Raw genomic sequence first — 70,415 nt, forward strand, 5'->3', positions numbered from 1 at the left:
CCAGTAACCAGAACAAACAGAGTAAACTCCCGAAGCATTGTAATGCCAAATAACTTTATCTTGAAATGTATATTGTGGTATGTATATTTGCTTCACTGCCTCAATATCAGTCGGCTTTATCAGACTAACAAGTGCAGATGTGTCCCATGACTTAGAATAGCCAGTATCATCAATAAAAGAGGAAAGAAAACCCAAAACATTAGGGTCAATGGAACAAACAGGGTGCGGAGGATGCTCCACAATGACGTTATCCACATTTAGTCGTATTGTTGAACCATCACCAACACAAACTCGAACTCCCTTCTTAAGCAGCTCCAAACCGGTAAGGATTGATGACCAACCATACGATTGTGATTTTTTAGGTGTGGCATCGAGAATTGAAGACTCAGGGAAGTATCTAGCTTTCATAATTTTAGCAAATAAGCTGTTGGGACATGTTAGTATGCGCCAAGCCTGTTTTGCTAATAATGCATCATTAAACTTAGCTAAATCTCGAAATCCCATACCACCTTCCTTCTTAGAATATTGTAGTCGTTTCCAAGCAATCCAAGAAATGCCTCTAGACGAGTTTGATTTTTTCCACCAAAAATGCATCAGGATCGATTCTAATTCAGAGATTAGACCAAGAGGTAATTTAAAACATGACATCGCATAAACCGGCATTGCAGCTGCCACCGACTTAAGCAGAACTTCTTTCCCTGCAGATGATAAAAATTTGCCACTCCAGTTTGTTGTACGTTGTCTCACTCTTTCAATAATGTATTTGAACATTTCTTGTTTCTTATTACCAAACTGTTCTGGTAAGCCAAGGTATTTCCCTCCACCCCCATGATTCGGTATGTCCAAGATTCTTTTCATTGCAACTTGTCTATGACCAAAGACTCTCGAACCAAACGTGATAAAGCATTGTCAATGATCGGTGATGACAAGGCACCTGGTCCAGATGGTTTAACTGCTAGATTCTACAAACAATGTTGGGATGTTGTGGGAGAGGATATAATTAAGGAGGTTAAAGAATTTTTTACAACAGCATACATGAAACCGGGGATTAACAACACAAATATTTGTATGATTCCTAAAATTACTGAACCGGAAACACTAGCAGACTATCGTCCTATAGGGCTTTGTAATGTCATTTACAAAATCATTTCTAAGTGTTTGGTCAACCGGTTGAAACTTCATTTGGATGGTATTGTCTCTGATTCTCAAGCGGCATTCATTCCTGGGCGTATGGTTACCGATAATATATTGATTGCTCACGAATTGATGCATTCTCTTAAAGCAAGAAAACGAGTTTCTCAAACATATATGGCTGTTAAAACGGATGTTAGTAAAGCATATGATCGAGTGGAATGGAATTTCTTGGAAACTACTATGAAACTATTTGGTTTCTCTTCTACTTGGATCACCTGGATAATGGCTACGGTTCGTTCAGTGGAATATGCTGTCTTGATAAATGGTACACCGTACGGGAAGGTCCAGCCGAGTCGTGGCATAAGACAGGGTGATCCTCTGTCACCCTATCTCTTTATTCTATGTGCTGACATACTAAGCTACCTCGTTAAGTCTCAAGTGTCCTCTAAATGCTTACAAGGAATCAAAATTGGTAACGGAGTTCCATCTATTACTCATCTACAATTTGCAGATGATAGTTTATTCTTTTGTAGAGCAAACAACCGAAACTGTCAGGCCTTAAAGGATGTTTTTGACGTATATGAATACTATTCAGGCCAAGTTATTAAAAATTTAACTCCTTATTTAATTATTTTATGCACAACTAAAATCTTATTTGTAAATTATTAATTTTTGTACCTATCTACATATGTAAATTAATTATTATTTATTTTTTTATTCATAATTTATTAAATTAAGAAACAATTTTTTATAACATGTTTTAACAAATTCAATATACCAAAATATCACATGTTACTTTAATATTTATCCAATAATAGTGAAATTAAAATATTATATTATTTTAATATTATATAACAATGATATAAGAAAAAAGAGAGGAGAATAAATAGCCTAGGTAGAAGTATATATGTTAGAGAAAAAATAATAGATATATATTATTTTTAATAATAAAAAATAATAAAATATATAAATATAATATAATCCTTTGCGTTTTCCTCCGACCACTGCTTGCTTAATAACTTCTTTGTATTTGTACTGCAGTCCAAGGCATTTTCTCTTTCCAAAAAACGCACCCATCTCTTTCTTTTGTTTATTTTAAAAACCACAAATTCATGGGTGCAAAAGGAAAATTATAAATAATTTGTGTTATTCATAATTTCTTTTGTGAAAGAGATGGGTACAAAACCACAAACGCACCCATCTCTTTCCAAAAAACGCACCCATCTCTTTCTTTGCGTTATTCATAATTTTTTTTGTCAATACCGCAAATTATATGCTTCCATTCAGGGCGTAAATAGTGTTGGTGAGACTCGGTATATTTGCATTTTATATGAAGTGGTGTACGTTTTTAATTATCAGCATCTAATCATAAATGATATCTATCATTAGGTCCACAATCGATAATTAACCTCATCAAAACCTTTTAAAAAAGTATTTTCATGAAATATTAATAAGAAAGAACCTCTCTTAGAGATAAAAGATTACGAGTTGTTGTTAAAAAAAACAAAGAGATAAAATATCATGAGCTTGTCGTCGATGCCGTTTATGCTTTCCCCAAATTTTTCAAGTGATCATTGTTACCACAAGTTATATATATAATTATCTATTTGTCAATCAAACATTATCATCAATAATAGATATGTTGTTTTTGTTCAAAAAAAAAAATATATATATATATATACATATATGTTATATATCGATTAGTAAAATATGTTATATATATATTCAAAACAGAATTTGGGAGGATTTGTGATTTTTAAAAAAATCCCCTGTTATTCAACTAGTGATTTTAAAATCACATCTCAAATTCACTGTCATTGAATATGAAATTTGTTAAAAATCATTCAAAATCACTCACAATCCAATGTTATTCAATCAACAATTTACAAAAATTATAACAAATCCACTTTTATTCAAAACAAAATTCTTTTTTTTTTAGAAAAACATAATAGTAATTGTGAGAGACTTTGGGTACAATTTTGTAAGGGAAATCCTATTTAAAAAATCTCACCTTCCAGAGGGTATTTTTGAAGGATTGGTTTAAAAAAACAAATTACGAATTACAAAATTCTGGGCTCTCTCTCTCGATCTTTCTCTGTTCTCTTCTCCTCTCTCGTCGTTTCTGGGCTCTCTCTCTTCTCCTTTCTCTGTTTTTTTGTGTGTTAATTATGGACTTCACGTCTTGTTTTATTTATTTTATTAGAGTTAGTTGTTAAGTATATATACTCTCGAAATTAGGGTAAATGCTTCATGATGCAAATTACGGTGGTGTCTGTTCATTCTCAAATTGCCAAAAAACCAAAAACCAACCTCTATACATATGAATATGTTCAATGCATTCTTTGTGTATGCTATATGAACACCTCAAGTTTGGACTTGAGAATCTCTTAAAAACTCACTTAAGTCTCACCAAATCTCATCAAATCACAAACTATTTTTTTTTTCAAAAATAAAAAAATAATAATAAATCCATCAAACTACCTTAAAAACTCACTGTAAATCTCCTAAAATCCAGAATATCATAAATCCTCCAAAATCCTTCCAAATTCTGTTTTGAATACACCCCCTAAGTGTTATATAGATTCATGCTCAAAGATTTATATTTTAAAATTGAAGTTATATTTATGTTCAAAAAATTATATTGATAGAAGAGAATATAAACTTCCGCGCGACTCGCCGAAACAAAATCTAATACTAATAATTATGCACAGATTCTTGTAGAGTACATTCTACTTAACGTTAAAACTATTATAGACTTTAAATACTCTAGTAGAAGAACATGGAATTAAACACAATGAATAAAAAGGTATTTTGTTAAGAAAATGATTATAAAGTTGACAACTAAATTACTGTTACTTATAGAAATCTTTTATAGAACTCCTTTATAGAACTCTTTTATTTATATACATGGATCATTTTTTAGAATTGTTTACTGGAAATGTGAAATTAAAATGTTCCTCTAAAATTTTGACCTTCTTGGGCAAAAAAATATTTGAATTTGAAAGATAGATTTTTACTTAACATTGAAACTATAAATTAATGACTTTATGAAAGAAAGAAAAGAAAAACAAGGTAATTAACAAACAAAAAAAAAGGTAATGATAAATTATGGTGGGAGGAGGCCAAGTCTTTTATTGCAAGATACCTGGATACTTCATCAACCTTGGAGGTCAGTGATCCTTTTCTCCGATGCCAGGTTGATGGATTCTAGAAGAGTTCAGATCTTTTTGTGGATCTGGGTTGGTGGTATTGTAATAGTGAGAATACGATGTTACTATTGGGAGCACGGAGTCTTAGACGCAGCCTTACACCCCTACACTCAGAGTTACAAGCCTTGATTTGGGCTTTAGAGTCTCTCCTGGCGGTTGGTGTTGACTGTCAAAATTTTATAGATGGATTATGCAGAGTTAGTCGCGATGGTGCAGTCCCCTGACAAATGCCCCGCTTTTTCGAATCTGCTAGACGATTTCACTTTGCTCAGATCATCATTCCCTTTCTTAACTCTTACTAGGATCCTGCGAGTGTCAAATGTGAGGACAGATTGTCTTGCTCGTTTTTCGAGATCTTTATTTTCCGAAATTTCTTTTGTAAGCTCTTACCATCCGGTTTGGGCAACTAATTTTGGAGTCATTTTTTAATTTAATGTTTGGTTGAAAAAAAAAGAATGTAAGTGGGTTATAATTTATGACTTATGAGAAAGTTTAATTGAGCTTTAAGGATGATAAAGTGTGATTCGAAAAAATTAGCTATAAAAAAAATCTTTAAATAAACTAAACCTTAGAAAATCCCTGAAGTCACTTTATTTTCATTGTCTCCTTTATTATTTTTTTTTTTAAAACAGCGTATGAAAGCAACATTCATATATCTAGATATTTAAAGTTTCAGGCAAGAACTACTGTATGAATGATATGAAAAATAAAAAAATCAGTCACAGCAAAAGACTTTGTAAGTTAAAGAGAATAAATCTAAAAATATTTCATAAACCCGAACCAGTCACATACGAAAGTTAAAATTAAAGTAAGTTTGCATAACACTGAATCTTATAATTTCGCACATACAGTCATTAATAATACATAAAACTGAATCTAAAGTACAAGCCGAAACAGTTCTGGTTAGCATAAACACAACAGTGAGAACTCCCAAATCCCCCAATTACACATTAACACAAGAAAAACAAACCTTCTCAATTGTTATGCAGAGAGCTTAACATAAGGTCTAACACATTTTTCGGAGGCGGATCGAGCCAGAGGCTTTGAGGAGGACATAGTTCTATCCAGTTCTGCCATTCTTTGCACGGATTGTACCTGCTTTCATCAAACGAGTAGGATACACAACGTTTACGATTGTAACCAAACCTTGAGAAATAGATATTGTTCCTCATCCATGGGAGATTAGTTCTTAACTCCGAGTTACAAAAACCGAGAAATATCGTCAAGCCATCAAATGTAGACGTACTCATCTCCTCCCACTTCAAAGAGACTAGTAATTTATACACCATTGGCCTCTCGTTGCTGCACGTAAATATGACAAAGAGCTCTCCTTCCTTCTCTGCCAAGGAAACTGCCTTCTCCTTACATGCATATTTTCCATCGTAGATATACGGGCATCTGAGTTTAGGTGCACAAATGTAACTCCACCTACATGAAGATGGGTTAAACGAAGACAAAGTTCCTTCTGAATTAAAGCAATAGAATCGATCATTCTGGTAGACAAGGTTGCTCAGCTTATGAGCCCTTATATGATTAGGGAATGTAGCAGTAACCCACTTATCATCTCCAGGATGGCAAGTGCTGATCGTGGCAGAATAATCTGGAAACCTTATAGCTACCACCACACAGTTATCTGATGTAGGAGGACAAGAGAACGCAATCCTATCGAAATCCAGCTCACACTCTGGCAAGGTTATGACCTCCCGAGAAAACGGATTGAAGAAGAACACGTCTTTCGATCTAGTTTTATCCATAAGTAACCAGCCGTCTCTTGAGTAACCCACAGTGGAGTCAGCTAACTCTGGCAAACTCAAAGTGTACAAATTCCAATGTAACGGATCGCGGAGTTCAACCAAGTTGCCACGTTTACGAAAGCACATAAGCCAAGGATGCTTATCTACTATACGGACGGATACAGCAGCTTCACGCCATGACTTACAAACCGAAGATGCACGGATGTTGTCTTCCAAGACAAGATAAGACATTATTGTACCTAGGAGGTCTGATGGAAGGTCAGCGAAGCTCAGATTCAGGGCCTTCTTGCTCGGAGATTCAGATCTACAAAACAATTAATTCGTTTCAGATTCGATTCAATTTTCGCCAATAAGGGAAGAAAAAAAAAACACTATCGAACTTCGGAAAGTAACAAACCCTCTACGTGAGACGGTGGCAAGAGACAGCGAAGAAGGTGACGCCATTTTGGGAGACGGCGGTGGACTTTGACGGGACGAGGACACTGGCAGCATCCTTAAGACTTTAAATTAGGGTTTGTTGTCTCTCAGTTTTAACACTCAATGTCGATTTGGATTTGGGCTGTTTAAGTGATTATATTTATATCTTGGGTTTATTTTTTATTTTTTTACAACATATCTTGGGTTTATTATGACGTCAATTATGACATAAACAAACTTAAAAACCAAATCTATACTAAATAAAAATAAGTTCCTAAGGCTGTCCACCTAGAATTTTAATAACTAATAGGGATTTGACATGTCACTAATTAACATTTTTTAACATTTCTATATATCATATGATCCAAATTTAAATTTTTTTAAAGTTTAAAGTATTATAATTATTGTAAAATGTTCAAATATTATAAATTTTTAAATTTTATAGGATGTTTAAAAATATTTTAAATACCTCCATTGAAAGTTTAAAATATTATAAATATTTAAACTATGTAAGAAATTTAATTATTATTAATATTTAACTCTAAAAAAATTTAAAAGGTTCAAATATTATAAATATTTAAACTTTATGGGATGTTTAAAAATATTATAAATACCTCCATTGAAAGTTTAAAATATTATAAATATTTAAACTCTATAAGAAGTTTAAGTATTATTAATATTTAACTCTCAAAAATTTTAAACATATTTTTATGTATGACTTAATAGATGATTTATTATTGTTTCTGTAAAATTATTTTTGGATCAAAAGAAGAAGGATTGACGTCGCAAGATCTTGATTTGATGTTGTTTGAGTTAGTTTTTGTGGTTTAAAGAAGAAGGATCGATGACAAGCACACATGTTTTATTAGCTATACATGTGTTCATATTACTTTCTCTACAAGTAATTTGCAATTTTGTACTATTAAGGATTTTGGTTTGAAAAGTTTCAATATGTGTGGATCTAAAACCGAGTAAGTATACAGGTGAAAGTATTAATAATTGGGTGCATGTAGTGACTAAGTTGGTCCGTGAATTGCAAAAATTTTACGAGACAAGAGGTAATGATTTTGGTCTTAGAGTTTGATAAGTTAACAAGTTGTGTGGTAGTCTAAAAAAAGGGTTTAAATGATTATTCAGTGAAAGAATGTGAGAAAGCTGATGAGGAAGAGGAAGAAGAAGAGTATAACAAAGAACCAAACGGTAAAAGTAACGATGACATTTATCATGCAAATTTGACAATGAAAATGATGAGAATGAATATGAAGAACAAGAAAATAGTGAATAACAAATCACAAAGATATAGATGGAGGTGGTTAATTAACTATGAGAAAACAAGATTATTTCATGATTATAAAAATGTTTTGTTTGTCTGATGAAAGAAACGGTTTAGGATATGCTAGGTCACCAGTTTGATCCAGCTCGCCTGGACGTCCAAATAATTTCATAATTCTTTTTATCAGATTTGAATTTTTAGCACAAGTGACTTTTAAATTTTTAAAAAATTTTGTATCTGAAATAAAAGTTTAAAATTTTCACCAATCAATTGTAATTCAAAATTTTATATAAGCTAATATTTCATAACTGTCATCAATCATATATAATTTTTATCAAATAAACCCACGTGTAGCAAATAATTAACCATTATAAATAAGACTAATATCCTTCCAACTACAAATGAACAGTAAGTTTGATTTATTAGGTGTCCAAATTTAAAAGTTTTATTTGGTTTCTAATAGCAAATTAAAACTTCTAAAAAGTTTCAAAATATTATAATATTTTAAAAAGTTTAAAGTATTAAAACTTTGGATGGAGTTGAAATGTTAAAATATTATAATTATTGAAATTTTTAAAAGATCCAAATATTATAAATATTTGAACTTAATAGAATGTTTAGAAATTCTATAAATACTTCCATAGAAAGTTTAAAATATTATCAAAAGTTTAAGTATAATTAATATTTAACTCTAAAAAAATAAAAATGTTATAAATATTTAAACTATACCTAACATTTAAGATTATAAATATTTAAACTCTATTAAAAATTTTAAAGTTTAAGTATTAGTAAATATTATATATTCAATTTTCAAATATTTTGAAAATATCTTATTTATCTCCTTTTTTATATCTTATGAGCGTTAATACATGTTTTTGTGTATGATTTTATAGATGAGTTGATATTCTTTCAGTATTTCTGGGTTTAAGAAAGAAGGATCGATGACAAGCACACATGTTTTATTAGCTATATATTTGTTCATATTACTTTCTTTCCAAGTAATTTATAATTTTGTAGTATTAAAGATTTTGGTTTAAAAATATACAATTTTGTAGTATTAAAGATTTTGATTTGAGAAGTTTCAATACGTATGAATCTAAAACCGAGTAAGTATACGGTGAAAGTATCAGTAATTGAGTGCATGTGGTGATTATGTTGGTTTTCATGAATTGCACAAATTTAACAAGAAAAGAGGCAATGATTTTGGTCGTGGAGTTTGATTGGTTAACAAGTTGTGTGGTGGTGTAAAAAAGAGATTTTGAATGATTATTGAGTAGAAGAATGTGAGAAAGCTGACGAATAAGAGAAAGAAAAATAGTATAATGTTTAAATATAAATTCATGATTTTTATCAGATTTGATTTTTTAAAAGAGTATAATGTGATATATTTCATATTTTTAAAAATTGTGTGTTTGAAATAAATTTTTTGTCTTAATAGTAATTTAAAAGTTTATATAAGAGAATATTTCATATTCAAATGAAAATCTCTTCGGAAGTCATAATCAAATTAAAATGACTAAACATTTAAACACATATGATTCAATATTTATGGGTGCATGTTGATTCAACCTCTTTAACTCTTTTTTCTAAAAAATAGTTGAATAAACCATACATATGTAGAAAATATTATGTAAAATAGAAAAATAATAATATTTCACATTTATGTTAATTATGTTTTTCAAAAAATAGTCAAAAGATTAATGGATAGTCTTGAATACATTGAATAGAAAAAAATCTAGGACTTTTTAATGACTAAATCTTTATGTCTACAGTGGAGATTCATCTGACAGTTATTAATCCATATCGTTATATGATTATAAATAGAGGATTACCTTTCTATCTACCACAATTTTACATATCCAAAGAAAATTTATGTACGCTACTTCAACCATTTTTGATTTGTAACTTTCTTCTCTCTGTTTGTCTCCTTTTATCTCTACCCTGCTACTTGTTTTTGTAAACCATCTATCTCATTTTTTAGATTGTAAAGGTATGTTATGCTGATTTGATTTGCAGTGTTACTATTTAAATGATTTATATACAATTTTTGTTGAAGATTATATATATATATCACTTTAATTTTATATTCAATCTATGATTATTTTATGTTTTATTTTATTTGATTAATTTGTTGAGAGGAAAGGTCAGAGTAAGATAATTTTCTAATGTAATTTTTTTTTTGTTCTTGTTGATGTCAAAATGAAATTATATTTATATTATATGTATGATATTTCTATTTTCTCTGTCCCATTGTTTGTGAAGACTCCAATTTAATTAAAGAGTTCTTCTTAATCCAGGGGATGTCATCACTATAGAATTTAGATTTGAACATAGTGTTATGCAATTGACTTATAATATGTGGTTTTGAATATCGTCAAACAATAGTTTTAAACATCTCCTTTATATTTACATCAGTTCAAGTTGTTCTTTTTTTTGTTGCTTGATAAAAATAATTTCAAGTCTCGGAATCGAGTCTCCAAATAAATTTTACCCTTGTTGCCTTTGAGTGATTAAAAAACTCTTTGCTGTTTGGGAAACCATTGGAGATAGCAACATCTACTCATCCTCCAAGTCCAAGAGCTCAAGGATAAAGAGCTTAGTCCTAAGGTACTTCCACAAGGCCTTAGCAAACACTTTCTTTACTAGAAAAAGATTGGTAATTTGAATGAGGGTGAGATCAAGATGATTGATGTGGCACTCAATGACATCATCCTTCAAGCAAGAGATGGAATCATTATCCTTGGGAGCAGTGTGGAGACTGATCTTGCTATGGTCCTCATTGACCGATTGATCTATTATAGAAGCTGGGTGAGCAAGCTGCACAAGAGAGGCTCAATGGGAGTTCTAACCATTGGAGGCAACATCACTCCAATGCTACTAGCTGCCAAGGTACCACTTAAAGGAGAGAAGGCCATGCCAAGATGGATTGACACCAACTACCTCACCTCCACTCTCATACTAGCCAAGGAGATGCACCATGGGAAGCACCTCTTCAACTTTGAGCATCCTACACTAGGGAAAGCTCAACTTGTTCTACCCAACAAGGCTCTTAACACCATAAGTGAAGGGCTAAACATTGATTTTTGGCCAGCTGATGAATATTTGTTTGATGGGACAGCTCAAGTGAGAGTAGACCAAGCTGGAGATGTGGAGATGGCTGATGGGGAAGAGCAATTTTATTTTGAAGATTATGAGCCAAGCCTAAGAGATAGTAGAGGAGTGAGGGAGAATAACAAGAGGTTGACACTCCTACAAAAGTGGAACAAGTGGCATGGGAAGAACTTTGACAAGCTGAAGAAGAAGATGGGAAGGATGACTAAGTCCATCAAGGGCTTAAAGAAGGAGATTGCTGAATTGAAGAGTGGGAACTCATCACCAACACCATTTAGCCCTTTGAGGAGGAGTAGCTCAACTAGAGCTTTGTCTAGAGCTGAAAACCCAGTGGTACCAGCTAGAGCTTCAATGGATGAGCCAATTCAGAGGAGGAGAGGTTCAAGTCGCCCAGAACAATAGTTTCCAAGGCACTCGACCGGATCACTCGAGCACCCACTCGACCGAGCACCTCCAATGGACTCGGACCGAGTACCTGTCCAGACCTCCTTATGGTTTCCCAGCTCCAGTAGGCTATCCAGGCTATCCAGGTTACCCTCCCTTCCAACCCTAATACTTCATGGATCCAGCCCTATTTCAGCAATTCTACCAGTAGCAAGGCCAGCAATTTTTCCCTCCTGCACCAACTTGACCGACCCACTCGACCGAGCACTCGACCGAGTACCAGTCGATGGCCATCGTCGAGTTGCCTCCTTCTCCCTCTTCAAGCCAGCAACATGACCCCAACTACACCTATGAGAGCATGAATGAGGATGTGGACAGCTTCTTCCACAATCATGAGATAACACTATCACCTTTCCTTTGTAAATACCATTGCATATGTTTAATTTTGTTTTTAGTCTTGAATCCTCTTACAAATTTCTCTTACACAGAGGACTGTGTAATTTAAGTTTGGGGGAGGGTTTGAGATAGTATTTGATGTTGTGTTTTGTTTTCTTATTCATGTTTATATTTGCATTGCATCTAAGGCATAGAAAAAAACAAAAACAAAAATTTGAAAATTTGCAAAAATCTTTATAAAAAAAAAAAGATTGTTCATGTAGTTTGCATTACATATTAGGATCTTGTTTAGAATGTTTCACTTAGACTGTTTTAAATTTTTGCATTAGGGATCTATGATGAATTTTGGCTTGTTAGCTTGTAAAGATTCATTAAACAAGGATCAATGCCCAAATTAATAGTATTTTGATGCTAGTTGAGTGGTTAGAAGCATAAGATTGAACCAAGCCTTGAATTCCTAAACTGCATTATGGTCTAAATTGAAGCATGTTGTGATTTGATGCCATTTCCTATTTATAAAGAACCTAATATTGATTTTTAATTATCAATTTGTGCATTGCTTTAAACTCATGGATACTATATAAATATTTGGATCATCTTTCTTTGTTGATTTCACTTTTAAATCAGTTTCTCCCACCCTTCTTTCAAGCCATGTTTATTCTTGTGTGTGTGAGGCCTATTTTGGGATTGAGCTTGGTAGAAAGTGTTAGGTTTGAACTGACAAGAGTAAAGCCTTGTGTAGTTCTAGTTTGCAATTTTCAAACTAGATAGGACTAGGTGGTTTACTTGTTGGGTTTGGGACTTGGTTGTTTTGAAAAAGAAAAGAAAAGAAAAGAGAAAAAGAGAAAGAAAAGGTTAGAGTCTTTAGGAGGGGAATGTGTTTCACAAATTTATGCTCTAGTGAAAGAATGGGAAGTATAAGATTGTTGAAGATGGTTCTAGTCAAAGAAAAGAAAAAAAGAAAAGAAGAGTCTAGCAAAATGCTTTTATGTCTTAAGAAATAAGAAGAAAAGGGAACCATAGTAATTAAGTAAAAAACCCTCATTCCAATAGATTATTCAAATAAGAAACCTCTCCTAAGACTTAAAAACAAAAGAGAAAAGGGTATAAGAGAAAAGAGGAAGATAAAGGGTAGAACTAGGAAAATTTGGGATTAGAATGATAGGATCAAACACTTTGGGTACCTTTGGGTAGACAATGTTTTGTTCTTGTATGTGTCTAATTGTTCTTACCTTTAGCCTTCTTCTAAAGCTCAATCCATTTTTATGAGAGAACCTTGATATTGATAAGTCCCACTCTAAAGAGAGACCATCATTATCTCTAAACCTTTATCTCCAAGCCAAATGAGTTTAAGCATTGCATAAATTGATTCATGTTCTTGAGTAATGAATGTCAAAGGAAATGGTTTATTTGAATGCATATGGATGTCTAAGGCTTGAATCAGTTAAGGTTGTGATAGGCTTGTCTAAAATTTTTAAGTACAGCTCATTCAACTTGCATCATAGTACTAGTAACTTGGACATTGATTCTAGCTAGTTTATTAGCAAGCTTTAGGAGCTGAGATCCCAGTTTCAAACCTCACCTACCTTCTTATGTCTTGTTTATTTGCTTGAGGGCAAGCAAAGACTAAGTTTGGGGGTGTTGATGTTCATAGATTTTACCTTGTTTTACCTAAGCATATTCACATCGTTTGCATGATTTTCTATCTAGTTTGGTCATTATTGTATAGCTTTAGGACTGTTTATGCATTAGAGTAGATTTGCATTGTGTTTGCATAGTTTCTTGCATAAACAGGTGATTTTGGATCCCAAGGAGCATGGAAGGAATGCTGAAGAGGATTGGAGCTATCAAGTGAAGAAAACAAGGGAGCTAGAGCTGAAGAATCAAGATCCAGAAGTCCACTCGACCGCCCACTCAACCAGACACTCGACTATGTACGGAGAAGGACTCAACCGGATAGAAGAAGCATAAAAGAGTTCACTTGACCAGGCACTCGACCGAGCACACGGTCGAGTTGACCGAGCCGCCTTCCTATTTTGTCTGCTAACAGATTTAGGGCTTCCCCACTTTTCTATATAAGTCCCTTGTATCTCATGGCCGCCCACAAGTCAGACTAGCCCTGGGCAAATAAACCGAATCCGATTAAACCGATCCGAACCGATCCGAAAAACCCGATTTTAATCGGATTCGGATACTGTGTAAAAACCGATCGGTTTCTGTTTTAATCTTGAATCGGATTTCGGATATAAACCGATCCGAACCGAAATCCGATCGGTTATCCGCTAAACCGAGGACACATTGTTAATTTCTTTATTCTGCGTTTTGTTTTGTTTTGTCTAGCTTTGTCCTTCGACACCCCAAACCTCTTTTTCTTTTGTCTCGACTCTCACTCTCTCGATCCTTCTCAAGTCTCGACAGAAAACTTTTGCCGATTACGGACTGCCTCTCAACAACTCAGCCCTAGTTCCTTTGCTTTATATTGAGATGCAAATCCCAATTTCCACACTAGTAGAAACCCTAGTTGATAGCCGTCAAACACTCTCCAACGAATCCCTTCTCCCCTGTCAATTGTGTCAAGGAATCACTCAGAGGTACTTTCTTCTCCGCTTTCATTTTCTCCTATTTAAGCTTTGTTTAATTTCATGGTTTCTAGTTTCTCCCTTTGAAGTATATGTGAAGCTTTATCTTTTGTTCAAAGTTCAGAACTTTAGATCTGTTTATAAAGTTTTGTGTCTGGTCGTGGGTTGCTTGAAAGTTTGAAAGTAGTAGTAGGACTAGGAACATATGCTTTCACAAATCCTTTATCCTTGTTTGATTTTACAGGAGCTAGCTACAAACGTTTTTGTAAAATGTTTGTCATAATCTGCATTTTTTGACTGTTTGTGAAGTAATGTTGTGATTGATTTGTTTTTGTAAAATGTTTGTCATAATCTGCATTTTTTGACTGTTTGTGGAGTAATGTTGTGATTGATTTGTTTGTGAAGTAATGTTGTGATTTTATGACTGTTTGTGAAGTAATGTTGTGATTTTGTGACTGTTTGTGACTCTGTGAAGTAATACCGTGATTGATTGGTTTTGTTTAACATAGTGTGTGGATGTTAGCAAAGTAATTCTGTGACAGTGTGATTTAGTTGTGATTGATTGGTTTTCTGCTTTTCTTAAACCCGCAGATGGATTCTTCCTTACCTAAACCCGCAGATGATTTTGGAAATGAAAAAGATGGAGAACAAGTAGAGTCTGAGTCTCCTAAAGCTGGTCACACAAGTCATGAAACTGGGAACAAAAGGAAAGAAGAAGCAGATGGTTCAGTTCCTAAGGATAAGATGAATAAGAAGAAGAAGGCTAAGGTAGTACCAAGGTCATGGGTATGGGATCATTTTACAAGACTCGTAGGAGAGAAAGATAGATGCCGTTGTCATTACTGTACTAGAGAGATGGGTTGTGCGACAGCTAATGGAACTTCTTGTCTGAAAAATCATCTCGGAATCTGCAAGGAATACAAGGTCTGGAAAGAATGCAGAAGTCAGACTCAGCATGTTATAAATCCTACTAATGATAGTTTGCAGCTGTCCAAAGTTACTGAAGATGTGTTTAGGGAAGCATCTAATGAAATGCTTGTTCTCGGTGAATTGCCACTTTCATTTATTGAAAGTTTGGCTTGGAAAAACTTCTGCAGAAAGGTTAATCTTCACAAACCTCACTCTCGAAGAACAGCTACTAGGGACATTGTGGAGACTTATGTGAAGAAGAAAGCAGAATTGATGAAGGTTATTGCTGCTAATAAGCAAAGGATTTCTCTGACAACGGATATATGGGTTGCACCTACGACAGGAGCTAGCTACATGGTCATCACAGCACACTTTGTTGATGCAAATTGGCACCTAAGGAAGATGATCATTGGGTTTAAGCACGTCTTTGACCATACAGGGTCAACAATAAGTTCTGTCCTTCTTGACTGTTTGGCAGAATGGGGAATAAAGAAGATCTTCACAATAACAGTTGACAATGCTACTGCCAACACGAATGCTCTGAAGAAGTTTAAAGAGACGTTCAGCTTAATAGGAAACGATGCATTTGTGTTAGGTGGAAAGTTCATGCATTTGCGTTGCTGTGCTCACATCATTAATTTAGTTGTGAGGGATGGTTTGCATGATCTTAATGAGCGTGTGGAGGCCATTCGAAATGGTGTTCAGTATGTTCGATCTTCAAGTAAAAGACTCGAAGCCTTTGAGCAGAAGGTTGAATCAGGAAAAATGACAAGGGGAAGTTTGTCACTGGACTGCAAAACTAGATGGAATTCAACATTTCTTATGTTAACAAGAGCTTTGAAATTCAGGTTGGCTTTTGATAGGATGGAGGCTGAAGATAAGCTGTATAATGATTACTTCTGTGAAATTGTTGATGGAAAAAAGAGGACTGGGCCACCAACTAAAGAAGACTGGGATGAAATAGAGAGGTTAGTAAGGTTTCTGGTCATCTTCTACAACTCAACCTTAGTGGTTTCAGCATCATATACTGTCTGTTCTCATAAGTGTTACAATGAGATTGTTACCATTGAAAAGAATCTTATAGCATTGAGCGCTAATTCTGATGTGAAGCTCAAGTTAAAGGCAAAGGCTATGAGAGACAAGTTTGATAAGTATTGGGGTGGTTTGCAGAAAATAAATAAGATGCTAATTGTAGCTAGTGTGTTTGATCCGAGGAACAAAATGAAGTTTGCTGGTATGTGCTTTGATATGCTATATGGTAAAGATAGTTCAGAATCAAAGGAGCTTAGCAAGTCAGTCAATGGTGTTTTGGAAAAGCTGTTTGAAGAGTATAGTATTGATGCGACAATGGTTGGTTCATCCTCTCAGTCACAGTCGGCTGCACCATCAGCTCAAAGTGATATTGATCACAAAATGGATCTCGATAGTGATCTTGAATATCAAAGGGTGGACACTATGTACAAAGAGATGGTAAATGAGATAGGTTTTCAAGATGCAAGTACAGAGTTGGAGTTATATCTGAAGGAGAAAGTGGAAAATCCGATAACTAACCAGCTTGGGATACCATTTGATGTCTTGGGATGGTGGAGGATCAATGGTGCTAAGTATCTTGTTTTAGCTTCAATAGCAAAGGATGTGCTTGCTATGCAAGTGTCTTCTGTTGCATCTGAATCTGCTTTCAGCAATAGTAATAGAATCCTAGACCCATTTAGGAGTTGCTTGAGTCATTACATGCTTGAGGTTCTCATGTGTAGTCAGCAGTGGTTAAAGAGTGAGATTCAGTTGAGTGAGAAAGAAGTGGTTACTACTCAGCAAATGCTTGCTGAAATTGAGCTGCAGGATAGTCTTCAGAGAGGTAAGTCCTTTTCATTATATCATTTTTCAATTGTGCATTTGAGTATTACTTATTAACTTTGTCTAATTTTTTTATTTTTTTTCAGAGTTTGAGTCTCTCTCATTGCAATTTGGGGAGCTGAATTGAGAAGTCTCTTATCTACTAGAAGTAGACAAATAATAAGGTATGAACAACAGAACAAGTCTCACCTCTTTTACTTATTTTCAGCCCTTTAAAAGTGGTTTATACAGAGCCTCGAGTTGCTCATGAGTCATGTCCATGGTACTTTTAATTTCTTAAAACCCGATCCAAAAGTCTGTTTTTAATAAAGATTCGATGATTTTTAAGTGGTTTATGTTCTGCAGCTTTCTTCTTGTTCCTTCCTTTGAATCAAGTTTTTTCGTTTTAGTGTTTTACACAGGTTCTTTTCTACATTATTCCACGTTTGAACTGATTGAGAGAGGAATCAAGAATGCTTGGAAGTTGGAAGTTGGATGTCTTTGTTTTTGGAAGTTTGGAATTGTGTTTGGATCAGTGAACTTATATCGCTTGTGTTTCAGTTTTTTCAGACCTTCTCTTTGGAAGTTATTTGTTATTTCAGTTTTATGGTTTGGATTTTGAAACTTGGAGATGGAGTACTTTGTTTAGTTTATGAACATGATTATGAACATGGTTTAAAAGATTAGTTAGGCTAGTTTTGAATGTAGTTTATTCGGATTGGTTCGGATAGTTCGGATTCTTAGTATAATTCGGATTATAATCTGGATTTTAATCCGATTTTAGTTATCTTTCGGATTTCTTCGGATTCTCAAAAAAATTTGAAAACCGAACCGAATCCGAAACAATCCAAACCGATCTGATCTGAACTATATTCGGATTCTAAACGGATTACATACAGCTCAATCCGAAAAAACCGAAACCCGATTTATCCGATCCGATCCGATCCGAAAATCCGAATGCCCAGGGCTAAGTCAGACTAAGGGAGAGAGAGTCAGAAACAATATCTAAACTTAGTTTTTACCCTTTTGGGATTTATCTACTTTTTGCTTTCTTTTGCTTAGATCATTAGCCACTTTTATATTTGTCTCAATAAATCTTTGATACTTGTTGGTTCCATAACTTTCTATGTATTGAGAATTTGAGTTTGATTTCTTCTTCAATATTGTAGATCTCTATCTCATCTATCTAATCATGCAAGTTTCATTGATCTCTGGGTTTATGATTTTGTTCATCATGTTTAGTGATTGTGAGTAGTGTGCTAGGATCTTAAGGATGGGTTAGGCTGGATAAAGGTTGTGGTTGTTTAGATTGGTCAAGCTTGTTTGTTTATAGATCTCTTCTAGACTAGATATACTCTATGATATCCTTATACTGAGAGGGTAAGGTTAGATCTTAAGCTCCTTAGCATCACACCAATGTCTAAGTTGCTAGATAAGGCTAGATCTAGAGATTATCATTAAGCATGCTAAGAGATTAGATGTTTTGTTTGATTTTTGACATTAATGATCTAGTTGTTTATTGCATGCATTTATATATTCTTAGCTAGTGAGAGCTAGGTCTAGGAGTATCTAAGCTTGATTGTTATTGCCATGAGAGTGGATTAGCAAGGTATTAGAAGATCATTGTCTAGAGATAGCTCATGTTTGATTGAGGTTTGTTGACCAGTTTAGATAACCATAATCCAAGTCCAGCCCATGAATCCATCCCTAGGACCTTCTTTGTCTATTAATTTCTCTGTTTAAATCCTGTTAATCGCTTGCTGTTTGATTTGCTTTTGTTTTGCTCTGTTTTGTTTGGTTGGCTCTATTTCTCGTATTTGTCCACTCGACCACCCACTCGATCGAGCATCCGATCGAGTGCTTGCTCGAGCTCGTTCCAGAGTTTCCTGTTTATGTCCTGCAACCTCCTTGTTTCATCATTCTTGTTTCATTATTGTTGCATTCATTTCATTTCCTGTTGCATTCATTTAGTTTATGTTTGATCTTGTTTCATTACTTGTCTTGCATTAGTTTAATACTTGTTCTTGTTAGTTTCATTACTGTTTTGATCATATTGTTTACCTTGCATTTAGTATCTCTTGTCTTAGTTGTTTTTACATTCTGCATTTCATTATTTTCATTAGGTTGCTAGTTAAAAATCATCATCATATTTGGCTTAAGTTAGATAAGTGTTCACATCTTGATTGCTTGCATCACACTCATTTTGGTTTGACATCCTTTATGCTACAACTACATAAGGGTAATTGATCCCCTTGCATTCCACCTGTTCATCATTCATCATTCATCACCACACAAAAATGCAAGTTTCAATTTGGCGCCGTTGCCAATTTTGAGTGTTTGTTTGTGACAATTAGGATCTACATAAATCTAAGATTAAGTTCTAGAGCTACTTTGATCACTCCTGATAAAGATTCTTCCTATGCTTGGTTGTTTTGAGTCTCAGGTACCAACTCGAGCAAGCACTCGACCGTCTGCACGATCGAGTACCTGATCGAGCCACAACCCGGATTCAAATAGACTTCTCATCTCAGTCGACTCGACCTTCAACTCGAGCCTGTGCTCGACCGAGTGCCTGTCCGAGTCAGTTGATGCAAACAAGATCCAAGGGTCATCAGAATCTTCAAAGGCTTCTTGATCACATCAACTGCCCACCAAGAGATCTGAGACAGCAGAGAACAAGAATCCTCCAAGAACAAGAACAACAATTGCTAATGGAGCAACAAGATAATCAAGATCAAAGGCCAAAGAACATTGGTGCTGGAGATGCACCAAACACACATAACCAAAGAGCTGGTATTGTTCCTCCTGCAGTTGCCAACAACAACTATGAGATCAAGAGTGGTCTGATCTCTATGATTCAAGCAAACAAGTTCCATGGTTTGCCAATGGAAGACCCCTTAGACCATCTTGATGAGTTTGACAGGATTTGTGGACTCACCAAGATCAGTGGTGTTAGTGAAGATGGCTGCTAGGAGAGTGCAGAGGGAGATGTCTTAGGAGTTACAATTTTGTCAATAGTTTGAAGAGTTGCAGCAGTGATTGAGATATTTGTTAATATTGTAGAGAAAATCATGAAAGTTTGTCTCTAAAAAAAAAAAAATTTGAAGAAGATTGGAGTTTTGTTCACTATCAAATGGAAGATAATTGAATAAAATTGTAGAATGTTGGTTTAGCAAAATACAGAAACAAAGAAGAAGGGGTTTTCATATTCTAATATTTAGAAGTTGTCAACAATAAAATTAAATGAAATTCTTATTAAAAAAAATTCTAGAGTTATATTCAAGAAATTGAAGAGCTAACATGAAAGGAAGATGTCTATCTTAATTATATATATTAAAGAGTTAACCAAGCTGAAATCTTGACAAATTAAAATGTTAGAGGGGGGTATTGAACCTAACATTTTAAAAGATTTTAATGTATTCTTAAAATCCTCTGTTATTCAATTGAGAATTTTTAAAAGTCTTATGAAATCCTATGTTATTCAACTAAGATTTTTATAAAATCCTTTAAAATAATTCAGAATCTCTTGTTATTCAATCAATACTTTATAAAACCAACTTAAAATCTCTTGTTATTCAAAATATCACAACTTTTTCTAAAAATGCTACTTTGAATGATTTTAAGAGACTTTTCTTTGCTTTTTAGTTAAAAAATACTCTTCTCAAAATCATACCCTTTGAGGTAGAATTTTAAAGGATTTCATCAAAAAAACAAAACAAATAAACACAATTGTAAAACCACCACCATCTTGGTAAACTTTCTCCGCAGGTCAACTCCGGCAACTCTCCGCGGACCATCTCTGTTTGCTCCTCATTTGCTTCTCTCTCTCTCTCTCTCTCTCTCTCTCTCTCTCTCTCTCTCTCTCTCTCTCTCTACTATGTTTTGGTTATTGTCTATAAAGAACCATTGAAATATAGGATCACATGGATTTTTTCTTACTTACAACACACACACACAAAATCAGTGCTCCACTTCGTTGTTGACTTGTTCTTTCTTCTCCTCATGTGTCCTTCACCTTCTTCTTCCTTTTGCTTATCTTCTTCGCTTAGCTTCTTCCTCTGTTCTTCATCTCACTTAACCTTCTTTTTATTTCTTGCTTTATTAATAGACCACCATTAAATGTGTTAAAATGCAATGTTCATGCTTCATGGATTAATGAAGTGGGTATGTGTGGTGGTTCTTGGATTTTACGAAATCACAATGGCGATGCAGTTTTTCACGCAAGGGAAGTCTTCTAATCGAATAGCTGCAGAGTTAAGGTGTTTTCTTTGGGCTTTACAAAGTTTGCAAGATTTACACTTGGAGAATATTGAGTTATGGTCTTATTGTGCTGCGGCAATTGAGGCAGTAACGTATCCTCTAAATTGGCCTCGTTATCAGTCTTACCTTGCGAGGATTCATGGTTTACTTCCGGGTTTTCATAAAGTGGTTTTCAAGCTTACGTCACCAAAATCAAATTCAATTGCAAGAGATATTGCTAAAAGTGTTACACGGAATGGACGATTTAGATCCTATCTTGCCATCAGAGGTCCAGCGTGGTTGCATACACGTATAGAAGAGGAAAAACATGGCTGATGTGCTCTATGGAAATGTTATAGCTATATCGTTGAGTTGTGTTGTTGCTCTCGAGTATAGAGTTTTCTTTTTTTGGTATTATAAAATATTTTAAAATCATTCAAAGTTTACTATAAAATCTCATAGAATCTAATAGAATCTCATAGAATAACATTTTATTTTCCTTTTTTTTAATAGAATAACTCTAAAACACACAAATCTCCTAAAATCTTTCAGACTTCTAAAATTTTAAAATTCTACCAAATCCTAAGAATATCAAGTTTAATACCCCCCTCTTAGTATGTCATAGTATATAACTGAGAAGCTAAAAACTCTTACAAAATATGCAACTTTAGATCAAGCTTTGATTTGGAATATTTTTTTAGAAGTTTCAGACAAAAATTGTAGAATGTTTAAGCTCTCAAAACAAAGTTGTCCATGCATGTATCTAATAATTAAATTGCAAAATGAAAAACCTATTTGAAGTATTAAAAAATATCAAAATCAAAATTATATTTTTCAAAATTTCCACAATTAAAAAATAGATAAACTCTACATAAAAAAAACAAATTAGTAGCAAAATTGTTAAAAAAACGGTAAGCCATAAGTCTGCGCATAGCGCGGATATTCATCTAGTAATAAAAATAATAATAATCTAAACTAATTGTCTCATATCCACTAGCCACCTACTCACAATCACACAACAGTGGATAACATCAAAATATAACATTTAAACAATTAATATCCAATAAATAACCAATGCACCAATAACAATAATATTCCAACTACATCAATGTAAAACATTAAGCCAACAACCTAGCAATGCTCTAATAACTCTCCTCTATCAACCTAACAGAAGTTAGACCACAATCAATGAGACACTAGAACATCCTCCTCTTCATTGTCTTGATTCCACGATCACACTTTGCCTTTACCTACACCACAACACATATGAGATGCGTGAGTATTTTATAAACACTCAGTGAGGCGATCCTCTCATCTATTGGGCTATACACACAAGCAATAGAGATAACTCTAACCATCAAACAACATTCAATAACCAACAACAAACCAGACATCCGCAACGACCAACACCAACCATGCATCGAACGACACCATCAGGGTACGCATCGACCGACACACGCTTGCATCGACCGACGCAAAGTTCACTTGCATCGACCGAAGCTCACACTGCATCTACTGACGCATGCTCGACATTGCATGAAATCCCTAATTGCATCGACCGACGCCTCCACATGGCATCGACCGATGCTTTTAGGTCAAAACACGCCATCCTTGCATTGCATCGACCGACGCACAAAGTGCATTGACCGATGCATATGCCGAGCATCGTTTTCCCCCAAAGATTCTTGCCGCATCTCCGTCCCTAAACCACCAAGAACACAAAACCAATGCCACAAAAAGCTTCCCAAAGCCTCTTGCAACGCAACAACACTCTAACAAGCCAAGAAAACCCATAAAACAAGCTGACCGAAGAAATCTCCAACTTAGATAAGCCATGGTCAGGCACTCACCTTTGCCAAGAAGATTCTGAACCTTAAACAGGAAGAGAAACACTCCTATAACGATCTTAGCTACAGATCTCTACAGGAACAGCCTCAAACTCCAAAACTCTCATCTAAAACCTCAAGAACAGTGAAGAACTTCTTTTTGCTCTTCTAAACTCTCAAAAGCGGCTAAACCTAGGCCACAACACGACAAACCCCCATTTATAAACGGCTCAAGGGTTTCCTATCCCCAAAACACAACGTTTAGCTTAAGTCAAACCGCACAAAACCGACCTTGTATCGACTGATGCACATAGTGTGTCGACCGATGCATCCCCTAAACTGGGATTTTGGTTCGCAGATGTTACATTAGTTCCCAACTTAACTTCTCGAACACTATTCTCAGATTACCTTATCCAAAAAATTTCCTACTTACCCACTCTGTAATGAATTATTCCCACTACACTTTCGTGCTCTTTTTTTTAACACTTCTCAAGTCTCAATGACCTAGAAAAGTATAATACCATACTGAAACGACCACACCCGAATTCCCAATCCTCACATAGGATCTAAGGGAAATGGTCTCACTGGAACTCCATAATTCTGACGAGACAACAGGCGCAAACCACTTCTTATAAAAACTTCCATAAATGCAGGATAAGTACAACTAACCCATACTCTGCAAATACCAACCGCATGCATATGAACGTACTTCCGCTCCACAATCACCTTACATTTGTACACTTCGATCACTTTGCATCAGACTCCTTCGACATCAGAACTAACAAGCCACTTTTCTCCACTTCTAGGAACAAGTGTCACTTAAATCACGTATCTCGAACACCATCTCATCTTGGTACTTAGTTGCATAACCAACCACCCCTAAGCGACCAACTAAAAATAGAGATGGGCTAGTATATTCCATTCCGCTCCAGCCACATAATTAACCTTACCAACGATCCGGTTCAACCTACACTAACTTCATCCGTTCTCCAATGACCAAACACACAACAACATGCTATTGTCGATCGACACCACCTTGGTGTCGACCGAAACCCAATTTCCACCAAACCATCAATGCCAAACCTCCATATTAACACCTGATAATTTACAAACCAACCATCCATTTAACCAACCCACCGTTGGATATAGAGCCTGTAGCACGACGAAGCCCCACCAAATTTCAGCCAAATCAAACTATGTTTCATTCTCAAAACGTTGCCCCGAAATAGCCAACCTGAACCAGTCCGCACAATTCGTCTGCAAGTATTGGTGTCAACCGACACCACTATGGTGTCGAGCGACACCACATCTGAAATACGATCCTTAGTCGATTTCAAGTGTTTCTCAGCCACCAAAATCTAATTCCATGACCAATACTACAAAATTCCAGGTTCTGAAGTTTTTAGAATAAATTTTTCGTCTAAACTTCGTAGAACATGTAAACTGTAGAATGAATAATCTAAATAATTCAGAACTTGAAAAAGTCGTAGAAAGTATTTTCTGAACAATTTAGACCAGAAATCATCAATTTACAAACTGATTTTTGACACCCAAAACATTTTTTTTTCAAAAAAATTTTTACACAGTTGTATACTAACACGGGTTTTCTGTTTGTTTTTTGGTTTAAACTCCTAAAAACTTCACTATATCTATTAGTAGAAGTATTTTTGTTACAATTGACAATCTTCAAAAAAAAGTGTATATGGATAAAAGTTTGGAAAAAGATCATTTATTTCTAATTTTTCCTATAGTTAAATGAGTTTCAAATATGAAATATATGTGGGTTTAAATGGGTTTAAACTTAAATGAGGTGGGTTTAAATGGGGGTGGATTTACCCATTTTAACATCCCTAAGTATCATACACTAGATTTATTTCTGATTCAATTCAGTTTTCCCCAATTTGTAATAAAATGTTTTGAGAGTAACAAACCCTCTACGTGATACAGTGGCTAGAGAAAGGGAAGAATGTGACGCCATATTGGGAGACGGCGGTGGACTTTGACGAGACAACGAGTCAACGACACCTTAAGACCTTAGGGTTTGTTGTGTTTCAGGATTTGGGGCTATTTAATTTAATTGATTAAGTCTTCCAATTTCTAGTCTTATAAAAGCACAACTCACTTGTACAATGATATGGTGACATATGGAAGTGTATCCTTTATCTTAAGTTCAAACTATTTGTGCAATCTTATGGTGACATGTGGCAAGTGTATCACAATTAGTTAAAATTTGGAAAGCAAAAACACAAAAAAAAATAGTAATCATGTACATCATTATTATGTAAAATCACGAAACATCTTCTCTTGGTTATCAAATTCTTTTAGGTAACTCGAATGCTTATGCTTCTGCTGCAAAAATATGGAGATAACACGTTTCTTCTAAGTCAAGGTATTCAAAGTCACCTCGAAGAAGCTACACGTACGTACGTGAGTACTTCATTGACGAAATCATAAAAGACGAATATGTTTTTGAAACACGATGCATCTAAAACATCTCTCATATTGGAAGGATAGGAAAATTAAAAGAGAATAGATGTGAAAATGGCGGAGACAATAGGTATAGGAGAATGCAAGTGAAAGTGCGCAGTTTAGAATTAGCTTTGCTCGACAAAAAAGGAAAAAAAAACCATATATATAATTTTTTATCTGACAAATTTTATTATCCTAACCTCTTAAGCATGATATATCAAATTTTGTCATCCTTAACAAAAAAAAAACCTCTTAAGCACCTAGAATTAACTATCTTGAAATATTTTTTTTTTTTTTGTTAAACAACCTTAAGGTTTTTTTTTTTTTTTGTGCAAATCTTAGGGTTTATTTATGTGTTTCAATTTCAACAGTGTCCTTTTGGATTTGGGCTATTTAAGTGATTAGCTTAGGCTTTGAGGACTTATACTTTAAAAAATATTATAAAAGATAAAATTTTACCAAATACCAATCACGCTTTTTTTTTGTTTTCCCTACTTTCTACAGCCACTATGTTTGTTTTGCATTTTTTTCTCAATTTTTCTGAAGTCACGTCATTATACTGTATGATTTGTTTTTGTTATTCTTTTGTAAAAGCTAATTAAATTCTCAGTTTCTTCTATTCTATTATTATTCTTCTCTCCATTAGTAATAATTCGTATAGTTTATTACAAATAAATTTTGGATAAATTAACAATCAATTTTCTGAGAGCTACACTACTTCCTGTCTCTATCTCATTGCATCAGCAGACCTGGTTTTGTATCCAATTTCGAGTTTTGCAATATTTCTTCTTGAATTTCTGGATGATCATATCACCAATGCTGAATTGGTACATGAATGTTCTTGCTTATCCTGCTTCGTTGGCTCAAGAGTCAAGATATGAGAACTAAACATCCACCAATGAAGATTTTAAATTAAAAATCGTGTCTCCAAATTCGAGTCTTGTCATGTCTCCAAATTCGATTCCCCTTATCCTGAGTATTTTGAATATCATCACCAATGTGTGAATGTTCTTGTATATCCGACTTTTGTTTCTCAAGATATAAGACCTGAACATCCACCAATAGAGTTTGATCATCCACATGAAGCAAGTAATTGACTAGTCTGGTTTCTGAATTCGAGTTTTATCCTATACTTTTGATATAGGATTGTGGTGAAGGGGTTTAGCCACACGTGAGTTTCTTAACTTCAAGATCATCACCAATGTGGCACATTAATGTCCTCGTCTTTCTTTGCGATGTTATTTTCACCAAACTACCAACACGTCAAATTCTACTATTGTTACGACTTGTAAAAATACAAAATCCATAAGATGTAACAAAACTGATATTTTGGTGAGTAAAAAAACGACGTAGTGTGGGTACTCAATGGGCAACGATATATTGAATACCAAGTTACCAACGTCTATGATTTCACCTAAAACACATATCTCACCGTACATACATGATGAATACTACGATCTAACTTGAAACAGAAATCACATTTTATACAAAATTAGTAAACTAAGCCAATGAGCTCATATAGCAAAACAATTCACAATCAGTTAATAAAAAAAACAAAGCTAAATAACAAACACACAAAAATTAAACCCAATTACTAAAAAATTAATAACAAACATACACAAATTTAAACCCAACAGCCGAAACGGTTCTGGTACACACAAACACAAGTTACACAGCAGTGAAACTCCCAAATCCCCAATTACACATTAACACCATAAAAAACAAAACACCCTTCTCAATTGTTATGCGAAGAGCTTAACATAAGGTCCAACAAGTTCTTGGGAGGCGGATCGATCCATAGGATTTGAGGACGACACAGTTCTATCCAACTCCGCGATTCCTCGCCCGGACGGCACATGCTTTCATCGCATGAGTAGGATGCCCGACGTTTGCGATTGTACATGCTTTTATCGAATGAGTAGGATAAACAACGTTTGCGATTGTATCCGAACCTTGAGAAATAGACTTTGCTCCTCATCCATGGGAGATTAGTTCTCAACTCAGAGTTATGAAAACTGAAAAAGATCGTCAAGCTATCAAGTGTTGTCTCGCTCACCTCCTCCCACTTCATAGAGACTAACTTATAAACCATTGGCTTCTCGTTCATGCATGCATACATTACGAAGAGCTCTCCTTCTTTTTCTGCCAAGGCAACTGCTTTCGCCTTCCTTCCATATTGATTTCTATCGTACATATACGGGGATCGGAGTCTATGTACACAGTAACCACTCCACGTACCGGAAGATGGGTGAAAGTTAGACAAAAATCCTGCTGCGTTGATGCAATAGAATCGATCATTCTGGTAGACAAGGTTGCTCCGCTTATAAACCCCTATTCCATGACAAGGGAATGTAGCAGTAACCCACTTATCATCTCCAGGATGACAAGTGCTGATCGTGGCGGAATAATATGTAAACCTTATCGCTACGACCACACAGTTATCTGATGTAGGAGAACAAGAGAACGCAATCGTATCGAACTCCAGCTCACACTCTGGCATGGTTATGAGCTCTCGAGAAAATGGATTGAAGAAGAACACGTCTTTCTTCGATCCAGTTTTATCCATAAGTAACCAGCCGTCTCTCGAGTAACACACAGTGGATTCAGCTAACTCTGGCAGACTCAAAGTGTACAATTTCCACTGTAACGGATCGCGGAGTTCAACCAAGTTGCCACGTTTACGAAAGCACATAAGCCAAGGATGCTTTTCTACTACACGGACAGATACAGCAGCTTCACACCATGACTTACAAGCCCCAGATGCATGGATGTTGTCTTCTAAGACAAGATGAGACATTATCATACGTAACAGGTCTGATGGAAGGTCAGCAAAACTCGGATTCATCAGGGCCTTTTTGCTCGGAGATCTCGATCTACAAAACAATTAATCATCAGCTTCAATAAAATAAACATTAACCTCACAAAAATCTTACACTAGATTCATTTCAGATTCGATTCAATATTCGCCAATAAGAGGAAAAAGAAAACACTATCGAACTTGTCAAAATCCAATACAATTGAATATTATAATTTGTTTTGAGCCTTTGAGAGTAACAAACCCTCTACGTGAGACGGTGGCAGGAGACATCGAAGAAGGTGACGCCATTTTCGGAGACGGCGGTGGACTTTGACGAGACAACGACACTGGCAGCATCCTTAAGACCTTAGAGTTTGTTGAGTTTTACTTTCAGTTTCAACACTCAACACAATAAGTTCTCCTTGATATAAAAGCACAACTCACCTCTGTGATGGTGATGGTAATGGTAAGTGTATCTTTTATTTTATAAAGTTCAATCATAAGTTGACATGTGTATAAAAATCTTATATAATAAAGTAATATTTTCCTAATCACATGTTACCACAAACTGACATAAATATGAAGTCAAAGAATTTGACACATATCTTTTTCTAATTTTTCTTCCCATTTAAAATTTATTAATATTTATATATTTTTCCTTTTTTATCATTACTCTAAATAAAACTTATCAAATAAATTTAAAGATATATAGAATGTTTTCATATTTTTAAAGTAAAAATTAAAATTAAATTATTTTAGGATAGAGTAATTAAAAGGAAAAGATATTTACTTTTATCATTATGCAAAGTAAAATTTAAGATCAAATTAATTTAAAGATATACACTATTTTCATACTTTTTAAAAATTATAATCAAAAATCTTATGTGATAAAGTAAACTTTTCCTAAATACTTGCTACCACACATGGCATCAAGTATTTGACACATGTTCTTTTTTTTTCTTCTCACTTAAAAATTTTTATACTTATAAAAGTAAAAATTAAAATCAAATTATTTTTTGATAAGGTATATAAAAATATTAAAAGTAAATATTTTTATCATTATGCTAAGTAAAAACTTAAGATCAAATTAATTTATAGATATATAAAATATTTTCAAACTTTTCAGAGTAAAAATTATAACAAAATAAGATATTTTTTTAGCCAAATTGATACATCACCACTTTTGTGATTGATTTTACTAAAGGTCCAAATAGTACCCGTGGATTTAGTAGTGCAGGACAAACGATTTGATAATGCAGTACGGTCTAACTGCGGTCCGTGTGGGACAAATGGATTTGCCGGATAAACCTTTCGATCCAATTTTATCCATAAGTAACCACCAGCCGTCTCTCGAGTAACACATAGTGGATTCAGCTAACTCTGGCAGAGTCAAAGTGTACAAATTCCACTGTAATGGATCGCGGAGTTCAACCAAGTTGCCACGTTTACGAAAACACATAAGCCAAGGATGCTTTTCTACTATACGGACAGATACAGCAGCTTCACACCATGACTTACAAGCCGCAGATGCACGGATGTTGTCTTCTAAGACAAGATGAGACATTATCATACGTAACAGGTCTGATGGAAGGTCAGTAAAACTCGGATTCATCAGGGCCTTTTTGCTCGGAGATCTCGATCTACAAAACAATTAATCATCAGCTTCAATAAAATAAACATTAACCACACAAAAATCTTACAGTACTAGATTCATTTTAGATTCGATTCAATTTCGTATTCAACAAAATCTACTAGTGTCATTAAAACGTTACACTAGATTCGATTCAATATTCGCCAATAAGAGAAGGAAAAAAGCACTATCGAACTTGTCAAAATCCAATACAGTTGAATATTATAATTTGCTTTGAGCTTTTGAGAGTAACAAACCCTCTACGTGAGACGGTGGCAAGAGACAGCGAAGAAGGTGACGCCATTTTCGGAGACGGCGGTGGACTTTGACGGGACAACAACACTGGCAGCATCCTCAAATTAGGGTTTGTTGTCTCTCAGTTTCAACACTCAACAATGTCGTTTTGGATTTGGGCTGTTTAAGTGATTAGTAGGTCTTCAACTGATATTTATATCTTGGGTTTATTATGACGTCAATTATGACATAAACAAACTTGAAAAACAAATAGTATTAAAAAAATTCAGCTTTGTAGAACAAACTGGGCTCGTTGTATACGTACTCTCTCTAAGTGATTAGATCTTCCATGTAAATTTTATGCTCTACCAATACAGAATTATTCAATGTAATTAAGAGGACAACTGAATGCAATCTCTTGAAAAGAAAGCTCACACTCGTGCAAGCTTATCAAAAAATCTCTTTATCGAATGGTATGTGTCGGAAAAAACTCTTTATCAAAATTTTTAAAAAAATTAAAATAAAAAAAAATTCAAAGAGTAGAATGAAACAGAATCCAAGGATACAAGGCAGATAAACAAAAATAAAGCTTCAATTATTACCAGAAAGTTAGATCCTAAGATAAGTGAGATGATCCTACTCTTACACCCAAAACGAGAAGAAAAGCTTTCCCATTACTTTTTTTTCTGTCTTCACATGTAATCTTGCCACTGCTTAATCTATCTAAGTTAGGGACATGGTCATGCTTTTAAAGTTAACAACCATGTGAAGACTACATGTGGAAGGACACGACCCATTTAAACTAATGGAGTGAATCCAAACATGAAATAAAGTCCATTTTTGGGACAACTAATTAGGGCTAACCCACAAAGCTGATACAAGTCTCTATATTGTTTGCAATGTTACTTTGAAGGTTGTGCCGAGAATGTAAACATTTGTCAACGAAGGCAAGGGAGAATCAGAAATGGTTCCATGTCAACTTTAAAAAAAGAAGACATTGACAAAGGCCGAAACTGTTCTGGCAAACAACATTACAACAATGAAAATTCCGAATCAAACATGACTACTTATCTATTTCACACATTCTTACGAGGCGGATCGATCCATAGGCTTTGACGAGGACATAGTTCTCTCCATCTCTGCCATTCCTTGTGCCGACTGAACCTGCTTTCATTAAAGGAATACGATACACAACGTTTGCGCTTCTGACTGAACCTTGAGAAATATATATTGTTCTTCTTCCTTGGGAGATTAGTTCTCAGCTCACTGTTATAATAACTGACAAAGATGTTAAAGCCATCATGTGCAGTCGTACGGATCTCCTCCCACGTCCCAGAGACTAGCTTGTACACTAGTGGCCTTTCGTTGCTACTTGTAAACATGACGAAGAGTTCTCCTTCCTTCTCTATCAAGGAAACTCCTTTCTCACTCCATCCATATTTCTCTCTATCGTACTGATACGGGCATTCCAGTTTATCTGCACACGTATAACTCCATGTACGGGAAGATGGGTGAAAGCTAAACAAAGTTCCACGTGCGTTGAAGCAATAGAATCGATCTTTGCAGTAGACAATGTTACTCTGATTATAAAATGGTCTTATGCGAAAAGGGATAACTTCATTGGTCCAGTCAGTTGCTCCAGGGTGGCAAGTGCTGATAAGAACAAACTCGTCTATGAACCTTATCGCTAAAACCACACAATTATCTGATGTAGGAGGACAAGAGAACGCAATCTCATCAAAAGCGTTCTGATAATCCGGCAATGTTATGAGCTCCCGAGAATACGGATTGAAGAAGAACATCTTTTTCAATCCTCGTTGAGCCATAAGTAACCAGCCATCTTTTGAGTACCACACAGTGCATCTAGCTAACTTTGGCAGATTCATAGTGTACACCTTCCGTTTTAATGGATCACGGAGTTCAAACAAGTTGCCATATTTAGGAAAGGACATAAGCCAAGGATGCTTTTCCACTACCCGGACAGATACAGCAGCTTTACACCATGACCTACATGTCGCGGATGCATAGATGTTATCTTTTAAGACAAGATGAGACATTATTATAGGTAGGACGTCTGATGGAAGGTCAGCGATGTAAATGCGGATGAGGCAATAATAAAGAGCAGAAAGTAAAGAACACAAGAACTTTGTTAACGAGGTTCGGTTTTTCCTACTCCCCGGGACCACGTCCAGATTTCGATTCCACTAGAACAAGAAAGCAAATACAACCTATTCGCAAACGCGTAAATTAAGCACAACCCTCTTAATTCACCGCTCCGTTCTATAACACGAAATCTTAAGGATAATTCTCTACCCTTAACTAGACTAACACCAAGCCTAGATTCAAACCAAGATAACCTAACCTTGGGCTAAACTCCCCCTGAGCCTAGACTTCAGATCTTCAACTCTCTTGAGCAACCTTCACACACACGTCACACCGACGAACAAAGAAGCTTGAACAACACAAGCACCAAACCGCGAAACTAAGCCGCACACCAACAGAAAGCTCTCTAGGATTCTAACCTTTATGCCTCAGCTCTCTTGCTTCTTTAGGACGTGCCTAACACCTCCTTATATACCCATCAATACTTCCTAATCACCATAGGAGAAGATTTCCAAATCTCATAAGAAAAATACTTTTTCCTTTTTGCTATTTTCCTTTTCTTTGTAAAACTCCAATTTAATCAACCAAAGAAATAGTAGTTTTCCTCTTCAATTTATCCTCAAACCGTCCTTCAATATTGCCTTCTCAAGTCTTCTAGAAACTTCTCATGCACATAAAACAACAGCCATCTTGTATCACATCTTGAATCACACAGACACTACTTCAGACAGACCAATACATCTTCATTCTCCCCCTTTTTGACTATGCTTGTGAACTCATCAGTTCAAACACTTAAACAACATCACCAGACACATCTTCATTCTCCCCCTGAATGAGTCACAACATGGTCAAAACTAACAGGAAAATTCTCCCCGCTTTGCAATACGCGGTTGATAGCCTAGTACACAACCTCCATAGAACTCATCTTTTCTAACCCAAATCTTGTTGCGCCTTAGACCTCCATGATTAACTCCTTGAATGAATCTGAAACAATTCCTCTTAACATGTCCTTGAACTCCACAATGATAACATGTAGGACCATGAAACCTTACATCATAAGCATTCTCCATTCGGCTTCTCTCTCTCAACAATCTGAAACATCTTGGCCTAATATGCCCAACAATACCACAATAATGACAAACAGGTCGAAACACTTGTCTAGGTGCATTCTGCAATTCAGAAAATTTTGTACCACGTTCTTTCACAAATATCATCTCTGAAGCAGCCTCTGTAGTAGTCTCTGAAATACGCTTTGAAGCAGACGTGATTTTTCCACTTGAAACAAACACTGGATCTGAATTTGAAACTTTTCCTTCATATCCAAGACCACACTTATCTGTCTTGCCAATACTTAGAATATGATCCAGCTTCTTTGTACCATTATTAAGCATCCTCAAATTCTTTTGAGTTTCTTCAAGCTGCACTTTAGCTTGTAATGCTTCTTCGCCCTTCTCTGTTGCATGTTTCTCTGCTTCAACGACTGTAGCCTCTAACACGAGCTTCTCCTTAATCAAAACTGAATTATCCTCAACTACCTTAAGCCAATGTGCATACAACTTCTCATAACTCTTACCAAGTTCTTCATAGCTCATATCCTCTGAATCACTATCACTCTCAGACTCATGCTCTGTTGCAGTTGCAGGTTTTGCTGCAGATTCAGAAGCAGTTGCAGACACTGTTGCAGACGCTGATTCAGAACTATCTTCAAAAGTTGTAAACGCCACAAAATTCTTCAGATCTTCTTCTTCATCTGAATCAGTTTCAGAATCACTAGTAACAACATTCATAGCCTTCTTCTTATGCTTTTGTAGATTAGCACAATCAGACCGTACATGACCATATCCTTTGCATTCAAAACATTGAACATTCTTTGATAAAGTCTTCATCTCTTCACCCATTCTACTTTTCTTCTCTTCGCCCTTACGCTTCAGAAATTTAGCAAATTGTCTTGATAACATGGCCATTGAATCTTCACAAGATGATACCTTAAGAGCTACTCCAATGTCAACTTCCTTCTTTATTGCTTCCTTAACTTCATCATCTTTCTTCTTAACTCCTTCAGCTTCATATGCTTTGCTTAATTCGAAAGCTTTAAGAATCCCAACAAACTCATCAAAAGCCATCTCATCTAAATTATGAGCTTCTTCAACTGCAGAAATTTTTGACTCAAATTTTGCAGGCAACGATCGCTTCAGCTTCTTCACAAGCTTTTTGTCTTTGTACTGCTTTCCAAGAGCAAAAGCCTCATTAGATATATCACATAACTTAGCACTGAACTCAGCCACAGTTTCTTTTTCTTCCATCCTTAGATTCTCAAATTGTGAAGCCAACATATCCAACTTAGTTCTCTTGACACTTGAAGTACCCTCAAACATATTCTCCAATGACTTCCACGCTTTCTGAGCTGATACACATTGAGAGATTAACTTGAAGTGGCTTGAATCAATAGCATTGTAAATCGCTGTCTTGGCTGTCGAATTGCAACTTGATAGCTTTTTCTCTGCAGCAGTCCACTTATCTCTTGGCTTAAGACACTCAACTCCTTTATCATCCACGAATTTAGGGGGCTCCCAACCAAGCTCAATCGAATTCCAACAATCCTCATCAAGGTTACTAATAAACGCTTGCATACGAACCTTCCAATATCCATAATTAGATGAATCAAGCAACGGTGGTCTTGTCATAGACGTGCCTTCTCTGTATGAAGTCATCACAACTGATTCAAAGCTCTTCCTTACTTCCTAAACTACCCTCACCCTTGATCTACCCGAAACAAGACTGAATCTCTATCGAGAACCCGCTCTGATACCACTTGTAAATGCGGATGAGGCAATAATAAAGAGCAGAAAGTAAAGAACACAAGAACTTTGTTAACGAGGTTCGGTTTTTCCTACTCCCCGGGACCACGTCCAGATTTCGATTCCACTAGAACAAGAAAGCAAATACAACCTATTCGCAAACGCGTAAATTAAGCACAACCCTCTTAATTCACCGCTCCGTTCTATAACATGAAATCTTAAGGATAATTCTCTACCCTTAACTAGACTAACACCAAGCCTAGATTCAAACCAAGATAACCTAACCTTGGGCTAAACTCCCCCTGAGCCTAGACTTCAGATCTTCAACTCTCTTGAGCAACCTTCACACACACGTCACACCGACGAACAAAGAAGCTTGAACAACACAAGCACCAAACCGCGAAACTAAGCCGCACACCAACAGAAAGCTCTCTAGGATTCTAACCTTTATGCCTCAGCTCTCTTGCTTCTTTAGGACGTGCCTAACACCTCCTTATATACCCATCAATACTTCCTAATCACCATAGGAGAAGATTTCCAAATCTCATAAGAAAAATACTTTTTCCTTTTTGCTATTTTCCTTTTCTTTGTAAAACTCCAATTTAATCAACCAAAGAAATAGTAGTTTTCCTCTTCAATTTATCCTCAAACCGTCCTTCAATATTGCCTTCTCAAGTCTTCTAGAAACTTCTCACGCACATAAAACAACAGCCATCTTGTATCACGTCTTGAATCACACAGACACTACTTCAGACAGACCAATATATCTTCAAGCGAAATTTGGATTCAGGGCCTTCTCGCTAGGAGTTTTGGATCTACAAAACAATTATAATTAATCAACTTAAAATCAGGCCGGTCGTGACTTTTAAATTCGGATCTCAATGTGAAAGAACCCGGAAATGATCTAACTAACACAATAATAAACAAAAACAAAAACAAAATCTATGAATATCATAGAAACCTTTTAACATTAGATTCACTTTAGATTCGATTCAGTTTAATTTTTCCCAATAAGAGAAAAACACTATCGAACTTCTCAAATCCAATATATTATCGAATATTATAATTTGTAATAAAATGCAGAAAGAGTAACAAACCCTCTACGTGAGACGGTGGCAAGAGACAGCGAAGAAGGTGACGCCATTTTCGGAGACGGCGGTGGACTTTGACGGGACGAGGACACTGGCAGCATCCTTAAGACCTTAGGGTTTGTTGAGTTTTACTTTTAGTTTCAACACTCAACACAATAAGTTCTCCTTAATATAAAAGCACAACTCACCTGTGTGATGGTGATAGTAAGTGTATCTTTTATCTTATAAAGTCCAATCATAAGTTGACATGTGTATAAAAATCTTATATAATAAAGTAAGGTTTTCCTAATCATATTTTACCAAAAACTGACATATATATGACATCAAAGAGTTTGACATATGTCTTTTTCTAATTTTTCTTTCCATTTAAAAAATAATTAATATTTCTATATGTTTCCTTTTTTATCATTGCTCTAAATAAAACTTATCAAATAAATTTAAAAATATATAGAATGTTTTCATATGTTTAAAGTAAAAACTAAAATTAAATTATTTTAGGATAAAATAATTAAAAGAGAAAGATGTATACTTTTATCTTTATGCGAAGTAAACTTAAGATCAAATTAATTTAAAAATATACACTATTTTCATACTTTTAAAAAAATATAATCAAATCTTATATGATAAAGTAAAATCTTCCTCGTAGTAGCTCGTCGCCCTAATTTTCTCTCTCTCCAAAAACAAACGCTCTCTCTTCTCTCTAGAAACAAGCTCGCCGCCACCTAGGGTTTCCAGCTCCGGTGGCTTTCGCAGCACCGTAGCTGGATGTATCTCTTTAATTATTTGGTTTCTTTCCTTTTTCGGCACATTCATCTCAATTTTTGTTTCTACGACCTCTGATCTCGTTTTTCAGATCCAGATTTTTTTAACCTTAAACCTTCTCAACTATGGGTTCAGCTACTTGTCTATGTTCTCACCGTCAAGTTCAGCTTCAGATCTGGCCGTCTTCAAGGTAGAGGCAGTCTCCAACATATTCTTCACCGCCTCAGATGAAGAAAATTCACAACCGTAGATCTAGATCTCCTTTCTGATTCTAAAAGTCGCTCATCTTGAAGAGCCTCTAGGCTTTGTTTGTTGTCTCACCGTCTCTGGTAGCTCACCTATGGAGCAACATAAAGAGGTCGCACGGCACTCTCATTCGGTTCTAACTCTAGGTAAGGAGAATCTTGTTTTGTAACCCGTTTGTGTGTTCTTTCTTGTCTCAGATATGTTTTTAATTTTTAAAGGTTAAGTTTTTATTTTTCTACCTTTGGAGCTCTGGAGTCTGTTCCGGAAAGTATTTGAATGGATGTTTGTGTTTCTTTGTCTGGTTTGTTTCCCCTTAGTTTACCTTGTTTGGTATTAGTCTCCGGGAGTGTTCTTGTACTCTCCGGCTTAAGTCTCTGGAAGGAATGTATTCTTTGCCGACTGTTTGTATTTTACCTTGGACGTTTATCAATGAAATAAAATCTTTCGGATGAAAAAAAAAAAAAAAAAAGTAAAGTCTTCCTAATACTTGCTACCACCCATGGCATCATCAAAATATTTGACACATGTTCTTTTTTTTCTTCTCACTTAAATATTTTTATATTTATAGAAGTAAAAATTAAAATCAAATTATTTTATGATAAAGTATTTAAAATTTTTAAAAGTAAAAATTTTTATCATTGTGCTAAGTAAAAACTTAAGATCAAATTAATTTATAGATATATAAAAACTTTTCAAAGTAAAAATTATAATAAAATAGGATATGTTTTTAGCCAAATAGTTACAGCATCACTTCTGTGACTGATTTCACTAAGTTCTCGATTCAATTAAGTTGCGTTACTCTCTAGTAGGGATTCTTCAAAAAAAAAATCAAATTATCGTATGATACACTAACTAAAAATATTATATAACCTGTTTTAGGCCCTGATTGGTAACGGCTGTTACTTTTGGCTGTAAAGACTTTGACTTTAAAATTTTAGATGTAGAAAATTTGGCTGTAGATGCTTTGACTGTAGAAACTTTAACTGTTAAAATCTGATTGTTTACCAACAACTTTTAAAGTTGTAGCTGTTATTTTTATTATTATTATAAATATTAATAATAAATATATATTATGTCAAAAATTAATTTATATAACATTTTAATGACAAAATAAATTTTATTAATGATAAATTAAAATTTTAAAAAATATAAATCAATCAAATATGAAATTTTGTTTGAAAACTAATTAAAAACAAACAACTATAAGAATAAGAAATAAATAATTGAAGTTGTAGACATCAATTTATTAACTTATTAAATTTTAAATAATGCAAAAAAAAAAATAGTCAATGCATTGTTTGAATGTTATTCTCTTATTAATGATGAATTTCATAAACTCTTTTATAGTATTATTAGTGCTGATGATGAAAAAATAAAATTTATTATTGAAATGGGTCTTAAAAAAAGAGAAAAAAATGAGAATAATTAATTTATAAAAATAAAATATATAAAAACTAGTCAAAAATCTAGTCACAAAAATCTAGAATAATTCATTAATTTATAAAAACTAGTCAAAAATCTATTAACCACTAATCAATGTATTGTTTGAATGTTATTCTCTTATTAATGATGAATTTCATAAACTTTTTTATAATATTATTAGTGATGATGATGAAAAAATAAAATTTATTATTGAAATGGGTCTTAAAAAAAAAAGAAAAAAATAAGAATAATTAATTTATAAAAATAAAGTATATAAAATATGTATATATACTTTTGAAGAGCTTTTAAATATAAAAGGGTGAAAAAAAAAAGAATGCTTTAAAAATTGTTTTGTTTTAAAGCATAAATTTGACGCTTTAAAAAGGAAAGGAAAACAAGGAAGAGAAAAAAAAAAAGTAACTTTTAAAATTTTAAAAAAATTAAAAGCCAAAAAAGTCTGATTGGTAAAAAAATGACTATCATGACTTTAAAAAATTTTAAAGTCTTAAAAGTAGTCTACCAATCACGACCTTAATATATAATATATGAAAACACATAATATTCGATAACTTAATATGATACCACTCCACCGCCAATTTTTATAATGGACCCACCGCCGGTTTATTACATTGTTTGCAAATCCGATCATCAGATTCAGATAGCCTTAAAGAAAAAGAAAAAAAAAAACACGTCAAAAAAGACATAACAACACCTTTGTCTTCTTGCTTTCTTCGCCCTTACTTCATTCAACTCACGACGATCAATTCGAGACCAATCTCAAAAACCATCATGACGACAAGTATTAGACTTCTCTTCCTCGCTTTCCTTCTCCTTGCCTCACCTTTCCTCAAAGGTAAAACCTTTCTCTGCTTCTCCATAGCTATAGATCATGTTGTTGATCCATTAACTTAGTCTACTCTGTTTCTTGTTACCGATCCGGCCCTGCCCAACTATTATTTAAGGTTGCTCACATGATCTTTCTTGAATTCATATTAGTTGCTTTGTGCCAATCGGATTCGGAAGATTCTGGCTTTGAAGTTTCTGATGTTGGTGAAGAGAGTGATACAGAGGAAGTGTTTGGTTTGGAACTTAGTTCAGCTCCTGGAGTTGAAACCCTTTGCGTTTTCCCCAAAAACACTGCAAAAAGTTTAGATTTTTCCTCTGTTTTTTTTTAAACATCAAGTTTTCTTAAATTAGTCTCAGTTTTGTTTGTGTGTGTTCTGCTAATCCTATTTTGTCTGATTTTATTTTAGTAATAAAAGCTGGAGTTGAGACTGAGCTGCTTGTTGGAATGAAAAATGATGGTAAGGAAATTTTTTTTTTTTTACAACTAATGATTGATTACTTGAAAGTTAGCTATAAAGTTTCTAATTTTTGTGTTGGGGTCATATGAATAGGTCAATCCAATGTAGATATTGTTGCGGTTAAAGGGAGTTTACATCTTCCTTTTGATCAAAATGCGGTTCAGAATCTCACTGCTTTGGTAATTTAATGATCTTTGCTTTCCTCTTACATTTATTGCTTGTATTCTCATGTGTCAATTTTGTGTCTTTCCAAATCAATCAGTTCTTTTTTGTTGCCTGTTTTTTTTTGTATCTCATGTCACTCTACACTCTACTACACCATAATCAAACATTTGCCTTTTCCATCCTGTGGTGTGTTTTCGTTTTCTAAGCACCACTTTGAATCTCATTGTATTACAACTTATGGGTCTGGATCTTTCTGATTGTATTTGTTAGTTCTATCATAGTTTTATAACTAACTTGTGCTCTTGTTGGTTCACTGTCGCTCTCTAGCTTATAATCTTGAACATGTATGCTTGACCTCGGTTCGTCACATTTGTTGCCTCTGATGAATGTCATGTGTTAATTTGTCTCCTTAACAAATCAGTCTTAGTTTGCTGTTGTATTAGGTTTTTATATTGCCTGTTTTAGTCTCATCTCATGTCTCTCCCAGACTCTGCACCTAAAACATTTACAATTGGAATCCAGTTTTGTGCTTTTGTATAATCATGCTCATCTATCTTTTATATCTGGCTACTTTCTTTGGTCATCTCTCTACGCCATAGCTTTGTTGAATACAGAGATTTACCTCTTTTCTTGTTCTGTCATTAAGTTTTCTACTTTCTTATTTGGTAATTTTTTTTTTGTATCTTCTATTTGTAGAGTTTCAGCAATGCATCTGTGCCAACTTCCGCTCAAGCTACCTTCCCATATGTTTTTGCAGTCAGCAAGTTCCTGCAGGTGTGTTTGTTTACCATATAGCTCTTCTAGTCCCCTAGATGACTATAAAATAAAGAAAAGAATCCGAGCTAACCATTTGTTTGTGCAGGCGGGTGCTTTTGATTTAGTTGGCACCATTATCTACGAGATAGATGGTAAGCCATACCAAAGCACCTTTTACAATGGAACTATTGAAGTTGTTGAAGACGGTCCTCTCTTCAGGATGGAGTCAGTCTTCCTTAGTGGCCTTTTAGTTTTTGTCATCGTTCTTCTTGCCCTCTATATCCAAAATGGTTTAAAGCATATGACCAAGGTACATCGTATCTTATTGCACTTTCGCCCCATCTGTCATTTTCTCTTAAGGGAAAAACACATTTCCAAAACTTTGTTCTAACTTTGAGATTGGTTGGTTACTGTGAATTCCTCGCGCAGAAAACAAAGAGAGCACCAAAAGTTGAAGTTGGAACAGCAACTAAAGATGCTTCGCATGATGAATGGCTTGAGGTATTCGTCACACAAGTCCTAATATCTTTTCCATAATGAGTGATAATTTTGGTATTTGATACTTTGCTCTCAATTTATCGCGTACTGCAGGGTACTTCGTATACTAAATCTTCGAGTAAGTCAAAGAAGAAGAAGTAGGTTAAGAGCAAATCTCACACGTTCTGTTAAGAAACCAAAAAAACACACGAACAATACTAACGGTGCAGTTGTTGGTAGAGAGATCCTCCTTCCTTGTGTAACTTCACAAAAACTTTACTGTTTTTTTTTTTTTTTCTGGAAACAGTTTTCTTAATTATGTTTCTTTAGTAATTTTGTCAGAATTAATTTCTTTTATCTAAGAATATTACAATTCCAATTTCCGAATTTCATAAACATAGTAAAGAAAACTAGAAAACATACATTTTGTATTTGGATACTCAAGATCCTATAGTTTTGTGTTAAGATCGTATAGCACAAGGTATAAAATCTAAAAGTTGTTTCAGTAGAACTATCATTATGCTCTATGAAGCCATCTCTCTCAATCTCTTCTAGAATTTAAGAGTAATTTGGGGGTATGTACATATACATTTATATAATTTAAATTTTATTGTTATAATATAATGTAACATTACTATCTAATATAATCATTCAGTCTCTATTCATATAGTATCAGAACCCACGGTGGTTTTTTTTTTTGGATTCACACCACTATGGATATAATTTATCAATTGGAAATAAAAAACAGTTCAATCCACATACATATTAGTTTCATGGAACTATTATTATGTGCTCTATATATGAAGCTATATCTCTACAATGAATTAAGAGTAATCTTGGCTATGTACATGTACATTTGTATATTTTACATAAATGTTACAGTTATAGCAAGGATATTGCCTGTTTTACGAGTGACTGACGCCTCACTTCATGTGAACAGCAAAAGTATGGAATTTTTAGAAAGATGAAACAAATGTGGCATTCCTCAAAACTTTTTTTAAAAAAATAGGGCATATTTGGCAAAAATCCTATTTATTACTTCTTGTTTGAACTCTCTCTCTCGTAAATTTGCTGAAGACGTTAAAAAACAAAATGTCACAGCTTCTAAATTTTAGTGATGATCTCTAACATCACCAATTTTGGGTGTCTGTATTTTAATCCTACTTATAAAATATATTAAAGACATAATAGTTTTCTTCCGTACACGAAATTTATTTACGTTAGACATATGAGAAATTGAGATCGTATAGTTAGACTATGATTTGTAAATCATATATTATCTATCCAATATACCCTATTATCACCAAAAGAATTAGTAGTAATTAAAGTATATAATTTATGAACAAAGCCCATACGTAGTTGTATAAAATAAAATAAGATTTTCCACTATATTAGAAACACTGAAAAATAAAAGCCTAATGAGAAAAGGATTGCAAAAAGGATCACTACATTATATTATGTATACACAAAAAAATTATAACTTACGTATTCATCTAGATAGAAAGGAACTAAACTAACAACAAAATCCTAAAAGGGCTATGATAAGAGCTTGTAAATTTATATAAATAGGGCACATACGTACGTATTTTTCACCAACACATTCTCAGAGTTCATATATCTCATCATCATCTTTCTACATCTTCCTCCTATCCATACGATTCGAATCATGGCCACAAAGAAGATCTTTGGCTTCGTGCTTATGGTCATGTTTCTCTTGGGTTCCAGCTCCGCTAAAATCTACAAAGTTGGAGGTTCCAATTATGGCTGGACGGTAAAGGACGACTCTTGGGCTGAACATAAAGAATTCCACGTTGGAGATTCAGTAGTCTTCGAATACGATCAGAACGTCAACGACGTCACTCAAGTTTCTAACGCTTTAGAGTATGAGTTATGCGATAATTCTTCTCCTAAAGTTGTTTACAACACAGGACACGATGTCGTAACCTTCACGGAACCAGGACATCACTATTTCATCACCTCAAATCATATTCAATGCGTCTGGGGAATGAAACTCGATGTTCTTGTCGTCGATGACTCGTCACGTCCGACTCCTCCTCCACCACCACCACCATCGAGGAAGATCAATGGCCCATCACGTCCGATTCCTCCACCACCACCGAGCAAGATACTTCCTTCTGCTGGAAGGATTTACGAGGTCGGCGACTCAAGCGGATGGAGCGTATATAACACTTTCTACTATTCCAAGTGGAGTGAAGATAAACAATTTCGTGTTGGAGATACCCTCTTTTTCGAATACAACAAGCACATCAACGACGTTAGAGAAATCAGCGATGAACTTGAGTTCGAATCCTGTGAACCAACTTCTACTGTAGCCGTGTACAAGACAGGGCACGATCTTGTTAAGCTCACCAAACCAGGAGTGCATTATTTTGTAAGCTTAAAGACTGGTCTCTGTCAAGCTGGGATTAAACTTCGTGTAACGGTGCAACCATCAACCGAAGACGTTACTTTGCCGAGTGTTCCCAAGAAGAAGATGAAGTCGTCACCTATTTACCACTTCAACAGGTGGTGGTTACGCATTTTCAGACCTCATCACTAAGCATTTGGGTTTATTACTTTGGTGTTATTGAAAGTTATTTTTTTTTTTTTTGGCTTTTTGGTTTTCTTTTTGTTAGTCGTTAATTTTGTGGCTGGATCGAATACATTGTTTCGTTTTAGATGTTTTCATCTGTTTTTCTTTAATATTTCAACGTTTCTATTTACTTTGATCATGAGAATGGCCATAAATTCATAAACACGAACACGTCGCATTTGACATGTGACATGTCCCTGTGTTAGATTCTGAGGAGCAATTGAACCCCTAGTATAAACAATAGCAAGAACTATCGTTTGAAATTTAACCGAAAGGAAAAAAAAAAATAGTGTTACAACGGAACTTTTGTTAGGTATGTACATATATATAACAAATTTGAGATATACATACATTTAAAAGATTTTGATGGCCTGATTACAAAATAAAATTGTAAGAAAACATTACAAAAGCTCCAAACCAAAGGGTTTTAAATTATTACATTGGACTTCACAATTCTAGGCCCATAACTAAACGAATGAAACAATTCTAGGCCCATAACTAAACGAATGAAACGACATCGTTACATGTTTTTACATGGTTGGGGTGGGGATTTGGGATTCTTTAAGAGCACTAAGGGGATGAGACAAGGTGACCTTGCAATTGAGATCTTCTCAAGAGTTTTTTTTTTTATGGAGGTAGCTCCTCCTTGCATGTTTTTATTTAAAGTACAATAAATTTTCCGTTGCCGGGCTTTGAATTGAGAAAGTTACTGATCCAATAACGTTTAACCATAGTGGTACAACGGAACTTTTGTTAGGTATGTACATATATACATATATATATATATAACAAATTTGAGATATACATACATATAAAAGATTTTGATGGCCTGATTACATAAAAAATTGTAAGAAAAATTTACAAAAGCGTTCGACATGTGACATGTCCCTGTGTTAGATTCCGAGGAGCAATTGAACCCCTAGTATAAAACAATAGCAAGAACTATCGTTTGAAATTTAACCCAAAGAAAAAAAAATAGTGTTACAACGGAACTTTTGTTAGGTATATACATATATACTAGATTTTAACCCGCGGTTACATTTAAACTAAAATATAAAAATTCTAACCTGCATTTGTTTGTTAATTTTTGTTTGTTTTATTTAGTGTTTAAAATTGTATAAGTGTATTTTGATAGTTAATATTAGGATTTAACCCGTAGTATACAGAGAAATAATTTATTTTTACATAATCATAATTTAATCAAGTTAATTAAATATGTCTAATATTTTAATATTGATAAATACTTTAATGAATAATTTTGTAGTACCAAAATAATGATATTTCAAATTTATATTAATACTAATCCAAACCCGTGAACCTATATAACCCCGTGAATTTGAAGGATAGACCAAAAATAAAATAAGAGATATTGAACCCAGAGAAGAGTAAACGAAAAGATGGGGAGATACATTTATAAAGCATAAAAACTTTTAAAAATCAGCTACTTTAGACTGTTTTCCATCAGCAAAAGAACATAGAGGTCACAACCTTATCATTCAACTGTGGCATGGGATGATGGGAGGCATAGGGACTGCTCCAGATTTGGTGATCCCTCTATGACATCTCGACATATTTCATCACAGTTGTATATGTGCAGCTGCCAAATGAGCATAATAAATAGGTGCATTTTTTTATGTTGCTGGTGATGCTAACTTGAGAATAGGAGTCAACATTATTTATAGGTGGATATCCCCTATATATTAATAGAGAAGCACTCTCTTAAAAAAGCTGATGTGTCGTCGCCAGAGAGCTCGAGACATATTTAGCAAAAAACCCTTAAAATTTCTACTTAATTACATTAACATGCCACTATATTTTAAAAAAACAATTAACTGAATAATAATTAGATATGTCATCAATTCTCACACAAATTTAAATATCACATATTAAAACTAATTAAATAATTACATACTATTTTAAGTCAAAATTTCACTAAAATTTACTTACAAATATACAAGTCAAAATTATACTCCCTTCGTTTTAAATTACTTGTCGTTTAAGGTTTTTTCACGGAGATTAAGAAAACAACTCAATTTTCTATTTTACTCCTTCTTTAATATATTTTCTAATTTTCTTATTGGTCAAAGCATTAAAATAATGGGGATATAATTGGTATTTTTACCAAACATATGCATTGGAAATCTGGAAAACAAAATTTTTATTCTAGAATGACAAGTAAAAAAAACCAGAGGGAGTATTATTTTTAAGAATTCAATATAAAATATTGATTTCTTTAAATCAAGATAAGTAAAATATTCTAAAAAGGCTATAAAAATATAAAGTTAATAAAAATAAAGAACATATAACTTATTAAACATATAAATTATTAACAAAATCATATAAAAATGTTATTTTTATGTTAGTATTATTACCATAATAATTTAAATAACAAGCTTTCAATAGTTATTATAATTGATTATAAAAAAAAATATATTACTCCTGAATTATCTCCAACTCATTAAAGAAAACTTAATTCCCAATAAATATAGATTTATATATATTCATAAATAAATAGAAAATGATAACAAATTAGGGGATATCATGATGTATGAATATTTATAAATATCTAAGTATGTAAACTAATTAATCTCAACATTTAGTGTGATTATTCATTAAAAAATAGAAATATTGATAACCAAATAGGAATATACTTTTGAATTGTGCATTAATCAATGTGCTATTAAAAAGGAATGAGACAATAACCCTTATCATTATAAATAAACTTAGTACCCAAAAAAATCATAATATATTTAAAATGAGTGATTATTAGATTATGAAAAATTGTTATAGTTACTAGATTAACCATAAATATAAAATTTAATTTTTAAAGCACACAAAAAATATATATTTCAATAAATTGTAACATTTTATAAATATTTTCTTTACCACGTTCACATAAATCATGGGTGAAATGTATTCTTACACGAATACGTTGATTTTGAAATTTCATTAATTTATTCATAATGGTTTTTTTGGTAATAATCCGTTATTTATAGAAAATATTAACAAACCGACTAACTCAAAATATTTAAATAGCCTAATCACAAATATTAAATCAATAGATTAGGTTATCTTCAGAAAATTTAGTTTAGAATCTGATTGTTACTAACATATAATAAAATTAATTAATTAAACTACCGAATAATTTAGTATATGTTGTTATGGTTACATAAGAAACATGCAAAATTGTTATGATTACAAAATAAAACATAAAAGATATGAATTTGATTTTTAAACCACACAAAAGACATGTTGCAACAAATATAACATTTTATCAATATTTTATCTTCCACATTTAAAGATTTCACGGGTGAAACATATTTTTTACACGAAAAACGCAGCTTTGAATAAATAAATAAAAACTTTAGTTACATATTATGTTTGACACAAACAAATATTGGTTCTAGAATAATAATTTTACTTATAATAATTTTCTTTAAATCGATTTATCCCGCACATAGTGCGGGTTGTTACCTAGTATTCAACTTATAGGTGGACATATTCAACTTAATCTCATTAATCACCACATTCAATTCTAAAATACTATAATTTGTCCCAAATTTCTATATATAAAAATCGTATAAAAATAAATTAATAACTATAAAATCGCATAATATATATGGGAATATGCCAAGTTTATATTATTAGATTAATTTTGATTGATTTTAAGTCATTAATTTTTTTTATACGATTTTATATATAGAAATTCGGGACAAAATTATTGTATTTTACAATTGAATGTGGTGACTAATTAGGAAGATAGAAAATCAACTGTAGCTGATTTATAGGCTCCTCATAAATTTATATTTTAAAATCGATTATTGTAAAGAATTTGTAGAGAGATTTTAGGAGAATGAAATTTGGAAATTTTATTTCAGATTTAATAGGGAGACAAATTAGAAAATCTTTGTTTTTGTTAATGGAAAAGAGTTGAAATGATTTTTTATGTTTTATAATTTTATTAAAAAAAACATTAAATTACAATGGCATGAGATGTAAATAATTCTCAACTTCAAGCCTTCTTTGCTAAAGTTGCTGTGAGAATAATAATATAGATATATATACATATATATATATATAACAAATTTGAGATATACATACATTTAAAAGATTTTGATGGCCTGATTACAAAAATAAATTGTAAGAAAAAATTACAAAAGCTCCAAACCAAAGGGTTTTAAATTATTAGATTGGACTTCACAATTCTAGGCCCATAACTAAACGAATGAAACGACATCGTTACATGTTTTTACATGGTTGGGGTGGGGATTTGGGATTCTTTAAGAGCACTAAGGGGATGAGAAAAGGTGACCTTGCAATTGAGATCTTCTCAAGAGTTTTTTTTTTATGGAGGTAGCTCCTCCTTGCATGTGTTTATTTAAAGTACAAAAAGTTTTCCGTTACCGGACTTTGAACAAGGAAAGTTACTGATCCAATAACATTTGACCATAGTGCTACAACAGAACTTTTGTTAGGTATGTACATATATACATATATATATAACAAATTTTAGATATACATACATATAAAAGATTTTGATGGCCTGATTACAAAAAAAATTATAAGAAAAAATTACAAAAGCGTTCTGCTGCCAGGCTTTGAAGCCGAAAAGTTACTGATCCAGTAAGGTTTAACCATAGTGCTATAACGGAACTTTTGTTAGGTATGTACATATATATAACAAATTTGAGATATACATACATGTAAAAGATTTTGATGGCCTGATTACAAAAAAAATTGTAAGAAAAAATTACAAAAGCGTTCCTACAAAAGCTTACCTCCAAAACCAAAGAGTTTTAAATTATTACATTGGACTTCATTATTTTAGGCCCATAACTAAACGAATGAAACGACATCGTTACTTCAGTCAAATATCTATCCAGTAAAAAAGTAGGAAACAAACACACAATATTCTCTGCCTTGGATCCACGCAACTTTTAACCCTAGTTAGATTCAACACTAACCACAGTTAACACAAACCTTCTTAATCTCCTTACACGTGTACAAATCAACGGTCATAAAAATCTTTCCTTTTCACTAGCCTTCCTCTATATAAAACAGTACAAAACCCTAATCTCTCACATTCACAACAAAACACAAAACACAAACCTTTCTTCTTCATCGTCTTCTCCGATCAAATCATGGTGAACCCTAAAGTTTTCTTCGACATGACCGTCGGTGGGCAACCAGCTGGTCGGATCGTGATGGAGCTTTACGCTGACACAACACCAGAGACCGCCGAGAATTTCAGAGCACTCTGTACCGGAGAGAAAGGTGTAGGCAAATCCGGCAAGCCGTTGCACTACAAAGGATCGAGCTTTCACCGTGTGATCCCCAAATTCATGTGCCAAGGAGGTGACTTCACAGCCGGGAACGGAACCGGAGGCGAGTCTATCTACGGGTTGAAGTTTAAAGACGAGAACTTTGTCAAGAAACATACTGGACCAGGTATTCTGTCTATGGCCAACGCTGGTCCCAACACGAACGGATCTCAGTTTTTTATCTGTACTGAGAAGACTTCGTGGCTCGATGGGAAACATGTTGTGTTTGGTCAAGTTGTTGAGGGTTTGAATGTTGTTAGAGATATTGAGAAGGTTGGATCTGATGCTGGAAGGACCTCTAAGCCTGTTGTCATTGCTGACTGTGGTCAGATTTCTTAGATCTGAGAGAGAGAGTGGTGATGATGAGTATTACAATGGTAGCTTTGTGTTGTTTCTTTTGAAGTTTTCTGGTTTGTGTTCTTTTGGATTTCGATTTTTTTTTTTCTTTTTGCTCTTGTGATCGTTATGAGTTTGGCTACCATTGAATAAAAATGAGAATAATTCTTCTTAGGTTATTATTATTACTTCTATTATTAAGCATCATCGTCTTAAGAATCGAAGCTTCATATAAGCAGTAGACTTAAGTTGTAACTGGATATATGGTAAAGCACTAAAAGCTTATGCATCTTAGAATAGTCAAGCTTCGTTCGTATACAATAATGTTTATGTGAAGTAGACTTAGTTCTTATTGGATATGGTAAAGTACTGAAATTTGGACTATGTGACAAAAGAAAGTATATTGTTTTTATATGAAATGGATGATTGGTCTGGCTTTTAGGTGTCAGGGCATGGAAAAGGGTGAAACTTTATGGATATTTTTCGTTCAAGTCTTTTTGCTATGTGGTCATGTTTTGCACACGAGGAAGAAAGTGAAACCAGAACCAAAATATGAGTTTGTAAGGACGGCCCATTTCAATATTGTACGCTACATTTTGAGGCCCAATTACATTTCTTTGCGTTACCATATAATGCTAGGATGTTCAATGGTGTTGATAAACTGATCAAAGCCGAATTTAGCTGATCGTTCCAAAAACCATATCATAATATTGGTTTAAATTGATTCATCGTTTCTGTATCCATAAAAAAAAAAACAAATTTGAATCCGAAGCAACCTGGAAAAGAAAAAGAAAAAAAATCAATCTATACTGAGTATTTTTTTTTCCTAAAGATTTAAGGATGTACTTTAGAATAATACAAACCCAAACCGAAATTGGAATGGTATAAAAATATATATATACATAAGTTTTTACGTTAGATACTATTCTCTTCATTTCACACAAAAAAAAAATCCTTCGTTTTCTATAAAAAGAGTATCGTTTTAAGGTTTTAATTTTGTTTTACAGTTTAAGACTAAAAATCTCTTAATTTGTGTGAATTGTGAAACATGTCAAAATAACATTCATTGTGAAACATAATAAGTATCATCGATATAAATTGGAAAAACAAAATATCTGAAAGAAATAACACTCTTATTTGCAATGAGATGTCGTAGCTTTACACCATATGTAGTAGACTAGTAGTGGTGTATATTCGAATTTTCTCACCTTGATTAACTTATGAAACCAATAAACTTGTTTACTTATCATGGAAGAAGAGAAGTCTTGATGTAAAATAATATAACAACAAAATAAACATCTTTTTGAATCAGCATAACAGATACAAATTGCATGACATTCCTACACTGCAAGATCATTCTTCTTATATCAAGAAAACATCCAAACATCTCCAAGAAAATTTCAAGAACAGTGGACAATATGTTAAAAACTTGTAAAAATACGTGCGGGTAGGGTCGTGTAAAATTTATTTCTTCTCTTTTTTATTCACACTTCACATGTTCTGTGTGGAACTGTGTTCACATTCACACATTAGTTAACAGCTTGACACAACCATTACCTTGGAAAAGCCTTTGACACAACCACCATATTCATACAAAGTCTTGATTGTATTGATTGCGTTAGAGCCAACACAACACCTTCCAAAACCACTAAAAAAATATACTATAAAAAGAACAGCAAAATTTATTGCTCAGCACATAAGGTTAGGGAGATCATTAAGAGTCCATTACGAAATTTGGAGGCTGGAACATTAATTTTCTTGACTCGTACGGATGCTCTCATGTTCATACACATAAACACTGTTTATTATTTTTAAAATGTCTTTGTCAACAACCTCAATTAATATTTAGCAGTTGATGGTTGGAGAGGAGCTTTTTATTTACTCTTTTTTATCGTCTTCCTTTTAAAAGACTACACCATAACTACACATCTCTCTTCTTATTCTTTATTGATTATAGCTTCTGAGCATCAATGGATCCATATCATAATATTTTCCTCTTTGTATCCTTTCTCATTCTTTGTTTAGCCGCTAATGAAGTAGCCGGATATGCCACGGTCACAGGCTCGGTATTTTGTGACCAATGCAAGGATGGAGAGAGATCTTTGTTCGATTTTCCTGTCTCCGGTAATAATAGTTAATAACATTTTTACATTGCTGTCTAGCTCTGCTTGTGTTCCTTAAGATGTGTTTGTTAATATGCTGCAGGGGTCAAGGTTAGTGTCACATGTTCTGATGGAAATGGACAGGTCTATATGTCGAGAGAAGAGACTACTAATTGGCTTGGAGGTTATGTGATGAGATTTGATGGGACACCGGATCTGAGTAACTGCTATGCTCAGGTTTCAGACAATGGAGCTCAACAAGACCCAAATAGTTGCAGCATTGCTTCAGGTCCTGCTCAGAAACTTAAACTAATGTTCAGCTTTTTTGGGGTTGAAACGTTTGCTGCCGATGCACTTCTTGCTCAGCCACTTCAGCCCAGGTCTTTTTGTCCTAAACCACCCGCAGCTCCGGTCATGCCTCCTCCTCAAGTCCCGGTCATGCCACCTCCTCAGGTGCCGGTCAAGCCTCCTCCTCAAGTGCCGGCCAAGCCTCCTGCTCAGGTCCCGGTCATAAATCCTCCTCCAGCTACATTGCCTCCTCCTCAAGTCCCGGTCATAAGTCCTCCTCCAGTTACATCACCTCCTCAGTTTAAGCTTCCACCTTTGCCTCCACTCCCTCCAGTGCCATTTGTAGAGGCATCAGCTTGTTCTCACCAGTGAGCTTTCTCTCTAATCCATTCACATCATGCCTGGACCTCTGTTTCATATAATTTCATAACATTTTCGCTTTGTGATATATACATAGGTTGTGGATGAAACCTGAGTATAGATGCTACTGGAGAGCTATAGGCCCCGACACAAAGGTCGCTGTTGCATTCGGGCTGGTGGCTGGGAGGAGATACGGTACTGATATGACGATAAGGGAAGCGCTTGACGGTCGAGGAGAAGCCTATAAGACACTCCTAAGAGAGGCAACAACTGCATTACTCAATTCATACAACTCTCTTGGCTTTCCTTACAATTCCATCTCTGTGATCACACATACCAATTTGGCTCTCCTCGGGAATTCGCAGCACGATGTTCTCATGACTGCTATTCGTTTCATCAAGGCTAATTCCGGGACCTGCAGATTCACAGTCTGCAATTGATTGGGTGTGTTCTTTTTTGCTTACATACTCTACAGACACTATCTTCTTTTTTTCCATTGTTCTTGGGTACCTTTTGTAATACTATAAAAAGTCTGTACTTGGATTCATTGGAGAATTTATAGACTATTATTATAGTCCCCTATTTGTTGTACTTGTTTACATCTTTCTTAAGTATAAAATCAGTATTTATTTCTGCAAAGCCTAAAATGTTGTATATCTGTGTATTGTGTACGATGTATTTAAACATAAGTCAAATTTAACATCCCACACAAATATGAATATGATTATCTGATGCGCCACATTGACTGAAGAAAGGACTAAACCAGAGAGGAACATGAACAAAAATAGATATGCTTCATTCATAATAGAGATCACAACGTTTTGGAAATAGAAGGAAAACAACCACTGAGCTAGTATATATCAGACAGGGAACGTGTTATGTTCTGGCTATTTCAAGACACAAGATTTCCTCCAGCGATATTGGTCTCTTGCTAGCAAACAACTCCTGCTCAAAACCAAACCACACCAACATCAGCAGAAGTGCAAACTCCATTAAGAAAAACGAAAAAGACCGAAATCAGCAAACAAAGCATGATATAGATCCATAGATATCAGATTCTGTACCTTTTCAACTCACTCTAACGTGTTCTTGTGACTAATCATTTCCTAATGCTCCATTGCAAAGGGATAGAAGTGAAATCAGCCTAAATATTCTTCATCATTGTCCATATTGCGTTTGCGGGGAATAATAACTAAGTAGCTTTTTGAAGAGAGGAACAATTGCAACCATAGCAAGTTGGAGCTGCTCTGAGCTGTTTACACGGACACTCACTTGCCCTGCTCCTCTATTATTCAGATTTGCACGAGCAATTAAATTAGAGGAACGTCCAATGGGAACCTGAGACTGTATGTTCCCTCCTATAGCAAGATCACCGTGCCAATCCATAACGGAAAGTCCAAGAGTAGTCAAAAACCGACCAAGCGGATAATCTTTATCTCTCAACTGAGCTTCTAAACTACCACCATAAGCCACATCTCCCCGACTAGTCATTGCTCCACCAGACATAACCATTCTGAACCATTTATTAGCAATCAACTTATCTTCGACTTTCACCCCCGCAGAAACCGAATCGCCCAAGAGAGTTACAGAGAGACCAGCTGCAGCTTTGTTTCTCCTGAAATTGTTGAATCTTGTTTCACTTCGAAGAGTGTAAGCCAATTCCTTTCCAACAGTTTGCATGTCAAAACCTAGGGAAGTTGATTTACCCTCTCCATGCTTAACTGAGCTTGCCATTTCCAACTGCACATTTGCATCCTTCTTGTCTTTTGTGACTTGGCCTGAGACAGATATTGGTATTTTTTCTTTTACAACGAAGAGGCGTTCTGCATTCACACCTTCATAACCAATATCATGATCCCACCCATGAGTTTCCAGGACTGGCCTAACAAGCCACTGATTGGAGGAATCAAGGTAGCGGTAGCGGTGAGTCGGGTTATCAGAGTCAAAAGACGCAGGTAGAGATAAATCTGGCATGGGAACTGGAACTGATGCAGGTCCACCACTCTCCTCTTCCACATTTTCATTATACCCATCAGGCAAATCTTTAATCTCTGCAGCAAATTTCTTAAACATCTTACGTCTCTTTCTTTCCTCTTTCATTTGCTTCTTCATTAATAGTTTCTCCCGGTACTCCATTTCATCTAGATACTGCTTCTTCTGAGATCTACTAAGCGTAGCCATTTGAGCTTTAGTCAGGCTCTTAAAGGGAGGAAGCTGGTCATACTCCGATTCTTCATCCGAATCTGATGATCCGTCTAAATCATCTTCATCTTCTTCATCACCATACTGTTGTTCAGGAAGCTTCGGTTGTGGTCTTGATTGCAGAAGTGATGAAAGGAGAAATGGTAATGGCGGAGCCTTGGACCGAGCTACAAATGGTCTCCCGGGAATATTGTCTTGTAATTTCAGAAGAGCATTTGCTTCTGCTAGAATCTTGGATGCAAATGAGAGTAACAGCAAATGAGGCTTCCACACTTGGCCATTCGGTAATACTCTCTGGCCTGCCCGATTAGTCCTGCAAGCAGAGTGATTCTCAACTAAAGAAACAGGGTTCATGAGCCTCATATCTCCAGCTGCTTGGCGAATGGCCTGCTGGATGACATGAGAACGTTGTGTTACAAACATGTCATAGCTAGAAGCAGTGCCATTTGGGCCATCTGGTGGAACAGAAGCGGCATGAGTCAAACCCACAATGGCATTAAACCATATCGATGGACCAAAAACATCACTGATGGTGCGCAGGAGAGGCATGTCACCAGAATCTCTGCTTTGCATATCCAACCTATCAAGATATAGTACAATGTCAGGTGGACTCTTCTTGATGAAAGCCTTAACAGAATTCAGGATCTTCTCATTCTTGGCTTGATCAGACCAGGAAGGTAAGAGACCAGGAGTGTCAATCACCCGTACCTTAATCCCCTGAACAAAACCCTCAACATCTTGAACCCTCTTTGTCCCCATCTGAAATGCATCGGTACAAAATTTCACTTCATCGAATATAGAATTGATTGTTGCACTTTTACCAACCCCACTTTTACCAAGCACCATAATCGTACAAGAAAAATCAAGTGGATCCTGTCCAGCTGCTTCAAGCTGTTCTGCCATGGCACTGGCACGATCAAAACTAAAAGCACCAACACGGCTTCCATTTCTCCCCCTCAACTGCTCAGCCAGTCCAAGCCTGTATAAAACCTGAGCAACTACAACATTATGCGGGGTTTGCCCTAGTCTATGTGCAAGCCTCAAAAACTTTACCCTGATCAACTGAAGCTTCTCACGGGTCTCATCATGCTCATCAGTCTCTGCAGTGGTAGAGTCCTCAGTTTGCTGAGACTGATTGTGAGACACATTTCCATTGACACGAGACTGTTGAGGAGCACGTGGTGCAGGTTCCAAAAGAGGAGAAGCACCACCAAGCCCTGCTGGACGAGCAGGTGGTAATGCTGCAGGATTGCTTCTCGGCTCTGTTGGTGAAACAGAACTTACTACCTCAGATTCTCTACCCACATGTGAGGTTTCCTTAATCTTTGGATCTAAATTTACTCTGCTGCTTTGCTGCTTCTCAACTTCCTTTTTAGGTTGAGGACTCTGCTGAACATCATGTCCTCCATTAGCATTTTGAACTGCCCCGTCTTCTCTACAAGTTACCCCAGGGGAGCTACTATTGCTGTGAAGTTCAATAGACTCAAGATTTGAGTTCGGCGAAGAAGGCAACTGTTGCTCTGGTTTCAAAAAAGTATTGTCCCCTTCGGTCTCTCCCTTATCCCTGGAACTAGAATTATCCAATGGAGATGAAGTCTCAGCACTTGCTACTCCAATACTATTGTTCTCAGAAAAATTGTCACCTGAAGCATTTTCAACAATTTTACTAGTGTAGTCGACACCGGTCTCACCATTTGTTTTTGCCTCAGACTCATTGTCAATACATACTGAACCCTTCTCAACACTATTCTTATTTGCTCCTTCATCTCCCTTAACCTCTTGTTCTGTACGTATGCCATCAACTCTTTCCTCCCAACTTTCGACTTCAATGCCATCATCCCATGGTTCCTCAGGCCCAACAGCTTTTGAGATAACTTCAGCCGCTAGATCTTTATTCTTAGGAGAGTTTACTCCATTTTCCGAAAAAGAATGAGTCTTTCCGTTTACAATAGTCACACCCTCAGACACTACACTGGAACCATTGGAATGAACAATCTCAGTGTTCTCAACAACATCCAAGCTTGAATCAATTTGACCATAAGAATTTCCCGCACCTGCTTCCCCGTTATCACCATTTATTTTAGGAATCACAGAATCAAATTCAGCTTCTCCATGCCTCTCTCCAACAACCTTCAAATCTTTCACTCCTCCTTCGGTGCTACTTGTTTCATCCAGATCATCACCCACTGCCTCTTCAAAATCCTCCACTTCATTTTCATCCTTGGAGGAATCCTTCAAAGGTGAACCCTTTTGCAACTCATCTGGTTCAAATGATTTAGGTTTTGTACCCTCCTCCTGCTCATCATCCTCTGAACCAATAGCTTCCTCAAAAACATCATCTTCTGTATCACCCCTAGTTTCATCAGATCCCACCAACTCATTCTTCACTACTTGCTCATCCTCACCAATCTTTATTATATCCTCTTCCTTATCTGACCTAACCACAAACTCAGTCCCATCTCCCATTTTCTAGATCACCACCGCTACAATTGAAACAAAAAAAAAAATCTCACTTATTCATAAATCACAAATCACAAAATCATTGCAACTAAACCAAATCAAATAAGCTCTTACTCATAATCCAACAACCCCCAAAATACAAAAACAAAAACAAAATTGACCACACAGCTAGAAAAACCCTAGATCAGAGCTAATCACCACAACAAATCCACGTATCCGTTACTAATCCCAGAAACTAAAATTCAATTGAACTGAACCAAATCGGCTTAAACACAAGTATATTAACTGATAAGGATCTCCAAACACACAAAGAAGAACCAAAAACTGAACAGAAGAGAGACGAAGAAGAAGAAGAAGAAGGAGAATTAGAAATGGCGAAGAGCTTACCAGAGAGGGTTCGTTAGAGAGAGAGAGAGAAATAGAGAGAGAAGGTGAAAAAGTGTGAAGATCCTTCATGCGCTTTACCGGCTGCGAGCCCCTGCGACTACGACGGGAGAAAGGAGATAAGAGACGTTCATCAACGGTCCAGATCGTTTTGGGTTTAAGCATCGTACGGTGGATGATGCAGTCGTGAAAATGATACTGACGTGGACAAAAAATAAAGTAGAGAAGAGTGTGAGAAGCCGTAATGGGAATAGAAAACCCTCGTGTGCTAATTCGATTCAACCAACCCGGTCCGGTCCGGTTCGGTCTTGTGCACATTGATTTAACCAATTTTTTGTTTTTTCTTATTACTTATTACTTATTAGCAAAGTTCAGTTGACAAAGTGTTAATCTTTCAAGGACTATAAATAAAAATCATAACAACAACAACCGATCATGTTTTCGACGGCTAACAATGGTTCGCTCCATTGTCGGATTCCAAAATGTTGTTTCTCATCATTAGGCTACAACAGATTAACTCAATAAGATGTTGCAGCTACTAAGAATCTTCCCATTTCAAGAAGTTGCAAGCTTTCCATTAATCTTAGATGAATCTAAAACACTTTGTCTGCTAATGCACATCCAAGTTCTTGAAGACTCTTCATTGTTTTCGCATAATACCGGGACATGCCATGACCCTTTCTCTGATTCCTGATTTTGTCGAAAAAATAAGTTAGAAACTATCCATTTCGTAAAACCAAGGAAACAAAACGGACTGAGATGGTAAACAAACCTGCATGACAACCGAAAAAGGCGAAGGCATTTCAAGATTCAGATTACCTTTCACAAAAGTATACCGGACCTGTACCAAAACCATAAAACCAGAAGCTAACTAATTGCAGATTTCTCAAAATTACACTTTCACTATAAAAATAGTTACATGTTATAAGCTTTTTTTTTTTTGGTGAGAAGTTACATGTTATAAGTTTACAAGTCTACCTGATGCCTTTCTTTCCACTTTTGGAAAAAACTGCTCCCTAACAGTTCAAAAATGTGATCTCTCATCTCATCATTTGTAACAAGCAAACACTTGAGCTTAGCAGCAGCATACAGCCAATACCTGTAAAGTTTAAGAAAAAAAAAAAAGCAAAAGATGAGTGTGTCTGGTAACATTGTTTGCTTTAAACCAAATAAGAGAAGCTAAATTTCATACCAATCATCATTGGAACCTGGTGGAGTTGCATATAAGACACCGTTACTAATCCATTCTTCAACAAGATCCCGGTGGGTTGGGTTTTCTAAAAGCGCCCTGACCCGTCTCTTGTGCAATAGAATTAGGGGCCATTTGTTATTACCACTTTCATGGTATTCCTTTACCACAGATTCAAGCTGCATTATCACGCATGTACGTTCTCAGTATTGCAGGAATGGTTTCACAAAAGAAAATATGTAAAAATAGATGAGAACCTGTGAAAGACTGAAACTGCCATCTGCAAAATTTTGTTGGTAGAGCCCAATATTTGCTCCATCTACTATAGCTTCGTAGTCTCCATGTTTCTCAAGCCAGTCCTGACATATATAGATAAGCAACATCAACAAAAAAAAATTGAAATTTGAATACTCAAGATAAATATTTTTTGTATGTTTCAACCTAAGAGAATCGACTTTCAAATGCAATTCTTTCTCTAACCTGAAATTCGCTGAACACCGCCGTTGCCTCGCATGAATTCAACTTTGCTTTCCTCTTCATAGCCAAAGCCACCAAAGAATCCACAAACTTTTGTGTTTCTACCTCATTGGTATCTACACAAGCCAACTGCTCACTGCAGGTCAAACATCTTCCGGTTGAGCTAACATTACCTTTCTTTACAATCCATTTACCCTCCCCAACCCATCCATGCCCGTGCCACCCACCTCCATTCTTCAAAACAGCTTCTCTAAGCATCCCAACACCAGAACAAATTCCATTATCACTAACCTCACTAGCTTTCTCACCACAGAACCATTCCTCGATAACTTTCGAAGTTTCTTCACAAATGCAGCCAACATATTCCCTTAATTTATGTAAATATCTATAAACCTTGTTTCCTCGTCCCGTGGCAGCACTTACCTTCAACAGAGCCGTGATCTCAGCCTCCTCCAATGCAATACCTGCAGCATCCATGTGCTCTTCCACCTCATAACCCTTTTCAGCCTCCAATCTCTCGCAGAAACATAGCAAAGCCGGCGCATATGTCCTCAGACGGGGAATGGAAACACCGCCAACTGAAACAAAGTCCTTGACAACCTTGAAAGCATAGTCACCATCACCCTTAGCAGCAGCTAGACGAGCTACTGAAGTGATGGATGCCTCATTAGGACTTATCCCGGAATTAACCATACAATCAAAAATCTTAAAGCCACGATCAATAGCAAGTTTTTGAAGAGACGTGTCACTAATGCAAGCAGAGCATAGGTAAAGAAGGGTCTGAAAATGTTGCTGATTGAGGCGTACTTCACTAGAAGTGACTGCTGCATCATAAAGAGCTAAGGCAGCTGAGAGGTCCTTGGACTTGGAGCATGAGTTGAGACTGAAGAGGAGATTTGCTTCTGGGTTCTGGCGTACCTTCTTCCTCTTGTTGGGTTTTGAAGGGCTTCCGTCGTGGTGGCGAGAGCGGTGTTGATCAGAAGCAGCCATGTATATACTATATATCGTTACAAGCTTTGCATTGGCAGAAACTGGAAGATGAGACCCCTGACCCTGACAGCCACAAAATTTAAATAAGCTGAAACAAACCAACTGATACAATTCCAAAATCAATATTTTTTTACAAAGATTCAAACTTGAGACATCAGCTTGTAGCTTTTATCAAAGCTGCACAAGATCGCCCAAAATCAAAAAAAAAAAAAATTGAACTTTTCTTGAAAGTGTAAAGAAATATACAAATTTTGGAATCTCGATTTATTCTGCATGGATTGCTCTAACTATTTATAGTTCTCCTGAGTTTTTCAATTCCATTTCTAAACCAATTGCAAAACATCTATTAGTTTCACTTCCTAAAACAGAACAAAGACCTTACCTTGCTCCGAGTAGACGAGGCCGGCGAGAGAAACCAGGTGACGAACGTTTACGCGATTAGACGGTGGCGCGACGTCGATGCGTGGAGGAGAGACCACACGAATTCGACAAAAGAGCACGGCGGCGACTCACTGAGCAACAAAGATTTGAAAGTGAACCGGATTGCTTATCGGGTTTTGAATTGTCGATCCCGGTTCAGCGTAATCTTGGTTAAGTTTTTGATTTACTTGTAATTGACCTGGTTATCGAGCTAATTAAGAGAAGGTCATCACTCATCAATCATCATCATGTTGAACCGGTCATCAGATTTATATATACTTTTTATTTTTCAGTAAAGAAATGTAATACTATATCATTCATGCATAACATTTCCAAAATAAATATTTCTTTCTTTCTTCACTTTAATAATTAACCAATACTATTAATAGACATTTAACTTTTATTATTTTTTTCACAAAAAACATTGAATTTGTTTTAACTTTATCATGTGAGGAATGCTTTTCTGCCTCGGATCAATAGGATATCTGCAGAGTTGAATGGTATTGGCTGGTGTCTCCAAAGCTTTTGTGATCTAAATATAACCAGCTATGAAGTATGGACTGATTGTCAAACGGCTATAACAGTTTTTCAAACACCGCAAGATTGGCCAAAGTATCGTTCAGAGGTGTCAAGAATCACTGGAGTAGTACAGGTGATGGGGGAGGTTTCCTTAAAGCTTTCTTCACCGAAAGCTAATGACTTGGCTAGGGATATTGCTTCAAGTGTTACACGGGATGGACAATTCTCTTCATATTTGGCTTTGGGTGGTCCGGCATGGTTACACAACTTGATTGAGCATGACAAACGCTATGGAGGTTGAGTTTTTGCCTGTTTTGGATTGCTCTTTCTTCAGGATTCTGTCTTTAATTTTTGTCCTGTTTTCATTTTGCTTATTCCTTGTTTCCAAACTCTTGGTTATTTTATGAATCCAGCGTTAAAATAAGAAAAAAAAACATTGAATTTGTTTTATAAATTTCCCTTAGACCAGAAAACTAGTCGTAATTAATTTTAAGATTGAAGTATATTTTTCATTTTTGGCACTTCACAACACAAAAAAGAAAATAAATAAAGATTCAATATATATATATATATGAAATTTTTAAGTTTTGTACAATATTATTTCTACTTTGGCGCTAAATAGCACCAAATACTTTTGGAATTTATCATTAAGTTTCATTAGTACGTATGTACATTCTAAAACAGATTGGAAATCGAACAAATATAAAGCATGTTGGCCAGGTCGGGATGGTCCATGTAATTTTTTTTTTTTTTTAATCAGGATCAAATGGAAGGAAGTGTATGCAGTATGCGTAAATCAAGTTAGCATGAAGAAGTTGGAGAATAATAGACGAATTGAATAAGAAGAGTTGTAGATGAATAATTTTTAGTTGAACGAAATAATAATGATGAGATTTTAGAGCGACACTAGGCAAAGACGAGTAGTAAAAATAATGAAGGAAAAAAATGAATATCCATTATATAAAACAATAATAGCTGCTGCAAAATCAATTTTATTATCCATATGATTATTAAAAAAAAAAATACAAACGATCGACTAATAGAATAAGAAGGCTTCACTAGTGTTGTACCATTCCACCAAAGCTAGTTCCCAAATCCTCAAATCGATTAAAGATATCGAGAACACGAAGCATTTTGCTAAAGAGCGTCATCTCACTCTCCAAGATATCCAACAAGTCGTTTATTAGGCTGAGTGGCTTTTGCAATTTCTGAAAAAGGCGATACAATGTTTTGACAGTATCGAAGAAACTGCGAACATTAGCAATAACCGTAGCAAAGAAATTGTGAATTTTAGCAATAACCATAGCAAAGAAATTCCGAATCTTCGCAAGGAAATCACGAAGCTTAAAAAAGACAGCAACAAAGAAGTTGCGGAGCTTAGCAATGACGGTAACAAAGAAACCACGAAGCCTGGGAACCGCAGAGGACAACGTTTCTTGGACCCTTTCAACAATTGGGGAGATGAAGTTATGAACCATGTTTTTCGCAGAATCCAACCATTTTGCAACTCTCGAAAACAAATTTCTCCAAAACATTTTTTTTTCTTATTTTTCTCTACTGCTGTTATAATGACTGAAATATGAAAGATAGCTATGAAAGTAAGCGTTATGGATGGTTCTTTTATATGGGAGTGGCAATGTGCCAATAACATGGTCAATTTGTATGTATATGTGACCGTCAAAATCTTGAACTTTAATTATGGTATATTCAAGTTTCCATGTATTAACTGCTCAGTATTGCAACAAGTGATTTATTGAGCGGTGAAATCTTGGTGAGTTAGTTTCTGCATTATTTTTTGTATTCATGACTAAATTAATTAATTGTATAGAAACAAAGTACGATCAGGTTCATTTGTCTCTTATTACTGTATTATCGCTAATAGGTTTCTGGCTGCAAAGACTCGAGTCGGGTCAGGTTAGATCGACTTTGGTCCATAATGTTACGTCAAGAAAAGGATAGAAAAGAAGTACTGGACTTGGTAACATCAAAATGTCTAATAACATTTATATATAATTAATTCTGAACAAAATCTTCAAATAAAATACATTGGCGGTGCTCCTGCAACAATGATCACTGGTACTTGAAATCTTAATTCAACAATATCTTGAATTCGATATTGTATCATGTCTAAAAGAATCAGCATCTGAAACGTTACGAACAATCAAGTGCGTCAGAACTAGATTTACAATTTCTTAACTAAGGCTACCACCAGATTTATTCTTGGACTTTTTGCTAGCGTGAATCTTAGCGTAAATCTCCTTCGTCCTATACGCCAACACAAGATCCAAACCGACTCCGACAACAGAAGCTAATGCCATGACTATGAATATGAGACGGTAACAATGAGCTCCAACGCACGTGTTCCCTCCACCTGGAGTTGGTGTGGCCTCTGCATCGTAGAGGAAGCCAGCAAGGAGACCCGAGAAGAGGAACGAGCCAAGTGGCAAGTTAAGTACTAAGATGTTGTAGATGAGACCGTAGTATTTGAGACCAAAGAGTTCAGATGCTGTTGGGACTGTTATGGCTAGACGAACACCGTAACAAACTCCAACCACCATTGAACCGATGTAGAGTGAGTTAGGCACGGCTAACGCCATTAGTATATATCCAACGGCCATAAGGATTTGAGAAGCTGCGTTCCACAGTGGTCTTGGTGTTCCAGCTTTCCTATAAGAGAACAAATTTACATTTTTTGGTTAGTAAAGTATAAAAGCAACATGCTTATTGATATGATCTATGTGATACTGATACATAACCTTTTAATTTTTTTTTTTTTTTTTTTTTTAAAACAAAGTAAAAATATCTAAAGAATCCAAAGGAAAATTTATGAGTCTGGTCCAAAATAAGGAAAAGATCAAAATATTGGATTTGGACATGTCTATGTAAAAGAACAAAATTTAGTTAAATGAATCAAACAGAAAATTCTAAAAGATCCCTTTTCTTTTTATGAGAAAAATCATTCAAGGAAGAAGAAAATGCAGATGGGAAAAATATATTTTCAAATCAGAACGCATTGAATATTACATGCCCATATATATGAGAATGAAAATTTATAGACGTCACGTTACAGCTATGTAATAAATATTAGTAATTAATGTTAGAATGAGATAATTGAAATGATATTTTCAATGGTAGCATCGTTCAGAACGAGACAGAGTAAACAGTAAACTATGGCAAAAACAAATGCATATAGAGAGTTAAAAGGAGAACTTACTTGAGAAAGTATTCGGAGAGAGTACCGGAGAGAATGCGGCCGAAGAAACCCCAAATACTAGTCATGGAGACAAATATTGAAACATTTGTATAGCCAAGGGCAAGACCAATCTGACCCATATTGTTCATCACAGCTAAACCAGTTCCTACACCACACAAGAAGGACACGAATAGCACCCAAAAGTCAACTGTCATTATTGCTTCCATTATAGTGTGGTCTTCTCCCAACACTGGTCTCTTCTTCTCCATCCCTTCCTCTACAGCAGTTACAACAATCACTTCTTTCTCCGCCGCTGCGGCCGCGATCTCTGATCTGAGCAACGGTTCTTGAATCCGTCCTTCTATGTCATCACCTTGTTCACCGTTGTTCAAGCTCTTGATGAAAGAGTGGAAAGGTATAGCTATTGGAGAAGCTAATAGGAAGAGAAGTATAGAAGCGAAAGCGACAGAGAACACTCCGGTTTTGATTCCTATGATGTCGTAAGACTGAAGGTACACAGCAACAACGACTGCCACAATGTTGAACACCGCGAAGTAACGAGTCTCTTCGTTCTCCTCTTCAGCGGAAGAAGCCGGTGGGATCTCACGGAGGAAAAAAACCGCCGTGAGACATACGGCGAAAGGCACGACCGCTAGTAAAACCAAAAACGACGCCGGATCGTTTGAGAACAGAGCAGTACATAGATCTGTGAATATAGCAGTGCTTAAACCGACGTATCCTTTCAAAATCCCCGAGACCGGACCACGGTTGCGCCTGAAGTTGCGTATGCAAGTCACTAAAACCGCCGTGTTCATCCACGTTGTACTGTTTCCTCCCATACAGAGGAATATACACATCTGAAAAATTTAAGAAGTTAAAAAAAAAAAAAACTATAAGATTGGGATTTGTAACATTGTTGTACTAATAACACCGGCACAATTGAGTAACCAATCATCTAAAAATCTATTGATTAAATGTGCGGTTGACAAAAAAAAAAAAACTAGCAAAAAGTTGGTTTTAGTACCTGCCAATAAGAGATTGGTTGAATGGTGCGGCTAACAACAAGCCATTGTACACCATAACCAAGAAGACCTTCAAAACAACCAATAAGAAGGATGACAGAAGTTGGAAGACGATCAGAAGCGAGACCAGCGAGAATTCCGAAAGCTTTGCCGACATCTTTAGCAACTGATAAGTTATTGAGCTCGAGTTGGTTAAGGTTCATGAGAGACTTGAGAGCGCCGGAGTAGTTGGAGAAAGTGTAGTTGTTGCCGGAGATGGCTTGAACCCAAACCGCTGTTACAAATCCAAGCCATTTTAGAGAGGAAGAAGAAGAGAAAGATCTTCGGAAACCCATTGTGTGAAAAAGATTGAAGTGTGTGTGTTGGTCGTGGAACCTCACCTTATGGACGGTTTTTATAGAAATAGAAAAAGGGAAAAGGGTTTTATGCTTTTGCGTGTTTTTTTATTTTATTTTATTTAATTAATTAGGTTTTGACATTTTTGTCAAAATATCAAGTTGTATTGTATACAAAGAAAAATATAAATAAAAAAATAACAACTTGTATTTTAATTTTAACATGTGGAATGAGACCAGGGAAGGTGCGTACGACACCGACATGTACGGTTAAAGTTGGTGTATAAACCGTGGATGTATTATGACACGGAATATTTAAAACACGGCGTGCTCATATTTTGTGTTTTTACTTTCTCCGGTCGTTTAATAATAAGTAGATGACCAACTTGGGGATGGATCATGGATATATGATATATCTTTAGGAATATACGGTTTGATATATTACTCAATTCCGACCCGTTATATAAAGTCTGAGTATCGGGAAGTTTAAATACAGAGAGATACATGTAAATAAGCTGTTACGGATAGGGCTGTCAATCGGGCTGGCTCGGTCCGGCCCGGCCCGAAACTCGTAAAACTCGCATATGTTTGAGTTTGGTCCGGTCCAGCCCGGCTCGAAATATTTTCGAGTCTATATTTTAAAGCCCGAATCTGGTTTTAACAGGGCTTTTTCGGGCTTTTCCGGGCTTATGTTAGATCAAAAATTTAAACTTATAAGTCTTAAAAAGCAGTGTTTAAAGGTGCACTATAAAACAAATCAATCAAATTTTTAATAACTCATCTATATTTACTACAACCAACTTAATTTACAAAATTAAAATTTAAAACTAAATAAAATTTTAATACTTTAACCAAATAAAGTAATATATAATTCATATAAAATATCATAGATAAAGATTTTAAAAGTATTAAGTAAGGTTACTAAGTAAATATGAAAACTATGATTAGAGTTTAAAATTTTATTTACAATAAATCATTAATCAAATATTGCAATCAAACAAAAATGTTAACACAAAAGTACAATATATTTGTTAAAGAACTTTTCGGGCTGGTCCGAGCTTTTCGGGCTGGCCCGAGCCTGGTCGGGCTAAGCCCGAAAACTCTATAGCCCAAACAGGCTGACCCCGAAAGGCCCGATTTTTTTCTGGACATATATATATTTAAGCCCGAATCCGATATTTTTCAGGACTAGACTACACCAACCCACATGTTTTGGCTCTAATTGACATGCCTAGTTACGGATGAATATATTGGGAACTTGAAGACTTTCTCCACTAGAGAGAAGCGTTCTTCGAAGTTCGAACTATTTGAATACTTAAAAAAAAATTGTTTTGAAAAGTTGCTTGCAATATTCAATTGGTTTAAAAATATAAAAAGAAATAAATTTATTGAAATAAGATTATAAAGACTATGGAAATTACGGATTGAAAATCGTGAACAAAAATATAGTTAAAGAAAAATGAATATTGGAGGCCAGATATAATATTGTTAGTGAATTCTACAAATCTCTTCAATGTGGTTGGCTTATGAGATTATGAATCGCAAGATAAAATCACGATATTTGATTATAAAATCGACATACTAGATCTACATCATATTTTTGAAACTTATTTTTTATCCGAAAAGGTAAAAAAGATTTGCTATAATTTTTTCTGTTTTGAGAATTATATGATTTTAGAAAATAAAGTATAATTATAAGCTCTAGAAAACTTTTATAATTTTGCTTCCATAACGCGTCTAAAAATATTTGTTTTAAAATATTTGTCTCATATCTAAAATTTCAAAAAAAGAAAATAGAACTGGTATCAATAACAGGGGCAAACCCACATTATAGAATATGGGGACAATTGTATCTAGTAATATATAAGTATCTAAGGTTTTAATACTGATTAGAGATTTTAAAGTGGCAAAATGGTTACAATGTATCCCATAAATCCTTAAGGTGTCGGGTTTGAGTCATACTATTTATTATTTTGTAGTATATGTTTATATATATTCGAGTTAGTTTGGGTATCCATTCGGATATCGGATTCGGGTACCCGATTTTAATAGGTACTAGATCCATTCGGGTATTTTAAAAATTTGGGTACGGATTCGGGTCGGGTTTTTCAGATCGAGTTCGGATCGGGTTTTAGGGTTCGGGTATTTTGCCCAGGGCTATCTCTATGTATGTGGTTTAATCATTTTCTAAACTAAAATTTAATTCAATAAATATATTAATATTTTATTTGTTGGTGCTGCTCTGTTAATATTTGGGGTTGAATCGGTTACTGCTAGCTTGTCAGGTAGACAACCCCACGATCTTTTTTTTTTCTTTTTGTCAACTGTATTGATATTAGATTGATGGTTAACTGTTACAATTAGACTTAAGGAAAGCATCTTTGTACAAGGCCAAAAGGACTAACAAAATAGTTACTAACCTTCTATAACACTACCCATCGAAGACACCACCAGATACACCGTGGTCTTTACAAAAGAATGACTCCATCCGAGGAGTACCCAGCATCAACAAACCTTCAAAAAGAGGATCCCATTCTCTCACTGTTGAAAAGCCCGTTAGCCAAAATGGAAACCCCACGGCCACATAGAACTGAATCCTCGGAAACACTTCGAGCAATGAGAAAAACTCCTCTATTTGAAGACTTTATTTCCAAAACAAAATTCCAATCCACTATCCCAGCCAGAGCTAACAGCAACCGGGATGAATGGAAACTAAAAAATGGCCACACCTTAGGCCTATTAACCGCTCCCACCAAAACTGAATCCTCCACAGCAAAAAACAATTTTCCCCAATTTATGGCTTATCATACTCTCGACAGCCCACACAGCACATAATAAGCCCGCCTCTTGTTTGGAATTTATATTGGAAAAAACTTTCCTGCTGTGTAACACCGTTCCTCCACTAGCATCACGCACCACCCAAAAAGCACCCGCTAATTTCTTCCTTTTTGACCAAGAAACACCGATGTTACACTTTAACCATTGTTGAGGTGGAGGCAGCCACTGATCCAGGATCACCGATTGACTTTCTTCACTGTGAAGGGACAGACACTGTTGTTTCGTCTATAGCATGTTCACTTAATTAAGACGCAAACCACACCTCGACATCCTCCTGTATATTGATCGCGGTTTCCACCGGAGAAAAAGACTTCCTCTAAAAAACCAGGCAATTTCTGTTTTTCCAAATTCTCCATAGTATCCACAGGAAGCTTTTCCTGATCTCCGAAGGCCACATCACATTATCTCTATTGATTAGTAGATGGTGAAGGTGAGAAAACACCGATCCCTCATTTGGACCAAAGTTTGGCGAGGGATAGTTTGATAGAGCCCATATATGTCTTGACAATGGACAAGAGATCATAACATGACAAATAGACTCACCAATCATACCACACACTTGGCAACTTCCATCAATTTTAAGTCCTCTGCGCACTAAGAAGTCACCCACCGGTAATGCATTACTCAGCAATTGCGTTTGAATTAGTGTTGAATTATGAACTTCTATCTATCATGTTGCGTTTAATCTTTTGTTTGAGTGACTCATAGCAATGCTAACATCCAAGGATTGAGAGGGACACAAATTAACAGCAACTAACTGTGGGATTTCTGAGTGAACACTCTGCAGACGCAGAGAGTGTCGACCGATACCACTTTTGGTGTCGCTTGACACCACCATCATAGATGAGTTAATCCGAATTGGGTTCATACTTTCAATACTCAATAATTTTGTTTATTTTTCTTTTGCCAATCCTAGGCTTGATAACACTGTGGACAGTGTTGTTTAAGTTTGGGAGAGGCAGTTACTAACTACGTTTTTGTTTTTGAGAGTCAGTCGAAAAAATAATTAAAAAAAAATGTTTTATTGAGTCAAAATTTTTGTTGGAAACTATGATTCTTCTTTTTAGTGTACTGCCTTGGTTGATTAATGCTGCAGATTGAATCCACAATCCGACTAATGAAAAATCCAAAGGCTGACCAGTAAACCAGAGACATCCAAATTTTCAACAGACTCAACAAAAGCCTGAGGTAATTTCTATGCTTTTCTTTTTACCTCATCAAAGAGATTGATGTTCATAGGGCTTGACTCCTTGTTCATACCTGACAAGTAAGACTTGCTAGAATAAAACTTGCTAGAATAAAACTTTAGGGTTTGTAAAACCTAAAAATATTATTTATATGTCCTAAAACATGTCAGGGACTTGTGTTGCAATTGTGGAAAACTTTGGGTAATTTTGTAAAACTTCCAAAACTTGGCTTCTCTCATAGACAAAACGGGGTGTCGACCGACACCAAGGTGGTGTCGATCGACACCATCACTCTTCATCGGCTCCAAGTTTGTTTCCTCCGGTTAAATACTCCAAAATGATACAAATTGCTCCACTTTGCTCCTTTTGTGCCAAAGTCCTAGAAATCCTGTAAAGACTCCAAAACAAACTAAAAACAAAACAAAAGACTCAAAAAGCACACTTATATCATGGTTAAAAACCATAAAAACCATGATATATCAACTCCCCCAGACTTAGTCTTTGCTTGCCCTCAAGCAAAACAGGAATTTAGACCTGTGAAAGAGATTTGAAAACGCGAAAACTCCTTTTCTTTTTAAAGTAATGCCATGATCATCCAAACCATAATCCATATGCTTAGCAGATATTTCCAAATCCAACCACCATGTACTTCTCCGTTGACACTTATAGCATCCCAGTTTCCTCAACATCCTCCATTAGGCCTTCATCGATGGGACTCATCAATTTGATCAATGTCAAGAACCTTCAAGACTCATTCCCGTACAATACTATAACAAGCAAGACAATATCTTTAACACATTTGGTACTCTTTCTCTCCGCCAGACTTATTATATTCTTATCTTCCTTTGAGTTTTGCTTTGCTGTTTTTTTTTTTTTTTTTT

At 35.2% G+C, this 70,415-nt stretch overlaps 11 protein-coding genes across 11 annotated transcripts; 4 read left to right on the top strand and 7 right to left on the bottom strand.

The window, feature by feature from the left end:
* LOC104747455 (F-box protein At4g00893-like) lies at window positions 5,174–6,619 on the bottom strand. The gene is made up of 2 exons (XM_010469086.2): window positions 6,495–6,619; window positions 5,174–6,401 (listed from the first exon to the last, which is right to left on the bottom strand). Exons 1-2 carry the CDS (start codon window positions 6,587–6,589, stop codon window positions 5,318–5,320), a joined length of 1,179 nt encoding a protein of 392 aa, XP_010467388.1. The 5' UTR covers window positions 6,590–6,619; the 3' UTR covers window positions 5,174–5,317.
* LOC104748754 (F-box protein At4g00893-like) lies at window positions 27,269–28,639 on the bottom strand. Its single transcript, XM_010470350.2, has 2 exons — window positions 28,593–28,639; window positions 27,269–28,406 (listed from the first exon to the last, which is right to left on the bottom strand). The coding sequence occupies exons 1-2, from the start codon at window positions 28,637–28,639 to the stop codon at window positions 27,269–27,271; spliced, it is 1,185 nt and encodes a 394-aa protein (XP_010468652.1).
* Window positions 29,556–30,264, bottom strand: LOC109129160 (F-box protein At4g12382-like). Its single transcript, XM_019236814.1, has 2 exons — window positions 30,218–30,264; window positions 29,556–29,970 (listed from the first exon to the last, which is right to left on the bottom strand). The coding sequence occupies exons 1-2, from the start codon at window positions 30,262–30,264 to the stop codon at window positions 29,556–29,558; spliced, it is 462 nt and encodes a 153-aa protein (XP_019092359.1).
* LOC104748755 (F-box protein At4g00893-like) lies at window positions 31,271–32,266 on the bottom strand. Its single transcript, XM_010470352.2, has one exon. The coding sequence runs from the start codon at window positions 32,249–32,251 to the stop codon at window positions 31,271–31,273; it is 981 nt and encodes a 326-aa protein (XP_010468654.1). The 5' UTR covers window positions 32,252–32,266.
* On the top strand, window positions 39,246–41,705 carry LOC104747456 (translocon-associated protein subunit alpha-like). The gene is made up of 8 exons (XM_010469087.2): window positions 39,246–39,469; window positions 39,613–39,762; window positions 39,870–39,920; window positions 40,014–40,099; window positions 40,782–40,859; window positions 40,948–41,151; window positions 41,271–41,342; window positions 41,433–41,705. The coding sequence occupies exons 1-8, from the start codon at window positions 39,406–39,408 to the stop codon at window positions 41,478–41,480; spliced, it is 753 nt and encodes a 250-aa protein (XP_010467389.1). The 5' UTR covers window positions 39,246–39,405; the 3' UTR covers window positions 41,481–41,705.
* LOC104748756 lies at window positions 42,985–43,878 on the top strand. Its single transcript, XM_010470353.1, has one exon. It carries the CDS (start codon window positions 42,985–42,987, stop codon window positions 43,876–43,878), a length of 894 nt encoding a protein of 297 aa, XP_010468655.1.
* Window positions 48,982–49,750, top strand: LOC104747457 (peptidyl-prolyl cis-trans isomerase CYP19-1-like). The gene has a single exon (XM_010469088.2). The coding sequence runs from the start codon at window positions 49,053–49,055 to the stop codon at window positions 49,569–49,571; it is 519 nt and encodes a 172-aa protein (XP_010467390.1). The 5' UTR covers window positions 48,982–49,052; the 3' UTR covers window positions 49,572–49,750.
* LOC104747458 (CASP-like protein 4A2) lies at window positions 51,460–52,957 on the top strand. The gene is made up of 3 exons (XM_010469089.2): window positions 51,460–51,692; window positions 51,774–52,326; window positions 52,416–52,957. The coding sequence occupies exons 1-3, from the start codon at window positions 51,539–51,541 to the stop codon at window positions 52,756–52,758; spliced, it is 1,050 nt and encodes a 349-aa protein (XP_010467391.1). The 5' UTR covers window positions 51,460–51,538; the 3' UTR covers window positions 52,759–52,957.
* LOC104747459 (translocase of chloroplast 132, chloroplastic) lies at window positions 53,094–57,478 on the bottom strand. The gene is made up of 3 exons (XM_010469090.1): window positions 57,368–57,478; window positions 53,383–57,003; window positions 53,094–53,263 (listed from the first exon to the last, which is right to left on the bottom strand). Exon 2 carries the CDS (start codon window positions 56,984–56,986, stop codon window positions 53,477–53,479), a length of 3,510 nt encoding a protein of 1,169 aa, XP_010467392.1. The 5' UTR covers window positions 56,987–57,003; window positions 57,368–57,478; the 3' UTR covers window positions 53,094–53,263; window positions 53,383–53,476.
* LOC104747460 (proteinaceous RNase P 2-like) lies at window positions 57,686–60,551 on the bottom strand. Its single transcript, XM_010469091.1, has 7 exons — window positions 60,403–60,551; window positions 59,034–60,083; window positions 58,811–58,912; window positions 58,557–58,732; window positions 58,343–58,463; window positions 58,137–58,205; window positions 57,686–58,054 (listed from the first exon to the last, which is right to left on the bottom strand). Exons 2-7 carry the CDS (start codon window positions 60,018–60,020, stop codon window positions 57,920–57,922), a joined length of 1,590 nt encoding a protein of 529 aa, XP_010467393.1. The 5' UTR covers window positions 60,021–60,083; window positions 60,403–60,551; the 3' UTR covers window positions 57,686–57,919.
* On the bottom strand, window positions 62,939–65,564 carry LOC104747461 (protein NUCLEAR FUSION DEFECTIVE 4). Its single transcript, XM_010469092.2, has 3 exons — window positions 65,177–65,564; window positions 64,174–65,009; window positions 62,939–63,626 (listed from the first exon to the last, which is right to left on the bottom strand). The coding sequence occupies exons 1-3, from the start codon at window positions 65,507–65,509 to the stop codon at window positions 63,152–63,154; spliced, it is 1,644 nt and encodes a 547-aa protein (XP_010467394.1). The 5' UTR covers window positions 65,510–65,564; the 3' UTR covers window positions 62,939–63,151.

Source organism: Camelina sativa, chromosome 15 (assembly GCF_000633955.1).
Source record: "Camelina sativa cultivar DH55 chromosome 15, Cs, whole genome shotgun sequence".
Classification (NCBI taxonomy): Eukaryota; Viridiplantae; Streptophyta; class Magnoliopsida; order Brassicales; family Brassicaceae; genus Camelina; species Camelina sativa.

What these genes read in the sequence shown, in the direction of transcription:
- LOC104747456 (XM_010469087.2), top strand. Translation starts at nt 39,406, where the DNA reads ATGACGACAAGTATTAGACTTCTCTTCCTCGCTTTCCTTCTCCTTGCC. An exon ending in TTCAGAATCTCACTGCTTTG is followed by an intron (nt 40,100 to 40,781) that starts GTAATTTAATGA and finishes TTCTATTTGTAG; the next exon opens with AGTTTCAGCAATGCATCTGT. An exon ending in CGCATGATGAATGGCTTGAG is followed by an intron (nt 41,343 to 41,432) that starts GTATTCGTCACA and finishes CGCGTACTGCAG; the next exon opens with GGTACTTCGTATACTAAATC.
- LOC104747458 (XM_010469089.2), top strand. Translation starts at nt 51,539, where the DNA reads ATGGATCCATATCATAATATTTTCCTCTTTGTATCCTTTCTCATTCTT. An exon ending in GTTCGATTTTCCTGTCTCCG is followed by an intron (nt 51,693 to 51,773) that starts GTAATAATAGTT and finishes AATATGCTGCAG; the next exon opens with GGGTCAAGGTTAGTGTCACA. An exon ending in GCATCAGCTTGTTCTCACCA is followed by an intron (nt 52,327 to 52,415) that starts GTGAGCTTTCTC and finishes ATATATACATAG; the next exon opens with GTTGTGGATGAAACCTGAGT.
- LOC104748755 (XM_010470352.2), bottom strand. Translation starts at nt 32,251, where the DNA reads ATGTCTCATCTTGTCTTAAAAGATAACATCTATGCATCCGCGACATGT.
- LOC104747461 (XM_010469092.2), bottom strand. Translation starts at nt 65,509, where the DNA reads ATGGGTTTCCGAAGATCTTTCTCTTCTTCTTCCTCTCTAAAATGGCTT. An exon ending in AACCAATCTCTTATTGGCAG is followed by an intron (nt 65,010 to 65,176) that starts GTACTAAAACCA and finishes TAAATTTTTCAG; the next exon opens with ATGTGTATATTCCTCTGTAT. An exon ending in CTCTCCGAATACTTTCTCAA is followed by an intron (nt 63,627 to 64,173) that starts GTAAGTTCTCCT and finishes GTTCTCTTATAG; the next exon opens with GAAAGCTGGAACACCAAGAC.
- LOC104748754 (XM_010470350.2), bottom strand. Translation starts at nt 28,639, where the DNA reads ATGGCGTCACCTTCTTCGATGTCTCCTGCCACCGTCTCACGTAGAGG. An exon ending in GCCACCGTCTCACGTAGAGG is followed by an intron (nt 28,407 to 28,592) that starts GTTTGTTACTCT and finishes ATTGTTTTGTAG; the next exon opens with ATCGAGATCTCCGAGCAAAA.
- LOC104747460 (XM_010469091.1), bottom strand. Translation starts at nt 60,020, where the DNA reads ATGGCTGCTTCTGATCAACACCGCTCTCGCCACCACGACGGAAGCCCT. An exon ending in AGTGGAAAGAAAGGCATCAG is followed by an intron (nt 58,206 to 58,342) that starts GTAGACTTGTAA and finishes GTTTTGGTACAG; the next exon opens with GTCCGGTATACTTTTGTGAA. An exon ending in CTTTTTCGGTTGTCATGCAG is followed by an intron (nt 58,055 to 58,136) that starts GTTTGTTTACCA and finishes CGACAAAATCAG; the next exon opens with GAATCAGAGAAAGGGTCATG.
- LOC104747459 (XM_010469090.1), bottom strand. Translation starts at nt 56,986, where the DNA reads ATGGGAGATGGGACTGAGTTTGTGGTTAGGTCAGATAAGGAAGAGGAT.
- LOC104748756 (XM_010470353.1), top strand. Translation starts at nt 42,985, where the DNA reads ATGGCCACAAAGAAGATCTTTGGCTTCGTGCTTATGGTCATGTTTCTC.
- LOC104747457 (XM_010469088.2), top strand. Translation starts at nt 49,053, where the DNA reads ATGGTGAACCCTAAAGTTTTCTTCGACATGACCGTCGGTGGGCAACCA.
- LOC109129160 (XM_019236814.1), bottom strand. Translation starts at nt 30,264, where the DNA reads ATGGCGTCACCTTCTTCGCTGTCTCTTGCCACCGTCTCACGTAGAGG. An exon ending in GCCACCGTCTCACGTAGAGG is followed by an intron (nt 29,971 to 30,217) that starts GTTTGTTACTCT and finishes ATTGTTTTGTAG; the next exon opens with ATCGAGATCTCCGAGCAAAA.
- LOC104747455 (XM_010469086.2), bottom strand. Translation starts at nt 6,589, where the DNA reads ATGCTGCCAGTGTCCTCGTCCCGTCAAAGTCCACCGCCGTCTCCCAAA. An exon ending in GCCACCGTCTCACGTAGAGG is followed by an intron (nt 6,402 to 6,494) that starts GTTTGTTACTTT and finishes ATTGTTTTGTAG; the next exon opens with ATCTGAATCTCCGAGCAAGA.